This window comes from Nelumbo nucifera, chromosome 1, assembly GCF_055504915.1.
Source record: "Nelumbo nucifera cultivar China Antique chromosome 1, China Antique-T2T, whole genome shotgun sequence".
Lineage (NCBI taxonomy): Eukaryota > Viridiplantae > Streptophyta > Magnoliopsida > Proteales > Nelumbonaceae > Nelumbo > Nelumbo nucifera.
This window is the reverse complement of record NC_142649.1, coordinates 163992536-164064624: the sequence shown is the minus strand read 5'-3', so window position 1 is coordinate 164064624 and position 72089 is coordinate 163992536. Positions and strand designations below refer to the sequence as shown.

At 39.6% G+C, this 72089-nt stretch overlaps 2 protein-coding genes across 13 annotated transcripts in view; both read right to left on the bottom strand.

Moving 5' to 3' along the window:
- The window catches only part of LOC104612459 (calmodulin calcium-dependent NAD kinase-like), a 12439-nt gene extending 572 nt beyond the window's left edge, over window positions 1-11867 (bottom strand). Inside the window, exons 1-9 of one of the 4 annotated variants that reach the window (XM_088895069.1) lie at window positions 11721-11867; window positions 11367-11567; window positions 11242-11295; window positions 10848-11071; window positions 10692-10753; window positions 7951-8154; window positions 2689-2839; window positions 1631-1953; window positions 1346-1490 (exon numbers count right to left, since the gene is read on the bottom strand). In XM_088895069.1, coding sequence (XP_088751195.1) covers window positions 1346-1490; window positions 1631-1953; window positions 2689-2839; window positions 7951-8154; window positions 10692-10753; window positions 10848-11071; window positions 11242-11295; window positions 11367-11567; window positions 11721-11730 — 1374 coding nt within the window. In that variant the 5' untranslated portion in view covers window positions 11731-11867. The remainder of the gene's footprint in view (window positions 1-1345; window positions 1491-1630; window positions 1954-2688; window positions 2840-7950; window positions 8155-10691; window positions 10754-10847; window positions 11072-11241; window positions 11296-11366; window positions 11568-11720) is intronic. The other 3 variants (XM_088895070.1, XM_088895071.1, XM_088895072.1) reach the window with 3 other exon arrangements.
- A 9700-nt stretch (window positions 11868-21567) lies between these two features.
- On the bottom strand, window positions 21568-42244 carry TZP (zinc knuckle (CCHC-type) family protein). 9 transcript variants are annotated; one of them, XM_088895064.1, is made up of 7 exons: window positions 42044-42244; window positions 39000-39535; window positions 38623-38811; window positions 36036-38559; window positions 25111-25226; window positions 24756-24868; window positions 21568-22211 (listed from the first exon to the last, which is right to left on the bottom strand). In XM_088895064.1, exons 2-7 carry the CDS (start codon window positions 39517-39519, stop codon window positions 22104-22106), a joined length of 3570 nt encoding a protein of 1189 aa, XP_088751190.1. In that variant the 5' UTR covers window positions 39520-39535; window positions 42044-42244; the 3' UTR covers window positions 21568-22103. The 9 variants fall into 9 exon arrangements, with proteins under 9 accessions (XP_088751190.1, XP_010278116.1, XP_088751193.1 ...); XM_010279814.3 differs by having other exon boundaries at window positions 36036-38547; window positions 42044-42243; XM_088895067.1 differs by having other exon boundaries at window positions 39000-39344; window positions 42044-42243.
- Between the last annotated feature and the right edge of the window lie 29845 nt (window positions 42245-72089).

The following is a 72089-nucleotide window of genomic DNA, read 5'->3' as shown; positions in this document are numbered from 1 at the left end:
CAACACCAATTATGTCAGTGATATTATAAGTTGGGAAAATCACCAAAAAAGGGTATCTAATATATCAAAGGACTGTAGTCAGGCAATAGCCCCTCCCGTTCAGTCATGTGGCATTCCAACTTTTTAGAAAAGAGGATCTCAAAAGTGGTTAATTCCACTTTCGAATAGAATTATCTTATAAGTGGTTTATTTAAACACATTCCACTTTGAAGTGATACAAACATGACTATTTATAAAAAACACATTAAAAACTTAAAATAAATTTATCAAAGAAATAGTAAACACCAATTAAAGTGGGTTTCTGTTTACAAATAAGACCTCATTTAATCTCTTAAATTAAAAACAACATAAATTAATAGAGATTTTCAAACATAGTAGGTGGAAATAGATTGTAAATTACAAAGATGTAAGACCCGTATTAATTTTTCTAATTTAATTTTTTATAGTTAAATAATAAATTTCAAACTAAATAATATGGGGTCATTCTCTAGTGAATATTTTAAAAATGGGTTTTAGCCTTTAGGGGTAACCCTAATGCCTAATTGCTTTTTAATGATTAAGGATCATGGAAGAATTATTTTGGAGGTAAAACATGAAAGAATAAAAACCGCCGTCTTACTTTTAGAAACAGGAAAGCTTACTATTACTACGTATTGTAACATGTGAGACCTTGTCGAGGGGCCAACCAACATGCTTCAGTTCAAAACTCAATGCTACTACATCTCCAAATTAAGCCAGGCACTTTTTTTTTGAATAATTTTTAAATGAAGGTTAAAGTAGTCAGTTTTCAAAAATCCATTTTCCTTTGGTAATTTGTATTCCCTCAAAGGCCAAAACAACAATTATGTTAAGCCCCAATTTGGGAGTCTTTTTTTAATTAAGCGCCTGTTGGAATAATCACTTACTTAAGGCTGGGTCCAACCAATAAGAATACTTATTCAGAGAAATAAGTCCGTTTTAAATAAGCATCCAAGAAGGTGCTTCAGCATTTATTGAAAAAGCACTTACTAATTTTGGATCTGTTTTGACAGAAGCACCTATACTACTACTATTTGAAAGAAGCACTCATTCTAAGTTTCTAACAATAAGCACTAAGAACCTTAACTCTAAAAGCAATAATGTGATAAGATTAGCCCTAAAGATAATATTTAATAAATATAATCAAGAACATATGGTCATATATAATACCCAGCATGATTATAGGAATTGCACAAAAAAACAATCCACTAAAAAGTGGGCACCCACTAGATATATAAAACACCAATTTTTTTACAAGATTAATTTGCAGACCAGAAAGAGAATAATCAGTACTTAATATTAACAATAATGGATAGAAGATATATACCTTAGGTGGGCCTCCCGAATCGTTGGTGCAATATAGCCTGGCATTGTCAACTAGCATACAGTATCTTTCAAATGCGTTTGCAAATCTCTTGTGAGATTTCAACTGTGACTTCACTCTCACAGCTCTTCCCTTTATAATTGCTCTCCTGTGGAATATTCCCCAATATCGTATTAGTCTTGCATGATCAAATGAATATTCTTACATATCTGAATAAACAAAGGAAAAGAAAAAGAAAGAAGAGAAAATTCTGTATCAAATATATCATACAATCTTTATAATTAATACCTGATGCCTCTGACAACGGCCAAATAAGCATCACAAACAACTCCAACCAACTCTATTCTGTATGGTTTCCTTGGCTCGGTTTCCTCTCGAACCTGTTTTCGTTCTTCTACTTCTTCCCAGTAGTTTTCAGTTACAGACCCATCACTGGCAACCTTGTATCCTACTCCCATACGGTACCGTCGGCGGTGAACGTTCCTAACCATTGCGATTGTCTGCTCGACAAAGGGTTCCCACGACATAGTACCGTCCATGATCACATCCCGTCCTTCGTTGAGTGCTGTCACTAAGAGAGATGATGCAGCATCGGTAGACGATTGGTGCACCTGTTATGATTTGATTTTGTTACGTTATAAAGATGATTTAAAATCAAGTTAATAAGTGGCATCGAAGATCCAACCCAGAAATCATTAGGCATTTAGGCTGTGTTTGATTGCAATGCAGATAAATTTACACTGCTGCAGAATTATGGCAGAACAAATGATTGAGTGTAAATTTTGATTTATTTTTGTTTCAAATTTTAGTTTATTTTGTTTGATTGCAGTATAAGTAAAGTAAATTAAGACATAGAACAGAATAAAGTAAAACCCAAAACAAAATTAAATGAGAATTTGCATTTTGTTTTCATTTGCATTCTCATGCATTTGTACTAGTACAACTAAATTTGTACTGCAATCAAACACAGCCTTATGTGTAATTTTATTTGCACTAATGCATTAAAAAGTGCAAATTTGATTCACTTTGTATTTGGGTTTCACTCTATTTTGCATTCCTCTACTTTTGTACTATAGGCTGTGTTTGATTGCAGTGCAAATTTATAAAACCATGCCAATGTAAACTCTAACTTATTTTTGTTTCAAATTTTAACTTATTTTATTTGATTGCAATACAAATAAAATAAATTATACATGAAATGAAGCAGAATAAAATAAAATCCAAAACAAAATTAAATAAAAGATTATATATTTTTTCATTTGCACAAAACAAATAAAATTGCACTGCAACCAAATGCAAATGCAGCCATAACAAATGAAATTGCGGAGAGAGAGAGAGGAAATGACCAGCTCAGCGGTTTGAATCAAGTCGTGGTGGCCCTTAGAGTTAAGGGCTCGAAAAATGACGTCCGACTCTTTGAAAGCATCTGCCTCCACCACCACTGCCTTCGCGGCCGCGTCCTTCCAGAAAGCTCTGCATGCAAAGTCCCCAAGTTTTCTAAGCACAGAAACCATCATCACATACTATTTTATTTTCATTTTGTTAAATTTGTATACACTCAAGTGAGTGATTATCTATTTACCAAAAAAAGTGACTGATGATCGCTCGCAGTAAAAATATTGTATATTCAAAGTATTTGATTAAATAATTAGTATGGATAATTAGCTTCAGTCAGTTTTGGCCTTTGTGTTTACTGGTCAATGTGTATGTGATTTGTACTTAGAAATTTTAGATGAGGGTAGTATTATATATAATTTTTCTCACTTATTTTTTCTGTATTTTTTTATATATTTGTGCATAAAAATAATTTTTATTTATTCAGTTTTTTAATATGATGAATATAGTATATTACAAATGTATTTCAATGATTTCTATATATTTTATGTATTTTTTTTATAATTTGTGTTTTTTTTTTATCTTTTTATATGATAAACGACTTAAACATATCCTGAATTTTGGTTAATTAATTTTAACATACCCTAAATTTTGCGGAAGGACTTATACATGCATTGGCACGTTACTTCCTCTACTCAAATGATGAAAATGGTAACAATCTCTCTTTCTGTATATATAACAGAGTAATCAGTTTCCTGGCTTTTGGTTGCTGGCCTTATTGAGGCATTTTTATGAACAATGGGGTGGGCTGGTGGGTAAGTAGGGTAGGGGTGGCCTAGCATGTGGGCTGGGCGTGCCCAGGGGTGGGACACTAGGCGCAAGGGGAGGGGGTCTTTTGTTTATGTTGCACTTAGAGAAGGGGATGTTGGGCCAAGAGAGGATTTTTATGGACTTGGTCCATTCATACAATTCGTCGAACTGGTGGCGGCTATCTCTGTTTTCTAACCCAGATCAATTTGTAGTCTACTGATTATTAGGGGTGGATTCGAGCTGAGCTGAGTCGAATAACTAGCTATTCGAGTTCGGTTTGTCAAGGTAGTATGAGGCTCAAGCTCAGTTCGAGCTAGAATCTTGAGCTCAAGCTCGGCTCGAGTCAAAAGCTTATAAGCTCGAGCTCAATTTGAGAAAAATGTTTTATAAAACAAATTATATATAAAAAATATTTTTATTTGATATTTAAAAAATTAAGAATTATAATAATTAGTTATTATTATATATAAAAATAAAAATATTCTATATATAATATTATTATTATATATATTATTTTCTATAGTTTTATATTATTATATGTATGTATGTATGTATATAACTATTCGAGCTCTGCTCACGTGCCTCACAAGTCGAGCTTTATTAGGCTCAAGCTCGGCTCAATTAATAAACGAGCCTGTAAATTGGGCTCAAGCTCGGATGAAATTGAGCCGAGCTGAGCTTTTCACGAGACAAGCTCAAATAGCTCGTGAAAAGTTCGGCTCGTGGCCACCCCTACTGATTATTAATAGGGTAGAGAAGGGTAAAATGGGGTTTTTAACAATTAAATAGGCCACATAACCTCATATTTATTTGTTATTAACATTTTTTCAATAGAGGGTATATTTAAGTTGTGGGGTCAACCCACAAGGTATGTATAAATCCATTTGTAAAACTCAAGGTATGCTTATGTCAATTAACCAAAATCCAGGATACGTAAGAGGTCTAAAATGGGCCCTGTCGCCCTCCCCAGGGATAATTTGGGGGGTTGGCCTGGCACGGCCCATGGCCCAAGCCTGCGTGGGCTTGTGTTGTGGGCCTGGGTCGGGCGGGTTACAAGCCATGCCAGGCCTTGGGTGTGGCTGAATTGGGTCAGACTATTTTTTTTTTGTTTGTTTTTTGACATTTTTGTTTTTTTATTTCTTCGCTAAGTAAAACTAAAATACTTAACTTTCATTTGGGAACTATTTGAAAAAAAATAAGAAATCTTACAAAGAAATGAAAAAAATACTTAACCAAATAAGAAGTCAAAGAGACAAAAACTCAAAGTGAATAACAAATTGGAAGAAAAATAGGAATTTTATTTCATTTAAATTTGAATGATACAAAGTATACAATGGTTGGATAAATGAAATATAAAAATTGGAAAATGGAATAAATTAATAAAATATAAAAAACACAATATAGTTACAAATTGAAAATAAAAAATTATGTTATTAAAAAATGTCAAATAAATTTAAATAAAATTAAAACAAAATTTACAATAATTTGAAAAAATGCTATACAACTATTGAGTATACAAAAAATATTGACTTCATCATTTTCTCCTATTGTTCTTGACTTTGATCATTGTAGGAATTGAAAATGGTGGAGGATAGGGATATTTATAGAAATTGTTAAATTGGTGTGATAAGAATGGTGGAGGATAGGGCTATTTATAGGAGTTGAAAATAATTCAATTGCCCAAAATACCCTAAAAACTAGTCATTTTTTAGTTGTTAGGAGGGGTATTTTGGTCATTATAAAGTTATTTATCACTTTACCCAAAATGCCCCTCAGGCCCCTAACTAGCTGTTATATAGTTGTTGGGGGGCATTTGTGTCATTCTTTCTCCCCCAAAACCAAAATACATAAATACCCCCTACATAGTTGTTTATTGCTGTTGGGGGAGGGTATTTCTATAAAAAAACCCCATTTGTTGGACCTAGAACCCTCGGCTTAGCATGGCCCAGACCATTTGTTGGACCTGGCAAGGCCCATGTGTTGTCATGCCGTGCTGGTCCAAATTCGTGCTAGGTCGTGGGCGGCACGATCCAATTTACACCTCTATGTATGTTTAAGTCTTTTACCCTAATTTTTATTATTTAGTTATAACATCATTGGAGGGTGGGTATTGGTGCAATGGTTGGGTTGCTCCAATTTGACTTGGGTGGTCGGGGTTCAAATTTTGGAAACAACCTCTTTATATGTGTAAGGATAAGGTTGTATACACCTCTCCCTCCCATACCCATATTGCCATGAGCCTTGTGCACTGGGCTACCTTTTTTTATAACATAATTGGTTGACCCATTTAACCTGAATGGTTGAATTGCTTACTTGACACTTAGATAGAAGAACAATTTAGTTTTTGGGTCAATTTTAAGAAAACATGGGTTTTATATTATTAAAAGTATTGGATATAGATCTAATTAATAAAATTTATTGATGAGAAAAATACCTTAAATAAATATTTTAATGAGAAAAAATAGAAAGAGTTTTTTTTTTTTCGGTAATAAGAATAGAAGGAGTTAATACCTTAAGCATATGACTTGGTGATAGGGAATTAAATGAGGTGAAAAATACTAGTTCTCATTACATTGTTTGCCCTCATAATTAGAGGGGGACTAAATTTAAAAAATATGGGTACTTTAGTAAAAAAAAAGTTCCACAAGGTCATCCATACTTTTAATAGTAGATAGATATAAATGTGCTCAAATTTTTTACAATTTCTTTTTATATTTCTATGCATAAAACATATTTCTTATTTATATCACACTTATTGTTTCACCAAAAAAAATTATCACACTTATTGTTGTTCAATATAATGAATGTACAATATTAGAAATTTGTCTAAAAGTTTTCTACAAGATTTATGTATCTTTTTATTTTTGTATTTTTCTCTTTCTTGTAATTTTTATTATTTAATTATGAACTAAAGGTTAAAACATTTAACCAGAAAGTTGAACTATTGACTTGCCACCAAACATGAAAATAATTACATATTTTATTTGGGTTTTAAATTTTGTATTTCATCTCCTTCTTCAATAAAAACTCTTCCAAATAAAAATTTGACCTGTAGTAATGTAATCTGAATTTCATTTCGTAAACTTATTTATCTACAAAAGCAAAGAGATGTAAAGTGTTATTTTAAATTCTGCCTTATTTCATAAGATCTAGAAGCACTTTTACAACCTTCTCTTTGTTTGAGGATATTTCAATTGCACTCTTTTTGAATTGAGAATGAGGGCCTTTCTTAAATTGTCCCTCGATCAAAAGGACATAATGCAGATGAAGCATTAACTTCATAAACTTATTTCTTAGGTATAACATTTGCTACAATATCAATGGCTTATCTCATCATTCTTTCCACATGAATGAGCAGTTATTGAAGTGTTGTTTTTAAGATCAACGTGTGGATTTATGGATAGGATGCAAACGGATCGGATCAGTTTGAATCAGGATATATCTGAATCTGATCCAATACTATTAATAGCATATCCAATCTGAAAATTCAATCAAATCTCATAAACATGAATTTGAATTCAAATTCGATGAGGAAGTCGGATATTCGGATTTGATACGCTCCAATTTATTTTTTAGAAACATTAATAAATTATTAAAAGAAAAATAAAATATAACAATTTAAATAAAGAAAACAAAAAAAATACAAGTATGTTTTCAACTATTTTCATCATATATATACATGTTTTTTATAAAAAAATAAATAACATACATATGTGTTATATATATTTATATAAAAACATAAATATCATATATATCGGATAGGATAAGGGGGGGTGGGGGATTAGATTTCTGATTGGATCCTATTATCCAATTTGTTCTGATCTGAAGATTCGAAATGGGGATATTTGAATCCAATAAAATAGGATCAGATTGGATCATGATATGATCCATTTGCACCCTTATTTATGGATTCTTGTTTATTGCATTTGTTTTTCTTTAATATGATCAATATAAAATATTAGTCATGTGCCCAATTTTTTTCTATATATATATATATTTTATTTTTATATGTTTTATATTTATTTTTATTAAAAATATTATTTAATTATGATATCATGGATTGACCCATTTGACCTAGATGGTTGGATTGCTTACCCACCACCTAGATAGAAGAATGATTTCATTTTTGAGTCAACTAAAAAAACATGGGTTTTATATTGTCAAAAGTATTGGATATAAATTTAATTAGTAAGAAATACCTTAAATGTAGAATTTAATGAAAAATAATGAGAATTATTATCTTAAATATAAGATTTCCTAAAAGTGAATTAAATAAAATAAAAAATAGTAATTCAAGTTACAATTAGAGATGAAGTAAATTAAAAAATAGATATTTTAGTTAAAAAAAAATTTCACACCCTAATTTGTACTTTCAATAATAATATAGATATAGGTTGTATTCATCATAATATTAATGCAATTCATTAATTTTAAGCAATAAAAAAGTTTAAATGAGTTCTTACTGGTTGAGTATCTCCTTGAGGATTGTGCTTTTTCCGGCTCCCATTCCACCACCCAACAACAGTAGCACCGGACTTCTCTCACTATGGGCCGCTGGTACCATCACGTCTGTTTGTGGGTTCCCAATCGCTTTCATCTCCTCCACTAATGTAGAGAACAATCTTGTAATCTTCAAGTCCTTGGTCACCTTATCAAATCTCTGTTTCCTATAAACCAATCAAATAAACCTTGTATGATTGTGATGATAAAATAATAACAATACAAGTGCAATTTAGGGCTGTTCATGAGTTCGGTCAAATCGGTCAATCCGATCCAACTCGAACTGAGTTTGGCAGCTTTCTTAAATTACTTGTCGTTTTCGATTCTTCAAATACGTTAACCTTAGATGATGGGTCGACTTCAGTTTGAACATGTGTAAACTGACCAAAATTGGTCCGAACCGATTATAGACATATATTAAGTAGGGCTTAAAAAGGATAGTGGGGATGACCAGCAGACCAAGGTAATCAAATCGTGAAATTGGCCCTTCATGGTTGGGTCGGTTTTTCTTTATGATCGATCGGTTTCAATTTGATTGTTCAGCAATCAGAAAGGTTAGCTCGGTTGGTCAAAATTCTTGCAACCAAACCGACCCAACCTGTGTACATGCCTAATAATCTTATATTCTTATTGAAAACCAAAACAGTGGACATATAGTTTTAGCTTTCTAGAGGAAGAATACTAGGGTAAATTATTTCTATCTAGGCCTGCATTTCCCCGTCTATACACCCACATCAAATCTAACGCAAGTTACCTGAACACAATGACTGTTTAGTGGGCTGTGGAATCAATGATAATGTTCTCACTGATCATAAAATTGTGGGTTTTATATATTTTATCACTGACATAGGGCGTTATGCCGTTATCAGTGGTTCCACAACCCTGCTGGGCCATATTCTCAAAACTTCTGGGCTCTAATAGAAGTCTTTCTTTCAAGCTTGAGCCTGCCTAGACCCACATCACATCTAACTTTGATTAGCTGAACGCAATGACTATTTAGTGGGTATCGAACCAACCAATGATAATGCCTCACACCAGTCATAAAATACATGGAACCCACGAGTGAGAGATTGAATGGTGTGGGTTTCATGTATTCTATGGCTTGCGTGGGGCGTTACCAAGTATCAATTTATCATTGGTTCCACAGCTTTGCTGGCCCTGGACATATATATATTATGGGACCTGGGTACGGTTGGGCCGGGTTCAAGCAGCCCTATGTGTATGTTGTCTCTATCCCAGAAAAATCCAACCTGGGCCCGGCCCACTGTTTCATTATTGAAGCCCTTTGATGGGTATATGTAGTTGCATCCACATAACTGCCATGTCTGTCACTAGCTAACCGTTGACACTTTAAACAAGAGATGTCAATTTTGATCTCTCTTCAAATACTCATGACAGATTTCTATACAAAACATTTTTTGTGGCCATTCTTAATTCAAAATGGTCTTAAATCAAATAGCTTTTCAGCCATTGTAGTCAAAACACCTACTACTTCAAATGTCAACCATGATCATATAATAAATTAAAATAAAGATGATATGGAAATATAAAATGCAAGAAAACTTGTGAGTTGTGATGATGATGATGATAGACAATGTCTTAATCACAATTATTAATATAATATAAGCTTTTACCAAAATAATTATTAATATATAGGCAGCCTTTTCACTTGTATGGCCGTGTAGAGAAGGATCCTACTAGTTTCATGCAAAAAAAAAGAATTAAAAAAAAAATTGTTGAAACCTTATTTGGTAATTTCATTCATCTCCTCTGAACTGTCTGACATAGTTGCAATTAGACCTCTTTTGTTAAGAATCCTTCAAATAGGTATGAAAACGTCTAAAATATTCATACAGTTGTTTATGAACCAAAATGTTTATTTTCTAAATTTTCTCTTCATATGAATCGCTAGCTCAAAGGCTCCAAACCCTTCTAATCTTTTGTCAAATTTGCCTTTGATATCAATCACTTAAAAGTAAAAGTGCAATCTTAAATTCTTTATTTTTTATTGTTTATAAAGCTTTTTTTATCTTTTAAAAATCAGACTAAATAGTAATTGTATGGATATTTTAGACATTTTGTGCCTCTTGTTAAAGGTTTCTAAAAGTCAAAAAGTTCAGGGAAGGTAATTGCAATTACCAAGTTTTGGAGAAGGTTTCAGTAATTTACCCAAAAAAACACTTCTGTCCGTCTGTGGATTAAGAAAACCATATTAGTTAAACCATGCCACCCGACCCGAGAGCTCTGTGGCTGCAAATTGACCAGACAGAACCTGCTCCATCTATAAGCTCTCGCTGAGGTAGTTATTCAGTTGGAGAGGTCCTGCATGGATTCGGATCAACCCGATCCAACCGTAGGTTGGTAGGATACGGATTACGGATAAACCCATCCGGAAGAGCTGGCAATTGAGATCTACAACTCTAGAAGATGTAGGTGGGAGAAGTGTTCTACAGGCGCTAATGCCGCAGGTTGACGACGACGAATGAAGAACGTGATCATTGCCTGTGAACCAGCACAGTTTTCCAACTTCCAAGCCTACGGTTATGATTTCTGAGCTCTGAGCTGGGGCTCAGCTCTCCAAGCCCAAAACTGATCGAAGTTCATTTTCTGAGGCCCATAACTAGTAACAAAGATAAAGACTCTGAGGGCCGATAAGGCGATAAGGTCATAAGTCAAAACCAGTAATAAATAGTTAAAGACCCACCTGGTAGCTGCCATGACCATGTTTTTAAGCTTTCCTTTGGGTTCAGAATCTGCAGTCAGTACCTGAAAATAAAACAAAGAAAGAAAGATTGAAGTTGTTGGTTATTTCTCTTAAATTGATTAATGTCTTGGTTGTGAAGCTTGAATGCTTGATTACCTGACTGATCATGAGCGAAGCATGGCTCCAATGGAAGGCAAAATAACTGAGAATGCATTTATCAAATTCCTCTACCAGCTTTGCAAACAGAGTATCGGCATCTGGGTCATTAGCGAAGAAGGCATAGATTTCATCTTCACACCCTTTTGATTTCCTCAGGTAATCGTTTGCTAACTTGCGCAGTTGCGGGCACTCGTTTTTGTCTGTAAAACCAATCTGTCTACCTGCATCCCCAAAATGGAAAAAAAAAAACAATTAAAGAAATTGTAAATTGTTTTGATCAAGAAAAGGGCAATCTCCATTTATGGCTTCTGTGTCCGTTTCATCTCTCAGTTCCTATCTCAATTGAATCAAAAGTATCCAACAATTGAAAAAGAACAAGTAATCAGAGCACCCCGGTTCCTGTTCGTTGCGTTCGGTTCCTCTTTACTGATTGTTGTAGTAAAACCTGGAAAGAAGGAAAGAGAAAACAGATAATTCGAGGTGGGTGTAGGCGGAATTGGATCATCACATCATTACCTACATAGCGAGAGAACCTTTCGAGCTTATCAACGTGACCGGAATCCGTCAGGCATAACAGCGGAATGATCTTGCGATCAATAACCGGGTGATTTCGACAAGGATAGTGCATCGCAGAGGCAGCGGCAGCGGCAGCCGTGATGATTCCGATGGAAGAGGCGGCGAGGATCGGTAGGTTGAGGGTGCTACTGCTAGCTCCATCTATAGAAAGGGGTGAGATGGAAAGGAAGAGAAGATCACTACGGTTGGTAACAGTGAGATAACTGAAGAAAGAGCCAAAGGAGAGGTCAATTCATGAGTGGAGGGTGACGCAGAAGACCATTCCACCCGTCATTGCTGCACTCCAAAACTTACCTTTCTCCATGCCTTATTTGAATACTAAGAAGAGACAGCAGAAAGAAGGAGAAGACTAGAGGAATTAGAGTGAACAGAGAGACTCTTTGATTTGAGAATGGAGAAACGGCAATCTGCCATTGCCTATCTCAAACTACTTGTAGGGTCGTCGATTCCTGTTTTATATTACTTGGGATGATTGGATGAAGATAGGGGCATGCATGGATCATGCATCCAAACAGTTGAGAGATGATCAGGTGCACGTCCACCGGTACTGGTGGGGTTAATTTACTACGGTTTGATGCTCTCTTTTACGGTGTGGGACCCACATCGCATCTGTGATTCTTTGTGATCTGTCTTATAACGCGGGTATGCCTGTGGGGTCATTTCCTGAATTTGATAACCATCTTGTTTGACTTCTTCTGGCATGGGAGGTGGTGGGGGAGAGTTGATACTTACTCCAGCTGAACATCCAGGTCTACAGTTATAGCGTAGACGTGGACCACGTGGTATCAGAACCATTGGGTTTTTTAATAGGTCTAACCTCTAAGGTTGATTCAAATTCGGATATCCAGATTCCATTCGAATCCAATAAATCGGATTATTGAGGTGACTCGGATAAAATCGCCAACCTACGAGGCTACTACAACTCTTGTCTATAATAAAATATGTAATACCCTACCTTTTAATAAGGGCTGTCAACGGTTTTAGTTCTTAATCGTTTAGAATAGGGAAAATCTATGATGATGCGGAAAAAATATGGCACGGGAAGAGTTTTGACCGATCAATTATGAATTTTGATAAATAACACCCGATTGGCTATCACGTTTATAATTCTAGTTGATTGATCAGAAAATTTTCAGATATCATAATCGAATATTATCTATTTGGAATTAGTTATATTCAATCCCGAATTGATTCAAACTCGATCCGAGTCATTATATATATATATATATAGTGGGGGCCCATGCGAGGATGGGCACCCCTCCTTGTCTCTCGCCCCCATAAGTTAAGACATTCTACTTTATCCCTGCCCTAACCCCAATGGTGGGGCAAGGCACCCATTCCCCGTTGCCCATCGGGGGTAGAGAATCCCCAAATTTTCCCCACCTTGAGACAACTATCTAAAAAAATCTAATTTATGGATGTTTTACAAATATGATTACGGGAATTAGGGGGTATTTTAAGAATTTGATTATAGCAATTTGGGGGTATTTTATAAATGAAACTATGGGATCCTAGGATTATAAGAATATGAGAAAAACTTAGAGATATTTTAAAAATCAATATTAAATCTATGGATATTTTACTAATTTACCATCAGGTTTGGGGAATTATATAAAATTCCCATCCCTAATTTGGGGCAAAAACATTTTCCCTGTCCCCACCTCGCCTTTGCCACCTCTACAATTCTAATAATTTTCTATAACTAATTAACTACAGTGGATTAAATAACAATAAATTACAATATTTTATAATAATTTCCGCAAAATTATTGAAATTGTTACCGATTAGTACTAATGTATAATAAATTAGTTATTTACGGTAACAATAAATTGATATAAATTATTTACTATTAATCAACGTAAATGTAATTATAATAAATTAACGTAATTATGGTACATTACATTATTTTTAATTAAAAGTAAACCATTTGTTGTTAATTAATGTAAAACCAGGTATGGTCAAAGTCAACCAAGTGGTCTAGATCAGTGTGGATAGACTTAATAATTTGCCTAAATTTTTTAATATTTATTTAGTTGAATAATAATAATAGATTATTATTTAAATAGTTTTGGAGAATATTTTTTCATAGATTAATTTCTTTATTTTTTAATTACTTATTTAAAAAATAATTATGGATTATTAGTTAAAGAGTTTCCCTAAATTATTTGATAATTGTTAACTATAATTAATAAATTACACTAATTATTAATATCTTTCATTAAATTATTATTGTAAAAATTTAATGAAAATTTATCAAATTACAATGATTAATATAAATTATGCTAAACGTTGAAATTTTGAACATTTATTAATAACCAAAAATTATTAAATAATAGATTTTTTATTAATTTTTGGTAGATTATTAAATTATTTAATATTTATTAAATAATACATTATTTCTGAAATAATTATTTCATAATTTTTGGTAGAATATTTTCCAAATTTTTTTAATAATTTTCATAACTAATGGATTATTTAACAATAGATTATTATTTAAGAATATATTATTTAACAATAATGGAAGATGCCATGAATATATATGAAACATCGAATTCCCCTTATTCCCCTCTCTTTAATTTGCTTGAAATCACATCTATAGATATAATATTATTTGGTTTGGAAAACCAAATCTTAATAAATTATGGTCCTATTTTTAGGGAAGTGGAGAGAGTCGAGGGGAATTAGATATAGAAGTGAAGGAAATGATAAAACATATATTGAGCTAATTAAGGAGAGAAGTTAGGGCCCTGTTTGGATAGACATACTTCCTACTCTGGCTTTCATACTTTTTAAAAGCACAAGACCCCCAAAAGCACGGAGTCGACTTTTGGGGAAGCTTTGCTTCCATTTCGTGTGAGTGGTTTTATGGTCCTATTTTGGAAAGCAAACTTTTCAAAATTTTTTACCCAAACGGTTTTCAAAGCAAAAATACCAAAGTAAAAGTTGTATTTGTACTTTGTACTTTCGTATTATTAAAAGTACAAAAGTATAAGCCTACCCAAACATAGCCTAGGTTGTTATAGAAAGTAAGAGACCCGAGTTTTGGGGGAGAGAGAGAACCCAATGGCAAGGGAGATGAAGGAAGAGAGAGAGTGGTGAGATGGCAAATTGGGAGTGGTGGGTGATTTGGCCCGACCTAGTAAGTAAAGGACAAGTGGATGTGGCTTGCCAGCAGGACGACAACTCAACGCAAAGTGCCATGTCAGTAGATCGGGGAGCTTGGGTGCTCGGTTGCCTTGGAGCCAAAATCACTTTGGTACCTGATGCAACCAGTTCTGGTCACGTACCAATTTTTTTTTTATTTTTTGTTAAGTACCTCGTCATTTGACCTGCTCCCAGGAGAGGATGGTGGAGCTCCCTGGTGGCGAACTGTCTGGGGGAGAGCTATGCCGAGCTCCCTGATGGCGAACTACCTGGGGGAGAGCTATGCTGAGCTCCCTCATGGCGAACTGCCTGGGGGAGAGCTATGCCGAGCTCCCTCATGGTGAACTGCCTGGGGGAGAGCTATGCAGAGCTCCTTGATGGCAAACTGCCTGGGAGAGAGCTATGCCGAGCTCCCTTATGGCGAACTGCCTGGGGGAGAGCTATGCCGAGCTCCCTGATGGTGAACTGCCTGGGGGAGAGCTATGCCGAGCTCCCTAATGGCGAACTGCCTAGGGGAGAGCTATGCCGAGCTCCCTGATGGCAAATTGTCTGGGGGAGAGCTATGTCGAGCTCCCTGATGCCGAACTGCCTGGGGGAGAGCTATGTTGAGCTCCCTGATGGCGAACTGCCTGGGGGAGAGCTATGCCGAGCTCCCTGATGGCGAACTGCCTGGGTGGACTCGTCATTTGCCCTGCTCCTAGGCGACTTGTGACTCAGAGAATGGTGGAGCTCTCTGGTGGTGAGCTACCTTGGTGGACTCGTCATTTGCCCTGCTCCTAGGTGGCCTATGACTTAGAGAATGGTGGAGCTCCCTGGTGTAGCGCAACTCGACTGCCCTCTGCATGAGGTGATCTTCTCTCCTTTGTAGGCGGCGGGAGCCGACGGACCTGCGAGAGCTCCATCTTTTCCTCCTCTTTGTAGGCGGCGGGAGCTGAGGGACCTGCGAGAACTCCATCTTTTCCTCCTCTTTGTAGGCGGCGGGAGCTGAGGGACCTGCGAGAACTAATGCAGGGACCCGAGGGTATTTACCCGACGGGGAATCTCCGACACTTAAGTTAGCATTCCAATTGTAGAGAGCTTGAAGACGATATTAGAGAAATGAGAGAGCTTGGGAGCAGGGATTACCTCCATTTTTCTTCTGCCTTGTCTTTGGGGGTCGGAGTCCTTATATAGTGGTGTCTTGTCAAATCAGGCGTAATAGCCTCTGTCAAGTCAGGCATAACCGCCTCTGTCTCTCTGCCGTAGCTATTACTGCTAGAGCTGAAGTGGCGGGTGCAGACAGCTGTTGCAGAGTATAGCTCTGCCAGGCAAGGGACAACTCTCAGGGCTGGCAGGCACGGCGCCGCTTGGCAAGAGATGTGGGCGCAGGTCTCCATGTCTGTCAGGTACGGTTGTTAGGCAGGAGATCTTCCTGCGATATGCCGAACTGCTCTTTTGTACTAAGCTACCCTACAAGTGGCGAGCTGCCCGGGGGGGAGCTATGCTGATCTGCTTGTGGCGAGCTCTGTCGAGCTGCCTGTGGTGAGCTATGCCAAGCTGCCTGTGGCAAGCTGTGGCAAGCTCTGTCGAGCTGCCTGTGGCGAGCTATGGCAAGCTCTGTCGAGCTGCCCGTGGCGAGCTATGGCAAGCTCTACCGAACTGCTTGTGGCGAGCTATGCCGAGCTGCCCGAGCTGCCTAGTTGTCAAGAGGCTGCACTTGGCTTGCATGAGGTGCCAGGTGTCACAATTTCACTGGAGGGCCAAATCCGCCCTCATCATTTTCCCCCCATTCCCGAGCTGAGAGTAACTCAACGAAGGGAGTAGATTTCTTCTTTTGGCCCGTAAGTCGACGAGCTAGTAAGTGCTGATCCAATTCCTTAGGCTTTGGGAGTTGCCTGTATGTGGCGAGCTGCCTGTAAGGTGAGGAGGTCTCCGCTAGTTCAGTAGTGTAGCCCTTAGGCTCTGGGGGCAACTTATAGTTCACTTTTGTTGATTTTGCCCATGCTGAGGAAGCAACTGAGTCTTAAGCAGTAATGTGGTCCGTAGGCTTTGGGAGCGACTCATAGTCCACTCTTCTTTGACTTTGCCCATGCCGAAGAAACGACTGAGTCTTAAGCAGTAATGTGGCCCATAGGCTTTGAGAGCGACTCGCAGTCCACTCTTCTTTGACTTTGCCTGTGCCGAAGATGCAACTGGGTCTTAAGCAGTAATGTGGCCCGTAGGCTTTGGGAGCGACTCGTAGTCCACTCTTTTTTGACTTTTCCCATGCCAAAGAGGCGACTGGGTCTTAAGCAGTAATGTGGCCCGTAGGCTTTGCCTGTGAGGTGCCGAACTAACCAGGTGTTGAGCTGCTTGCGAGGTGCCGAATTGACCAGGTGTTGAGCTGCCTGCGAGGTGCCGAGCTGACCAGGTGCCGAGCTATCAATGAGGTGCCGGGCTGACCAGGTGCCGAGTTGCCTACGAGGTGCCGAGCTGACCAGGTGCCAAGCTACCTATAAGGTGCCGAGCTAACCAGGTGGGTGCCTTAGAGCTATGATTGCGCTGCATCAGCTTCGTAATGCCGGTCATCCACTCCTACAAGAAGCTACTAGGAGCTTGACCTTCGGGGGCAACACTACTAACTTTAAGTCGCCAGCTCACACGGGAGCCTTGGAAGGCTCGACCGGTAAGGGTGCCTATGTAGTCTATTGTTCGCCAACTCCCGCGGAAGCCACGAAGAGCTCATCTTTGTAGGGGGGACCTTGCGAAGAGGACTGATGAGGCTTTATTCGAATTGAAAGTAAAGTTACTTAGTCTGTTAGCTCCCTGCATAGTCTTTGAGTTCATAAAAAATGTAAACTATAGAGCGAGAGCTTCAATTTCTAAAAAGTGAGGACTTAGCTTTTTGGGAGAAGAGGACTTAGCTTTTTGTAGCGTGTTCCCACAGACGGCGCCAATTGATGCAACCGGTTCTGGTCACATACCAATTTTTTTTATTTTTTTCTAGGTACCTCGTCATTTGACCTGCTCCCAGGAGAGGATGGTGGAGCTCCCTGGTGGCGAGCTGTCTGGGGGAGAGGTATGCTGAGCTCCCTGATGGCGAATTGCCTGGGGGAGAGCTATGCTGAGCTCGAGGAGAGCTATGCTGAGCTCCCTGATGGCGAACTGCCTGGGGGAGAGCTATGCCGAGCTCCTTGATGGCAAACTGCCTGAGGGAGAGCTATGCCGAGCTCCCTGATGGCGAACTGCTTGGGGGAGAGCTATGCCGAGCTCCCTAATGGCGAACTGCCTGGGGGAGAGCTATGCCGAGCTCCCTGATGGCGAACTGCCTGGGGGAGAGCTATGCCGAGCTCCCTGATGGCGAACTGCTTGGGGGAGAGTTGCCGAGCTCCCTGATGGCGAACTGCCTAAGGGAGAGTTATGCCGAGCTCCCTCATGGGGAGATGTTCCCAATACACGAATGGGAGGTGTCCTCTGTTGGGCCCGGGGCACCAATCGAAGATCCTAATGAAATATGTCCATAAATCAAAAATATATTTATATTATATAAGAGTATTTTAAACAAGTATGGTGCATGGCACGTATACTTCATAGTTATACTAGTAAATCAAATGAAACTTGGTTTTGCAATCATATCTAAGCTTTGGATCTTCATTTTGCCACCTATAGAAACCACTAATAAAAGGGAGAATGATGGTTCAACCCACGTTGGGCTCGGGGCGCCAATCCGAGATCCTAATGAAATATGTCCATAAATCAAAAATACTAGTAAGAGTATTTTAAACCACTAATAAAAAGGGAGAATGATGGTTCAACCCAGGGTTAGAATTTTTGATGCCAAATGGGCGGTGCCAAATGGGGTAGGTGCCAGCTCGGAATTGATGCCAAATGGGCGGGCATTGGTGTATAGAGTAAGGGTTTTTGATACTTTGAATGTTTATAGATCTGCAGTGAAATTCAGAAATCTGCATTGGGCATGTCCATACTTTTCCGCTAATAAAAAGGCATGAACTGGAATCTGGTTAGGGATTCGATTCGGATCAATAAGAACTAACCCAACCCCAACTTAAGTTGTGAACTTGTATTTTAAGATCCAATTCTTAAAAGGAATCCAAGGGTCTAAAATTTGATAAAAAGAAAGGGAAACATTTGCTAAAGATTCAATGGTTGAGGAATTTGAATTTTATTCTCACAAAATCTATTTTTATACCGTCCTTCCAGCCCTTGCAGCCGTGTATTAGGAACATCTTTGTATTTGTATATTTTTATTTATAGGAGATTCTTAATGCATGGCTGTAAGGGTCGTGAACCTGGTGTAAGGTTGGATTTTGTGGGAACGAGATACCAATTCATAGTTGAGATGGTCATTTGGTGTCACTTCCCAATAAAGGAGGAAAGTGGATTGGCAGAACTTGAAGGTTGTGCTATCATGCTTATGCGATGTGGAATTAATGATAATGCTCCACCAAGTTTCAAAATATTGATACGCCTGATATGCCAGTAGGGGTGTATCGGGTGATATTGATATTGTTTTTTATAGTTTTTTTTTTATATTTTTTGAAACCGGTTCAGAGGGATCAGTTTAAGGCTCCTCCATCCCCTGAATCGGTCAGAACCCCGATACACCCACTGTAAGGGCATATCAGAGAAGTCCCAAGATGATACATATTTTCCAATACAGGTCAATACGTATCGATACTTTGAACCTTGTGCTTCACACCAGTCATAAAATGCATATAACTATTCAATCTCTCAAATTCGACTAATCATCATTTCTAAAAAGTGTGGTGCAAAATCAAACTCGGGCTCTCTCTGATACGGCCAGTGGGTCTCGTGTGCACTCTGGTGCGACCCCACCAATACTCTTACTCTCTCTCCAACCTAAGTCACAACATGTGAAGAAAGAATGAGAATGAGAAAGGAGAAGTGGTCAATAAATTATTCACCACTGAAAGAAAAAAAAATGATAAAAAAGAATTAGGAAATGCCCCAACTGATCAACTTTGATCGTGACCACGGAAAGAATGAAAAAATACATACATTAATTAGACTATTGTTGCCCAGCAGCTAATTTTATTAAGAATACTCCTTCCATGGTAGAAACCCTGCTACTAACAATAACTGTGCCAGTGTGTCCTCTGTAGCTAGGCCAATCATATCCAATTCAACTCAAGCGACCAAACTCATTATGAGGCTTGAGAAGTGTTCTAGTTTCTACATGCATAGATGAACATCATTACAAATTTGAGGGAGTTGAACAAAAAAAAATTAAAATTACGATCCAAATAATTTTATAACTTAAGCGAGGGCAGATAAAAAAGGACATGGGTTGAAATGGTAAGAAATGTTATTTCAATGAACCATAGTTCTTTGCTCATGCTATCAGCATTATTTCCAGATGCTCCATTCTTCTCAGTCCTATGGAAGTTTGATTACTTTGCCTGTTGGCTTAAAATTAGAAATAATAGTGACAACATATTTACTTAAAACTATGTGAGAGCATATATTGATTGCAGGCAAAAAATAATTTCTCACAAGATCTATAGAAGAAGTTGAACAAAACCAATGTTTTAAAACATGGAGGCGTGACACAATGCATTCTACTACTTAGAGGTGTGAGGTGTAATTCAAAATGTAAGAGAGAGGCATAAGCCTCCTTAAGAGGAAGGGGATGAGGAAGGAGGAGGGGGAGGATGAAGAAGTGGAGAGATGATCTCATTTTTTTATTTTTTATTTTTTATTTTTAATAAGAATCTTTATATTAAGAAGAATGAAGATGCATAACACTAGAGGCATGGGGTAGATCCCCCAGCTCACTTTCTTTCGCTTTTTCTTTTCTTTCTTTTCATTTTTTTTTTCTTTCTCTTTCTTTCTTTTTGCTTTCATTCTCTTTATTTTTTTTTCATTTTTTGTCTTTTTATTTGAGGTGTGCATAAAGCACATGAAACGTTTGCCTTTAGCACGCCTCATGAAAAAGGCATACGAGGTCTATGCCTCCCATGCCTTTTAAAACACTGAGCAAAACATAGGGTCACTTGGGCTATTATATTTGGTTTGATAGAAACTAAGAGCAAAACCGAAAGTTGAGGAAAAGTTCTTCAGGAAATTTGTGAAAGTTCTTAAGAATTGTCCCTCAACTTTCTGTTTCTCTTATTTCCTATCAAACCAAACATAGCCTTGGAGAAAGAAAGGAAATTATGGTTGATGAGTTGAAATGGGGTTTGAATTGGGCAACAGGTTGTACAAAAAAAAAAGGTACAAAAACAGATAATGTATAGCTGCTTTATATACTTTGTTATAAAGGCGTTAATATTGATATTGAAATGAGCCTTACGGACACTCCTAATTATGTTACCATATATAGAAAAATAAAACCCCTGCACTCAGAAATTTTCTAAAGAGCACTTTTGATCTCTTAATGCAAATAAATTATAGAAAAAGAGAAGAGAAAGAAGAAACAAAGATGACATAAAAAGCAATTTTTTTTCAACCCTCAGTTGAGCTGGCCAGTCGGATTGGTTAGTGATAATAAGGAAAACTTATTATCAATGTTTAAAAAGGTGAATGTTTTTAGGCAGTCTAGGGGCCATTGCGTGGTACAATGGAAATTTTTCTTTCCTTCTGTCTAGTGTGAAAATGTTGATTTGAATATGAGAATGGCTGGTATGTGCAAGAAAATGCTCAAGGCTAGGATTATATCCAGGCTACCCCTACAAATACCCTGGATAGCTGGGACCAACATTGGGTAATGTTCCTTTTGTCAGGGAAGGAATATCTACATGCATAAACATGGCACTCAATCATTTTAGTTTGATCTGGGGGGGGGGGGGGAGATCTTCATACGTGTACGATTCAATACATGATAGAGCTTCAAACTGGATTTAGGGACTGTAAAATTGCTGAAACATGAATTAGTTCTACAATCAAAGAGAAAAAAATGTAGGCAGAAGAGTTTAAGCGTCTCTCCTGATAATTATTGTAAACCTTAAATTTATCAAGTGGAATAAAGAAGTATGAACTAATGCAAAAAGGCAAGGCATTTAGGAATCGTGGGCTGTAAATATATTATAAACTTCAACTTTGGTAAAGAACAATGGCAGAAATAGAAAATTGAGCTAAAGAGATCAAACAAATTAATCCTCAAGTATCACTATGGGATTTATAAAGGAATGTAGAAGGATCCCTTCATCATCAATCATCACCATGACCATCATCATCTAAGCCTTGTCCCAACCATATGGGTTGGCTACATAAATCCTGTTTCGCCATTCCTTTCTGTTCAGTGGCATATCTATTGTCAAATTATGGGTGCTTAAATCATTTCTTACTACTTCCAACCAAATCTTTATGGACTTAAGTATCACACATCACAATCGCCAATCTGGAGATGGCAAGTGTCTAGGATGTTTCAAAAATTTCATGTACAAAGCTCATGAGATTTACCAATTGTGATGCGTAAGCTGGAATTGAAGCTCATGAGGTTTGCCAATTTGTGCCTTGTTTAGGCTGGACTTGAAGTAACCATGACATACAGAGACAACAAAGAAAGAGGAAGCTATATAAAAGCCTTCGTGCCTAAAACCCAAACTTCTTCCGCTCTTCAAGCTTCATTTTTAGGTCCTCTTCAGATGGTAGCTTTCTAGTACTTCTTGAGATTGTACACCACCATGCCATGAGCTCATCCTGTAAAGTACCAAAGATGCTTAACAACTTAGACTAGTATAATATTAGTATCAGGCGCCGAGACACCATAATTAACAATTAGGTCTACAGAGATACTATATAGCAGTTATTTATTTTATTCAAGATTAAAAATTTACAACCAAACGACTGAAATATAGCAAAAGACAGGCTCAATATATATTCGTTTGTATTTTTTAGTAAAACTTTAGGAACAATATATTAGCATATCTTACATGTAAATACATGCAAATATTATGTATGTTTATGCTATAGCATCTCGTATTGTTCAAAATTCATATTATCCTTGTATTGGATGTCTACCTCAAAATTTGCATAATTATTCACCAACTTCTTCATCATATGGAATCTTATATATTTAAGAAAAAATAGACAACCGTCAGCATATAATATTTGAATATGCTATCTAGGCCTGAAAGCACAAAATTTTTGCCCACAGTAGTCACCAAGAAAACATTATTCAGAAAATATTTCTTGACCGGTTGATGTATGTATTCTGATTCAAATCAATAATTTTCTAATTGGCAAAGATAAATATTCCCAGAACTCAAAAATAATGAGTTGAAAACTGTCCATGAACTATGGGGAAATTGAAATTGTGAGCTGGAGACTTTGTCAGCTATTGATACAGTAGAATAGTTCTAGTGATGTGGAACAGAGAGTTTTCTGGTAAAAAATATTGTCAGTGGTCCCTTTTCTGTTTCTATTGCCCAGATTGGAGATAGGAAGCTTGTGGTGGAATTATCTCATGGCAGAAGGTCCCTTAGTACATGAGGGGGTTTAAGTTTAGTTCATCTTCACCTTCCTCAGGCAGAAATTGAATTAGTTCAATTATGTGCTCATTCTTCTACCTGGACAAAGTAATCTATTTTTCCTTTGTATCAAAATTAGAATCATAAATCAAGGATATTCAATACCTACATAAATGTTCAAACCTAAACCTCTTGAGCTTAGTATTTCTTGCAAATGCCTTCCATGAAAAATTCTTAGTTTCAGAAGAAATACACTAGTGAAGTCCCTTTCACAAGAAGTATCCCACAGAGGGAAGTAGGCTCTGCAAGATATGCACCCTCCTGTAATGAACTTAATTTTGCAAATCAGCTAGAAGTACACATTAATGCTCTTAAACTATAATAAATTTTGTACTTACCTTCATAGATTTTTAAAAATGAAGAAATGAGACACTGGTTACATAAAGTAAGAGAATGAGGTTAAAAGTGCATCACCAACTTCTACTTTGATCATACAAGGAATTGATCCTTGTGGAACTAAGTCTAGGATCTTTATTTTGATAGCAGCACCCAAAAGTGTGTGCTATTGGATTGAAAAAACCATTCAAGGAAATGGAATTGTGGGATGCACTTAGGCTATGATTGAATTAGGAAGGAATTGCAAATAGAGGTAGAATTAACAGGCAAATTCTGCAAATTCGACAAATGTGGACTTTCAGTATTTAAATTCATTGGGGATGGTCATTTGTGTTTTCAGAATGAGATGGGTCAGAATTCAATTCCAAATCCACTCCCACAATCCAAAAACAACTTATGGATCTTAACCAGAAGAAATCTCCAAGCCAGGATCAATTCACCATGACTTTCTATAGGATTGTTAGGATATCAAATGGGAGGACTAGATGAAAAATTGATGAGAATACAGGGTAATGCTTATTCTTAGTGAAATATAATGGTTGACATAAAAGGCTATTACCCAATGTTGGTCCCAGCTAGATGGGGTCTTGGGAGGAGTAGACCAAAACATAATAGCTGACATAAATTCTACTAAATATTGATTGCTTTCAATCATTTTCTTAGATGAATTAAGGACAATATTGAAACATGATACATGGTAGCAATTTGATCAGCTATCCCTGCCTCTCACAAATTATTTGCATGGAAATGTGTTGAATGTGGATTGCTTGTTCCTTGTAATCTTTGCATGGAAATAGGATGTCGTCTGGGAGAATTGTTCCTTGTAATCTTTGTATTTTTGTGATTTTTTATGAATGATATGTTCGGTTTGAAGGAAAAGGTAGAAAGGAAGGGAAAGGTAGGCAAACCTATACAAAGTTTATATAGGTTTCCCTGCCTTTCCCTTCCTTTCCCTACTTTTTCCTTCAAACCAAACACAGGGTGAAGGATTACTAAATCTTCTTTTCTTGTAGCTTCTTGATTTATATCAATGAAATATTCATGCCAGCTCAACTCAACAAAGCCTTTATCATAACTACATGGGGTTGGCTACATGAATCTTGTTTTTCCACTCTACTCTATCAAGGGCATATCCCTTGTGAAGTTGTGAATCCAGATAATTCCTTATAACCTAAATAAATGTCCATTTCAGCTTTCCTGTTACTCTTTTAGAACTACCAACTTGCATTAGATAATTCCTTCTTACAGGTGCATTTTGGTGGCTTCCTATGAACACGATTAATGCATGAAATTCCATTTCTGTTGAATCTCAATAATGATACAAATAATAAGGACCATTTTATTTAAATCTAGAATGTAATTGAGATGAGATGTTTACCTCAATGAAGTCATGGTTAGATAGATAGCGACTCTCAACTATGCTTTTGAAGCCTCCAATGTCCACAGAAAGGGGAATCTCAGAACCTTCAACTGATCTGTCTCTTGACATGCCTATAATACCAAAATAGAATCAAAGAGAGGAAAATGCAGACAACAAAGCAAAAGAATCAACAAAGACAAAAGTATAGATATGGAATATATGTATTAGTAATATTTTTCATATATTGGAAAGTTAAATTGGCAGCAGACATGCTAACAGGAAAAAAAAAGGAAGAACTGTTTCGATTGATTGGTCAGAAGAATTACATAAGAAGCTGTTTAGTGATAGAGAGTGTGTTTGGTTCCATATTTACCATTAATGTAAGCCACATAGTAACCTGTTCCTCCTAGTCCTTCTTCCCACTTCCCAAGACGCAAGCGTACAAAAAATCCCTCAAGACTAAAAGCTGAAATTGGGGATTTCATCCATCTGATAAAGATAAAATATGAAGAACTTATCAATTACAACACAAAAGAAAAAAAAAATAAACAGCAAAGAATGTCTGTGACAGGGAACTGGTTTTGTGAGGATACATGTTACATGCAGTGTCACAGTGTTCAAAAACAAGAAGATATCCTTTGAGGCAATGGTAGAGTTGATCACCATCAGAATAATCCATTGGACATAGGTATTTGAGATATTGAGAGGTATCACAATATTTAGGATTCAATTTGTGTAATTACTTGAGTAATGGGTGTTTTAGTATAAGCATGTTTCTATGTTAGTGAATTCATTGGAAGTACAAGTGTACAATTCCCATAAAGGTGTCCATGAAATTTCTAAGAGTTGTTTTAATATTTAAGTAAGCTCTCTTATTTGAGAGGGAGAATAATATTAGGTGTTTCTAACCCTATGCCTAGAGCTTTCTCCCTCATTTCTTCTTCTCTTGTTTCCTACTTGGTGCTAGAGAATGGGAGATCTCCACATGCTTTCTGGCACTCCAGACCTTGAGATATGATCCAATAACTACCAGATCTGGTTGTGTTGACTGGGAAAGACAAAGGGGGTGGTTCAGTGTTGATTTTTTTTTTACCATAAAGGTGTCAAAGGCATTAGGTTTGAGTAAGTGTCTTTTTTGTGGATTTTATGGTGAAAATTCACAAAAAAATTCATATTTTCTTAAATCATTTCAAGTTTACTATTGACAGTTTAATACCAAGTGGCATGGGGCTAGTAGATTTTGAACCTAGTGAGCCTTTTGAAGATATGGGGACAGGTTTTGGATAAAATGCTCATATTATTAGTGCAAAATACCATATTTTCCTCTCCGTATTTTTCTGGTGTTGTGCTTATATATCCAATCTTTAACACATATATGGTTGTTATTTGGTCCTGCTTGAAGCCTACTATGTGTTAATGTGTCTAGTTGAAGTGTTGGAACTTCTAGTTTGGGCTATAAATGCTTATATTAGTTTTGGTCTTTGGTTTACATTTTTTATTGATGCTGATCAAGAGGTTTTATTTGGCATACCTGGATTATAAATAAATGGATGTCTATTGTTGAATTGGTTAATGCACTTGATGTTATTGGGATGTTTTTGCTATATGTAAGGTGTATGATGAAATATCTAAATAGCAGTGGAATGACCAGAGACAGTTTATGGTATCTAAGGCCAGCTTGTAGGTGATTGACTAATGCAATGAAAGCATTGTGGAAAAATCTACGTATTTCCAGCATGCCTATTTGTTTCTTCTCTTATAGTAGTTGCACCTTGAGGAATGTGCTTAATGCGTATTCCCTTTGCTCATATATCACATAATTGGTTCAGTATTTGCAAATCTAATTGGTTATCACTGTGACTGAGGTATGAGACAAGAGGTGGATTTGATAATTCAGCTACTGCCTCCCTGAATATAGTGTTGATCATATCCTGGGTAAGAGCCATTAGCTAGCATAAGGACCATCTAATTAGTTGAAGATTTGTCTCAACATAAGAGCCAAGACTTCCACCATAAATACAACCCAAGATGATTTGGATCATTGTAGGTGTGATAAACATGCTAGTATGCCGCCACATCAGAAGCTTCAAGCCATTGTCTTTGAGAATTGAAGCCTCCAATGATCAGTCGAGTGTACTTACTACTAAGATCACATCATCAATCTGAAGGCAAGGCAACCAGTGCTAACTTGAGGAGGGCATTTAAATGTTTAGGAAGGTATGTTATGTAATTACTTGAGTGAGTGATGGGCATTTTAATTAATGTGTTTTATGTTGGGAATTACACTGTAAGTTCATCTCTAATGAGGGTGTCCATATAATTTCAACATTTTTTTTTCTAATATGTAAGTAGGCTCTCATTTGAGAGAGCATAACATCAGGTGTCTCTAACCCCAAAACCTAGATCTTTCTCTTCTCCCTTTCTTTCTCATTTCTTATTCTCTAGTTTTCTACTATAGGGGTTATGGTTTTCACAATCACATAATTACAGCCTTGACTCAAAATAGTTGGGGTTAAGGCTGAGTTTAGTTGAGATCCTTATCAAAACTTAAGAACGCTAATGTGGATGATTGAAATGACTAGAAAGGATAAAATTAGAAATATGTGTCTAGAGGACTTAGATTAACCACAATAAGTCACAAGATGAGAGAAAGTCAACTGAGATAGTTTTGCCATGTTAGTGGATGACCAGTAACTGCACCAATGAGAAAGGAGACACATGGTAAAAATAGAAAGTTCTAAAAAGGCCAAAGAAAATGTGGACTTAAGTGGTAAGAAATGATCTAAGGATTTTTTATTTACAATTTAACAAAAAACATGGTACTCAATAGAACAGAATGATGGACAAGATTCATTAGCATAAAAATAGGAAAAATTATGAGAAATTAGAAAATTTCATATTTGCAATTTTTAATAATAAAACCATAGCACTTATATAAACAATTGAATTACAATCACATTAAGTATCATCATCCATAACTATATGAGTTAAAATCCATATCACTTGCAAAGTTGAAAATAGAAATTTCCAAATTAACAAATCACATAAATTGCACAATATTAGCATAAACAAGTGTTTCATATCATATTAAAATGGATGAAGTACACATTAAAAGAAATCAAAGCTATGGTGCCCCCACTTCTATCTATAACATTTTATTAAAATATTATAATTAACAACTCTAGTTCTGTCTTTACAGAGGGAGGTGAGGAAGAAAGAATTAGTGGTCTACGGCTGGGAGGTTGTCGGGAGGTGGGTGAGAGTTCATTAAGGGGAAAGGTTGAGGATGGGGTTTGTGAGAATATTTTCAGTGAAGCTTAAGGGGGCAAGGTTTTGGAGGTAGAAAAAGAAGCAGTTGGGAAAACAATTTCAAAGAAAGTTAGCAAAGGAAAAGGAGAATATGGGAAAGAAGTTCAAGAATAGAAATTGATAGGAGATTTGGGTCGACAGCAGAGGGGGAGTTGAGACTTGAGTCAGAAGCAATTCAGTCTGAGATGGTTTAAGAATAGTTGAAGAGAGGAGGGAGGAGGAGAGTTGATCAAGGAAGTTTGGTGAAGGAGATGACCAAGTGGGTGTGGCAAGGAAAGGTATTAAGTTAGCTACTAAAGTATATAGTAGGAACATGGTTTAAAGTATTGACACTCCTGATATGCACGAACATGCGTATCGGGTGTTTCGATACTTCATAAATTTTTCTTTTTAGTTTTTTTTTTTAAATTGTTTCAGGGGGTCGATTTTAGGCTTACCTACCCCCTGAAAGTGGCCGAATTCCAAAACACCCCTGATTTGGGGTTCCAGGTAGCTACTGCTATGATACAATATGCCCAATACGGAGCGTATTGTATCGAAATTTTGAACCTTGAATAGGGAAAGAAAATATAGAACAAAACCAACTGATCAGGATGGAAATGATGAGGAGTTTTTAGGAGAGGAAGGAAAAAGTAGTCGAGAGGGGGATGAAGTGATTCTAGATGAAAAACATGTCATTAGGAGTTCAGTAGACCTAGAAACAATGGTGAATAGAGGTGTTGAGGTAAGCAACATTTTTGGTACTGTTTTTTTTTTTCTTTTTTCTTTTGGGGGCGGGGTGAGGAGTTTGCAAGGTCTTTTAAAGATTTGGAGGAGAAGAGTCGAGAGGAGAGTAAGGTGTTTTCAAAAGAAGTGGAGTTTAATGTTAGGGTTGAAGGTAATTTTGATAGAAAGAAGGCAGTGGGATTTAATGTGGTGTTAATGTGTGAAGAGTGTAACGCTTTGGTGTCTGTCTTCTTTTTGGAGTTTGTGGGATTTAATGTCTTGGTCGGGCTGTTACAATGGTCTTTTCTGGTTTGTTTTGTTTGAAGTTTAATTTTATTATTGTTTGTAAAGTTGTCTAGGGTTGGGTGGTTAAGTTTTTGTAGTGGAGAAAGTTTGTTGTTTGCAGTGGTTGCTGAAGGGTGTGTTGGAGGTTGTTTTTCCATCTTTCTTCTCTCAGGTGACTTCTGGTCACCTTTCTTGTAATTTCTTTTTCCTTTTTATAAATTTTATTTTTATCTTCAAAAAAATATAATGATTATAATAAACAAATTTGGAGGGTTTTCATCTTCTACATCATGATTATAATAAACACGAATAAATGGTTTCCACACTTTTATTTATGCAACTTTTATTGTAAAAAATTACCTTAAAAGGTAAGCACAATAAAAGTATATGCCTCATATGCTTCTATACTGGAGGCCTATGCCTTAAGCATCTCTATGCCTCCACTGTGGCACCTCTAGGTTTTATATAGTGCCTTGCTTGGAGGTGTGCCTCCAATGCCTTTAAAAACATTGGTCCTTGGGAGAGATATATCCTCTATTTACTATGAAAAAGAATGAGAGATGGTACAAGATTCTTTGTGGTCAAGACATATCATGCATGAAGAGGTAACTACCCTAAACAAAAATAACAGGAAGCTAGTATGCCCAACAATAGGCACCAACCTAAGGGAGCTGATTAAGAAAGGATGGGTGCCTTTGTTGTAAAAATCACTGCTAATAATATTATTTTAATCAATAAGAGCCCCACCCCTATTTGCAATAAAAAATGTTGGTGCATCCTCTTGGCTAGGAAATGCACAAAACCAATTATATACAAGAGAAATCTCAAAAACATAAAATATCACTATTGATCTGAATAAGGAGGGATCTGCAGAATCTCCCTCACTTCTGACCTGAACTAAACATGTTACAGATTTCATCAAGCCTGTAGTGAGAATGGGCTGAATGGGCCTTAGTGTTCTTTATTTCTTTTAAGTAGTATTTAAAAGTTATATTTCTTAGTTATGGGCCTTCTTTTATTTTCTTTAATTATTTCTTTAGTGCTGGCCGCTCCATTAAGGGCATCCAAGTAATACTCAGAATTATTAATAAAAGTGATGAAAGGGGGCTAGAGAGAGAGGTTCAAATTCTTCTTTTCTCTCTTCCTTTCTTTTCTTCTTTGACAACCTATTGCTGAAACTTCTTTCTTCTTCTTTCTCTTTCTCTCTTTTCTTGCATTATCTGAATTAATGTGGGTGTAATTTTCAACTTGGTATCAGAGCGAGTTCTCACTTTCGACTTTTTTCTCCTTTCTTTGCCCATACATAGTGTGTATGGAGAACTGATCGATTGATCAATCAGCTACTTATGCAGCCCAATTAGGAAGGTTTTTGGAGAGTTTTGTGGAGGTTTTTCATCCTTAGTTGAAGCCTAGGGCAGGTTCTTGGAGATTTTTCCCGAAAACCCTAGATAATTGGAGAAACCTTGTTATAGATCGTAGAGACAATTTGAACCAGATGCTTGGGGATCAGAGGTAAGCCTTTTGATTTCTATTAGGGGTGGTTTTGGTTGGATTGAATTCTAGAACCTTTGGAAGGGGTGGTTGAAGTTTCTCTCTTTCTCCCCATCTCGCAAGACCTTGTGAACCCTAATTTTGGGGGGGGTTGAAAGGTTGTTCTTTGCTTAGAATAGTAAATCTAGCCTAGTAAAGCCCCAATTTGATTTTCGTTTGCATCTGTTTACTCAATGGAGCAAACTGGAGGAGAGACCAAATATTCCACAGATTCTAGGTTTGGACATGGGGGGTCAGTGGAAAATCTTTTTGGGGCAGTGACTACTATGAAACTAGATGGGACCAATTATTTAGCTTGGTCTCAATCTATTAAGATACATGTGTAGTATAGGAAAATAGGGTTATATTACCAGGAGCAAGAAGAAACCGAAGGAGGACGATCCTACCTATGAAAGGTGGATGTAGGAAAACTACACAGTAGTGGGTTGGTTAGTGAATTCTATGCAACCACACATTAGTCAGCATTACTTGTGGATGGAAACTGCAAAAGAAGTGTGGGATAGTGTCACAGAGACCTATTCCCAAAAGCTTAATGTTGCTTGGGCCTAAAAATTGAAGCATGATGTGAATAATCTTAGACAGGGGGAGAAGCCCTTAGCAGTCTACTTCTCTATGCTGAAATCTCTTTGGCAAGAGATTGATTTGATGGAGACTATTGGTTGGGGTTGAACAAAGGATGCAGAAACATATAGGAGGTTGGTGGAGAGAAATCGAGTCTATGAGTTCCTCCCCGGACTCAACTCGGAGTATGATATTGTGAAGCATAATGTTTTAGCAAAAGATGAGGTGACTTTGTCTCAGGCATATGCTATGGTGAGCAGTGAGGAAAGCAGAAGACATGTTCAGCCTGTTGAGCCACATGTTGATCACTATGCTAATGCTGGGATGAAACCGAAGGTTAGCACTGGGAAGAAAGATGTTATCTATGAATACTACAAGAAGCCTAAATACACTAAAGACACATGTCGGAAGCTGCATCCATAACTCGTTCCTGCTAGATTCATGAAAGAAAATGGTGGAAAAAGGGTTGAAACTGGAAAAGGTGGAAATGCAAATGTAGCCACCTCTTCACAAGGTGAACAAGGACAGGGTGGAGAGAAGTCAGTGGGAGAACAGCTTGCAGCCGCTAGGGCTGAATATGAGAAGTATGGCCGAATCATCAATCACTTAGTTCACTGCTACAGCTCCTTCAAAGACTATTCCTTCCTCTACATATGCTCACTCAGGTATTCATCCCACTGCACATCATGCTTCTGTCTCAGGTACTCATAAAACCCCTTGGATAATTGATTCTGGTGCTTCTGACCATATGACCAGTGTTTTACAGTTATTCACCTCTTACCAACTTCTTTTTGGTTGAGACAAGATATCCCTTGCTGATGGCTCCCTAGCCCTTATCACGGGAAAGGGCTAGGTAGCCATATGTTCTCCATGTACCTAAACTTAATACCAATTTGCTTGTAGTTAGTAATTTGACTAAATCCCTGAATTGCAATGTGACATTTTTTCCTTCATATTGTGATTTTCAAGACATGGAATCTCAAAAGGTGATTGGGAATGGCCATGAGGCGAATGGGATTTATCTGTTAGACACACCTGAGTAGAGCCAAGTACAACTTAAGAGAACTGCATTTGTTTCAGAGTCCACTAGTTGTATTATGTTATGTCATATTCATTTGGGTTATTTGTCCTTTTCTTCATTGAGACAATTGTTTCCAGAGTTATTTAAAGGAATTAGTCTATCAAGTCTTTATTGTGAATCTTGTGAGTTCTCAAAGCATTGTAAGAGCACTTATCCTTCAAGTAATAAAAGATTAACTATTCCTTTTAATATTGTTCACTTTGATGTGTGGGGGCCTTACCATTTACCATGTATGGGTGGGTATAAATATTTCATCCTGTTTATTGATGATTTTTCACGATATAGTTGGATTTACCTTATGCGCTCTCGAGATGAAGTGCCTAAACTTGTGCAACAATTCCATGAACACATTCATTCAGTTTAATACTCGAATCAAAATATTCCGGTCAGACAATGCTAAGGAATATTTTGAGGACCTTACCTCCTTTCTTGAGAAGTTTGGGGTTATTCATTAGAGTTCTTGTGCCTGCACTCCACAACAAAATGTAGCGGAGAGGAAAAATAGACACATTGTGGAAGTTGCAAGGAGCATTATTTTTGCTACCCGTGTTCCTGTGAAGGTTTGGGGTGATGCAGTTTTAACAACTACCTACCTTATTAACCGCATGCCTTCTTAAGTCTTGGGGTTAAAATCTCCTTTTGGAGTCCTCTTTCCCGATGTTGAGATTTTCTCTATTCCTTTGGGGGTCTTTGGTTGCACTTGTTATGTCCATATTCCCAGTTCCAAAAGTACAAGTTTGACCCCAAGGCTCAGAAGTGTATCTTCCTTGGTTATGCCTCTACACAGAAAGGGTTTTGTTTTTATGATCCCATTAGTGGCACCCGGTTTGTTTCCATGGATGTCACCTTTGCAGAGCCAATTCCTTTTTATAGCCATCCTTCTGAGGGGGAGAGATCTCTCAAGTTGTTTTCTTTATCCCTTCCTTTGCTAACTCCAATTGAGTCTTGTGTCGAACCCTCCACAGTTACTCTCATTCCCTTGGAGGGATCCTCTCCTTTGAGGTCTTCCACTCCTGCTCCTCCCCCCCTCCTCCTATTCTCTAGAGGTGATACCAGCAGTAAAGGCTAAGGCAAACATAGGTTGATCCCACACTTCCAGTTGAGTCTCAGGCGCTCCCGATTACTGAAGAGAGGACATGTCCATCACCTCCTCCACCAACATCCTCATTTCCAAACCTTAACCTACCCATTGCTTTGAGAAAAGGTAAGAGGAAATGTACAACTCATTGTATTTCCAAACACCTTTCCTACAGCTTATTGTTCCCATCCTACTATGCCTTTCTAGCCTCCATTTCCTCTCAATCCATCCCAAAGTCTATTTTAGAAGCCTTAGCCACACCAGATTAGAGGGATGCTATGGGTACTGAAATATAAGCCCTTCATAAAAAAAATACCTAAGATATTGTTGACTTTCCAGCTGGGAAAGAACCTGTTGGGTGCAAGTGGGCTTTCACTATCAAGTATCATGTAGATGGGTCAATTGAGAGGTATAAAGCTTGGCTTGTTGCCAAGGGATATACCCAGGTATATGGGATAGATTACACTAAGACCTTTTCTCCAGTTGCTAAGATGACTTTGGTGAGAGTTCTTTAATCCTTAGCAATGAGCTATAATTGGCCTCTATATCAATTTGATGCTAGGAATGCATTCCTGAATGGTGATCCCACTGAAGAGGTATATATGTCCCCTCCTGGTATATATGGCAAGGAAATGCAGGGTAAGGTGTGTAGATCGAAGAAATCATTTTATGGCCTGAAACAATCTCCATGTGCTTGGTTTGATAGGTTTAGGGCTGCTCTTGTTCTGTTTGGCTACACTCAGACTCAATCAGATCATACCCTCTTTGTTAAGAGAAAAGGCACTCTGGTGACATTTCTTATAGTTTATTTAGATGATACTGTTGTTACTAGCAGTGATATAGAAGAAGTTAGTGCTCTCAAGAAATTTCTCAGTTCTGAATTTGAAATTAAAGATTTAGGGGAGTTGCAGTATTTTCTGGGCATTGAGGTTGCTAGGTCCAAGGAAGGTATCTTTATTTCTCAACGGAAGTATGTGCTAGACCTTCTTATTGAGACTAGAAAACTTGGTGCTAAACTTGCCTATACCCCTATTGATGTAAGCCATAAACTCTCAGCTAATAATGGAGAACTTTTAGTTGACAAGGGAGTGTTTCAGATATTACTGGGGAAACTTCTTTGTCTATGTATGACTCGTCCAAACATTTTATATGCTGTGAGTGTCATCAGCCAGTTCATGCATGCTCCTAGAGACACACATATGGCTACTGAAGAAAGGGTGTTATGCTACCTTAAGGGAACCCCCATGAAGGGTATATTATTTGCTAAACATGGACACATGAAGGTAGAAGCATATACAGATGCTGATTGGGTAGGAAATGTGGATGACAGGAGATCCACATCAGGATATTATGCTATGGTAACTGGAAATATTGTTTCTTGGAGAAGCAAAAAACAATTAGTGGTTGCTAGATCTTCAACTGAGGCAGAGTATAGAGCTATGGCCCATGGTGTTTTTGAGTTGTTATGGCTTAGATCTCTCCTTAATGAGATGGGTATTTCATGTGACGAGCCACTGATGTTGTATTGTGATAATCAAGCTGCTATTAACATTGCTCACAACCCAGTTCAGCATGATAGAACTAAGCACATTGAGGTAGACAAACACTTTACATGGGAGAGAGTGGCTTCAGGAGAGGTGTGCCTACCTTTCATTGCATCAGAAGAGCAGCTAGCAAATTTTCTAACTAAGGGAGTCCCAAAGGCAAATCTTCAACATTATGTATGCAAGTTGGGCATGACTGACATCTATGCTCAGCTTGAGGGGGAGTGTAGTGAGAATGGGCCAAATGGGCCTTAGTGTTCTTTATTTCTTTTAAGTCGTATTTAAAAGTTATATTTCTTAGTTATGGGCTTTATGGGCCTTCTTTTATTTTCTTTAATTATTTCTTTAGTGTTGGCTGCCCCATTAAGGGCATCCAAGTAATTGTACTCAGACTTAGAATTATTAATAAAAGTGATGAAAGGGGGCTAGAGAGAGAGGTTTGAATTCTTCTTTTCTCTCTTCCCTTTTTTTCTTCTTCCACAACCTATTGCTGAAACTTCTTTCTTCTTCTTTCTCTTTCTCTCTTTTCTTATTTTCTTGCATTATCTGAATTACTATAGGTGTAATTTTCAACTAAGCCATACTTATAGTTCATTTCATGTAAAAAAAGAAAAATTGAAGGATGGTATGTACTAATTATGGTGTAAATGAGATTCAGTAAAAGGACTTTCATATTTAAAACAGAAAATGGATGTAAAATGTAAGAAAAAGGCCCATAAAATCTTTCAAAGTTTGTCCTTGAAGTATAAACCAAAATCCTAAGATGCATGAACCAAGGACTGCACTATGGAATTATTAAAAGCAGTAGCAAATATGTATAGCAGGGAACGAACCACATTATTTAACTAAATGAATAACAGTGAAAGTGGACAGAAAGGGTTATGAACAATTTCGGGACAGAATCCTGTACAAACATCTTGAATAAAGGAAGATTATATGTAGTGCTATTTCTTAGATATCTCCTATGCTAGAAAAATATTCACAAAATGAAAATTGGATATTCAAAGTTTCAAACTGCATCTGATATTGAAAATTTATTAATTAAACTAATGTTTGTTAACTAATTAACTGTAGCCAGAGGCGCAAGAGTTAAATGAAAAAAAAAAAAAATTTCTCTTCTTCCAAAGAACAATTAAGAATATAATCATTTTCCATGTAATGTTGGTGTGAAAATCTCTTCTTACTTCAGGATATCTGCACGAGATAGACGGAGTTTCCTTATTGCTTCAAAGGTCCCTCTAGGTACATCTGGAATCTGCCTGGTAATATGGTTGCTGAAGGAGCTAATTAGATTGTCTTTTGATTCATTCTCCATAAAATTTGAAGCAATCTTCTTTCCATTCAGTACATATTCCACAGAAACTCTGTGTTTTTTTGTTCCTTCACAGGTGTTGTTTGCTAGAATATCCTTACCTGGCTTTGAATCCAAAAGGAAATCATTGACAATCGCCTTTCCACTAGAAAATTTCTTGGCATTCTTACAAGCCAAAGCTTTGTCATCCATTCTTGAACTTTGGCTGTCATGGGTTGTGAGTTTAGTGCTGTCCTGGCACTTTCTATCCTTATTTTCTGATAGCCTTAGGTATCTTTCAATCCAATGGGTAATGGTATTATTTTCTGGATTCTGGTGATTTTTATCACTACTTAAGTTAACCAAAGATGCATCACCATCCAAATGACTTTCTCTTTTCAAAGAGACATTGGGGCATGCAACAGCCCAATGGTTGAGCTGGAAGCAGCGGATGCACAAGCATGGAGACTCTTCACAACCTCCATATGAATTGATATTTCTTATGAGATCTTCAATCTCAGATTCAATAATCTCTGAGCAATCTTGTAAGTTATGACCTCTTATGCCACAAAATAGGCATGTTCTGATTACACATGTTGCACTGTCTGCTATTTCTGATGTTATGATGTGTCTGAGAGCATCCAATCTCCTTGCAAAAACTGAAGCCATGTCCTCTGAACTTTTGAATCTTTGTGATGGAAGAATAACTTTCAATTTAGATTTGAACTTCTGATCAAATTGTCCTTCAGTTTCTTTTAAGGCCAAGGAGGCAGAACTATTGACTGCAGATCTATTAAACTTTCTACTTGCAATGTCCATTTGGTGTTCAACAGAGTTCTCCATGGCATCCTCTAAATAGTTTTGGTCTTTGGTTACTATACAGTTCTGAGGATGAGGAAGAATCCCGGTTCCCTCGGAGCAATACTCGGCAGGTATATCTGCATTCTCCTTGCATATAGGTGAACTTGACTCAGAGTTAGGAACTTTCAGAGAAAACCGAGTTATCCATGAACTCCCAAGGAAGCTGCTTCTGTTGGGGACAGAAGTTGAAGACTTATTTGGATCAATGAAACCAAATTTACACGTTTCTTTCCCTTCATATGGAGATTCAGAATCCTTACGGAATGATGAAGTTGAAGAGCTCACTCTACACTTGACAGTGCCAGATGCAATTTTGCCTGAATTATTATTCTCAGCACCATCACTCTTGTGGTTAACCATAGGAAAAGCAGTATGTGCAGAAGAAATATCTGCTACATTTGAATTACCTTCTCTGTGCTGAGACATCTCCAAGTTAAAATTTTCACTTGGCACAATACTTTGTTTATGTAATTTATCATCTTCACCACAGGCCGGAAGAGTAAAATTGTTGTCACGTACTTCATCAACTAGCTCAGGTTCTTTAGGGATTTCTCCTGATTGATGAACAAGATTCAATGTTCTTGTTTCCTGTACCATTTTGTTTGGGGAACACAAGGCCCGGAACATAGTTTGGAAGCCCATACTTCCATATCCAGGATTTTGGTTGTCGTGTGACATAGAATGTTGATCAAAACACCCATGTCCATGATGAGGCCTTACAGTAAGGGCCAACGAAGATGGGACATCTGGATCAGTCTGAGATAATCCCTTCATCATATTTGAGATCCAAGTCATAAAGGAGCTATGCTGTTTCATTAAAGATGAAGAACCAGGATTTTCATGGATCTGTTTCTTCAGCCTTTTATCCCCAACAACTAATTTCTGTTCAAAGCTCCATGGTCGCTTTCCTGCTGAAGACAAACCTGCACTGTTACAGCTTTCAACACTCTCATGGCTGTCATCCTCCTCTTTTGGTATTTTAATTTCTTCACCATACAAAAACTTATCTTTATCTTCTCTTTGATGAAGGCAGAGTTCCCTGTTATTTGGAGAAGTTTCACTTGAAGCACCTTGCTCCTTTAGAAGTTTCCTCTTATTCTGCTGTTTTACATGTTTAATTTCATCAGAAGGTTTTGGTGTTAAAATTACATCAACCTCTGCACATGTACTTTCACCCTTCAGAGGTTCTAAAGCATTTTCATCAGTCAGCTCACATTTCTCCAGACTGAAATCAGTAAGCTTCATTTTATTTTTTCCTTCTTCATCATTATCTGAAGCTAGTCTTCCACGTTTTCTACTTGGAGCTGTCAAAATTGGTGCTGCGGAATTGAGAGATTTACATTGTCTTACTGGAAAACCTTCAGAGGCTGATGCAACTTCAATGTCTTCTGTATCATTATTCCCATTGCCAACTCTAGTTGTAACAAAAGGGTCAGAGCTTGTTTCCTTGTGGACATATCTGGATCTTGATTCTGCTTGACTTGAATCATGTTTTTGTTCATCTTGTTTAGATAAAAAATGAGCAGTTTCACCATTTTCTGGACCTGTGAGAAATTCTGATCTCGTCTAAGATGCCATTTTGACAGGAAATCAGGAAAAGAATGCCATCAAACACTTACCTGGGATGCAAGTATTATTGGGTAAACTTGAAATAGTATTTGCCTCAGTTTTTGATGTCTCAGTTGGAATATAGGCTGCAAAGCTTTTGTCCTTCTCTTTGTGGTCTGAATGATCAAGCAACTTCTGACTAGTATCAAGGACAGATGTTTCCTTTGTTGTGTTCAACACTTCCATGTCTCCACCAGATCCTGCCAACACACCAAAAATTCTAGGATTGAAACTCCATATACAATCAGTTGATGAAAAGGTCATCAAGACATTGGAATAGAGATTTCCCATGAATTCATAAGCTTAGAACTTGTAATCTGACTCTATTCAGCATATGCAATTTCATTGCATTGATAACTGGAAGTCCTTGAAAAAGGAGTATAATTACCCATAGTGTGCTCATCGCTTGCTTTCCCACTGACTGATGTTATGTCCATGGTGCTTCTAGGAGACCTAACCCTGTCAGTGCTGCATACAAAATGGGAAGCCATTCCTAATGAGGTTGAAGTACCTCCAGCCTCATGTCCATCATTATTAATTTCCTTTGATTTAATGCTTTGGGGTAGTGAAAGTACCATATTACTTCCTCCTCCCCACAAAATAGAGGGCTTCCTCTCAGCAAAGCTGCACTCAGCACATTTAAGACTCAAACCTCTATGTGGGGACCAGACTAGTTCCGAGAGAGGGTTTGCAGTCACAAACATCATGTCTGACCTTGAAGCTGCATTTGCACCTGCACCAGAATCATCATTTAATCCTCTTTCAGTGCACTGATTAGAAGAATCTGGAGTAAGTCGAAGTTCTTTCATTGATTCGTCATTATTATTCTCAACATTTATCTTTGGCAATATGGCTAGTTCAGGAGGAAATCCTGGAAGGCCAACTGAATCCAAAGCAGTAATTTCCATGCCTATAAACCAGTGCCTGCAACAAACATAAAAAAAATGTTTTTCTCTGTCTAAAAATGAATTTCATCAAAAAAATAAAGAGAAAAAAGAAAGTGAAATTGCAACACACAAAAAAGAAGCAAGCAAATCTGAATGTAACTCTTGTTCCATAACTTACATTATATACCATCTGATAGAAAATAATTACTGAACAGAGCAAATTTGATGAAAAAAAAAACAATACAGTCCAGCTCAGAGCCCATTGTCCAATGATTATTTACAAGCCCAGTGCAGGATTGTTCTCTTTAACCAGCATAGCTTATCCTGTGCCCAAAGAGTTCTTTGGGTTCTTTGAAATGTTATTAGAACTAACGTATATTTTCAGACTTATTTATTTTTTCTGGTTAAGATTTCTATTTGAGTTTGGATTTGAATTAGCAAATTTAAATATTGTAAATGATGCTTTGTACTATTTTAGGAGAGTTCCTTCTAGAGTAGAAAGTGCAAACAGTATTCATGGAAGATTGGAGTTCTCTAAAGAGGCTGCTACCCACCGTAAATAACATGGTAATGCTTCTGCCACTAGATACTGTGCAGAAACTTCCAGAGTATAATTTTATCATTTCTAATCATGCTTATTGTAGTTGTCTGAAGCTCATAGTAATTTGAACTCAACAAAACTTAGTGAATAAATTAACTACATTTTGCAAAGATATAAAATGAAATGGACACTTCGCTTAAAATAAACCTAAACTAAAATATTTTCAGCATATTGGATTGGATATGCATATTTTTGATTTAATGATTTTGAGAAACAATGAATCCTATCTCTATTCTTGGCATCTCTTTAAGCATCTATATTTTGTATCTGTACCTTTACATCTTAGTACCAATCTTGTTGGAGCTACAATCTCAAATAAGCCTTCATGAATCAATAAATAATAATTTTTATCCTTGCTTACTTTAAAAGAGATGGTATTATCCTTGCTTTCTTTAAAAAGGAATGCTATTTGAGCAAGTTCACCACTTTAAAGACTTCCATAAACACAAACTTTGCAGCTAATAGAAATATCCTTAATGAAGCTTTTCCCTTGAGGAAATTGATCATAAGTACCAAGACCACCTTAAAACATCCATGCATAAAAGGTACTTGAATAGCCATGTGTCATCACTAGTCCCTTCTAATTAACACAACTATATGATAGACTTGAAGTGATAACTTATTGATTTCAAAAATGTTGAAACTCCAAAATAATTGAACATTCAGAATTGATTCTTGCCTTTGATATAAAATGGCATAAATTTGTTTGTATATCTATATTCATATCTATGTGCAGGAGTTCCATATAATAATAGTGGCAATACCACACAACCATGTACGATTTCATAGAAGTGTGAGCATGTTAAACAATGTCAAACAAGAAATGCAAGAAGTTGTTAATCCTATAAAGTTAAAAGAGATTTGAAAAGAACCATTCATGGAAAAGTATTTTTAATGTACTTTAATTTAGGAGCAACAACAAAGGTATCAAAAAGAGATAATTTAGATCCATTTTTTTCCTTATCCTTCTTCTCTTCTCCAACCAGAAACAAACACTATGAAGTGGTAATAATATTTGGGATGCAGATAACTACGTATTTATTTCTGTAGGTATATTCCTGTATTATTACTTTCTCTAAGCAGTCCTACAATTCCACCTTTCTCCTTATGATTGAACGAATCCTCATCTTCCTTAAATATTCTACCTTACAAAGTGGTATTTTCAACTAGTAGGAAGTAAATTAAATTCTCAAGTTGCAGTATAGGTATCAATTCACTAAACCCCATAAAAACATCCAATAATATTCCTTTAAAGTATGGTGAAACATACATACCAATCCACAAGTAAAGTAGAAACCTCTGATCCTTGACCTTTATTGGCAAACAGATCTTTGATCTCAAAAACTGACTTTCCATTCCCAAAACTTAGTGACCTTGAATGCATTTACTCCCACCAAAAGTAAAAAAGCACATGTATTCATGCAGAATTCTATTGAAACAAACCAAAAATTTAATCACGCCCATCATACCATACTAAGCTACCCACAAAATCCAGAACAGGACAAAGCATTCGACAGAATTAAAACACAACCCTATAAGGATCTCAGTTTTGCATCTTTTAAATAGTAAAATATACAATTAAGATAGACTCACGCAATAGAATCTAACTATTGCAGTCAGGATAAGTTCGAAACTTTTACTTCAGAATCCTGAAGAAAAAGAAAAAGGAATTCAAGAACAAATAGCACAAAATCAGAAAAAGAAAATCACAAGAGAAATAGAATCCTAGTCAAGAAACCAAAATCCCATAAAAGAAAACAGCGGAGAGGAATACCATTATCATTCAACGCAATGCAAGTAGTACCACCAGAGGTTCCATATTTCTAGAGAGAGAGAGGGGGGGGGGAGGGAGAAATCCCGGAAAAAATGTAGCTAAAAAGCCAAAGTAGTTAAAACTGAACATAGCCATTAAAGAGAAAAGAGAAATACGAAGTACCCACATACCTCTTTTAAGTCTTCAATACCATCAAAACTTCATTTTCAAGTTCATGCTTTGCCTGAAATTCTATGTCCTACTGAAAACGTATATGGTAGTTTGATATTTAACAGAAAAAAGAAAAAAAAACTAGAAAAATGTCGTAAGATTTGACTGAGGACAAAGGTGTCTGTGTGTTAGAGAGAGAGAGGCATGATACCGGTAACAATATAACCACAGTCGCGACTGGAACTATCAGCTTACCTTTCTAATACTTGCAAAGTTTTAGAGGCTAAGAATATGCCACGTGGTTATATTTGCTACCAGTAACAGTCTACTGATTCATATTCCACTAACATACTAATGCCCTCTTGTTTCTTTTCTAGAGTCAAATGGATAAACGTCTTAAAAGTCAGCTTTTCCGTTCCAACTTCTGCTAACTGCAGAGCAATTGCTTTCAGCTTAAAAAAACGTTTTTTTTATTAAATCCCCATAAATTTTCTTTTTGTTGAATCTGTTCTTGTCTAGCTACATACAAAGTGATTTATTAATGTTATTTTTTTTTTCATTTCTCTTCCATTTAAATTCTAATTAAGCTCTCGTCTGCTTACTGCAATTAATTTTACAGTGGATAACTGTTGACGTGGAAAATTTTTTCTGGCTTGTTGACATATATGAATAGCCAGTAGGATGCATATATGAGACCTGTTTGCCATACTATTACAAAGAACCTATGAGTATATAATATTAACCTATAGCTTTGCCTTTTATTTGCACATGCGCATGACCGGGTGTCTTTACATTAATAAAACGTTACGTACATATATATATATATAATGTACAATAATGTGTGAATGGAGTACTTACAAGAGTAAATATGTACAATAATGTATAAAGAGGTATATAAAAGAGCCAAATAAAAGTAAAATTACAAAGTTATTCCTCATATTAATGTTTAGGTAAGAGCATTAGTTTGCCTACAATAAAACTATGTGAGTACATGTCATAGCCTTAGTGAAGAGATCAACCAACGGGAGATTGGAGGACACATGAGGTAGTGTGATGTGACTAGTAGTGAGAAAATCTCGAATGAAATGACAATTCATCTCTATGTGCATAATCCGTTCATGCAAAATTGGATTTGAAGCAATTTTAATTGCACTCATGTTAGCAAATAAAGGAATAAGAGCTGAGTGATCAATGGTCAAATCATAAAAAAGAGCTTTAAACAAGACAAGCTCAGTGCAAATAGAGGACATGGCACGGTATTCGACTTCAGTAGATGATGTGGAGACTGTTTCTTCTTGCACTTCCGAGAGATAAGGGAATCACCTAAGAAAACACACCAGCCAGTGGTAGACTGTTTGGTTAGGGGTGTTCACATTAAATGTCAAATCGACCAAACCGGCCCGATCCAACCCGAGTTGGTTAGTTTTTCAAAACCACCGGTCGGTTTTGGTTTGTATGAGAAAATAAACTGACACAACTGAACCGATCCTATATGTTCAAGTAATTATTAAATAATCCCTACCCTATATGTTAAATGTCGATATATTTTATTTGTGTTTTGTTTGAACTTTGAAAAAAATTGGTTATTTATGATAAATAATCAAAACGTAAAACCAATACAAATATAATACAATGGTTAATTCAGTTTTGTATAAATTTAAATATATGTTGACAAAAAAAATCAGTTTTGCATAAAAACTAATCGATTTAAATATATATTTTGATTTTGTAGAAAAACTAAAAAGAAATAAACTTAAATATAAATAGATATTTTAGTTCAAAATATATATAAAAACTGACTAAACTGATAAACTGACCCAAACCGACCCTTCATGTTTAGGTCGGTTTTGCTTCATGGTCAGTCGATTTTGGTTTATTCAATAAGTAAACTGACTAGGTCGGGTCGGTTGAAGAAAATTACTCAAACCGACCCAACCTAATCCGCGAACACCCCTACGTCTAGTGTCAGGACAACCATCCCAATCAGCATTAGCATAAGCAATCAACTGAGGAGATGAGAAGAAAAGTCCATGAGATAAGGTGCCTCTAACATATCTGATAATCTAAAGCACGACAGAGAAACGAGGTTGTCGAGGAGCTGATACAAACTAGCTGACTATCAGCATAGCATATGATATATCTGGCCAAGTCATAGTAAGGTAAATAAGGCTTCAAACAAGTTGATGATTTATGTAGCATCATGAAGAAGTTGTCTATCATCCTTACTGAACTTTAGGTTGAGTTCTAACGGGGTATCAACTTGCTTCGAGTTAGAGAGATTGGCCATCTTTTTAATCAAGTCACTAGCATATTTGCGCTGATTAACAAAATATCCTCGAGCACTTCGAGTGATCTCAAGACCAAGAAAATAGGTCAAAGGACCAAGATCCTTCGCTTTGAAGGATTGATTGAGAAGCTGCTTCAACTGAGTGATCCCTTCCAAGTCATCACCAGTAATGAGTATATCATCAATGTACACTAGTAGGAGAGTCACTCCTTGGGGATGACGAAGAATAATGAGGGAATAATTTAAGGCACTCTACTAAAATCATGCTTCAATAATAACCCCTTTGAACTTCTCAAATCAGGACCATGGGGCTTGCTTAAGCCCATACAAGGACTTCTTAAGTTTGTAGACTAAAATAGAATCATCATAATAGCCTAGAGGAGGCTTCATATACATTGTCTCATGGAGATTCCCATGAAGAAAGGCATCTTTGACATCCATTTGATGAATAGTCCATTGTTTAATAGCAGCAATAACAAGAATAAGCTAAACAATAGTCATCTTAGCCACTGGTGCAAACATCTCCTCATAGTCAATGCCATGTTCCTGTTTGTACCCTTGAGCAACAAGGCGAGCTTTATATTTATCCAAACTCCCATTAGAATTCATTTTGACTGAGTACACCCAATGATTTCCAATAATGGAGGCATTTGGTGGAGGAGAAACAAGCCTCTAAGTATCATTTTCTAATAGGGCCTGAATTTCCAAGTCCATTACAACTTTCCAATGCCCAATTGTTGTAGCCTGTCAGTAAGACTTGGAGATATATGTGGAAGAAAAAGTAGAAAAAAGGGAACTATGGATAGAAGAATATCCATAGTTGTCAGGAGGACAAGTAACTCTAGAGGAGCATCGTAAAGGAGTGGGAGTGAGAGGTAAAGGATTACTTACATGAGAAGTAGATGTGGATGGTATAGGGTCTAAGGATGTCAAAGGAATAACCATCGGGGTCGATGAAGGAGGAGGAGGCATAGGCGTTGGTGCAGCGTGATACTTCCTATGATAGACTTGAAAAGGCAAGATTGAATCACCTGTAGAAGTAAAGTAATGCAAAATAGAGAAAGATGGTGTAGGTAATTTAACAACATATTCAAAGAATGGCAAATTCTCAAGAAAGATAACACTTTGAGATATATGGAGACAATGAACTTTAGGATCATAAAAATAAATCCTTTATGTTCTAAATTGTACCCTATAAAGGCACACATAGTTGATTGAACAGTAAGCTTAGTGCGCTCATGGGGAGGAAGATGCACAAAACAAATGCAACAAAAAATATGAAGTGTAGAGTATTTTGTAGAATGATGAAAGAGACAATAGAAAGGTGATTGATTACCAAGAACTAAAGATGGAATGATGTTAATGAGATACACAATAGTGCTGGCCGCCTCCACCTAAAAGGTAACAGGAACATGAGAGTCAATCAAAAGGGATCTCACCATATTCAAGATGTATAGGTTCTTGCATTCAATAACTCCATTTTGTTGAGGAGTTCTTGGACAAGATCTTTGGGGTAGAATTCCATGTTTCGTTAAATAGGTTTGAGATTCTCCATTTTCCCCATCAAAATATTCTCCCCCTGAGCCAAAATGTAGAATACGAATGGTGGCATAATGTTGGGTCATTATCATGGTGTGAAAGTTCTGAAAGGTGGAAAGTACTTCTGATTTCTTCTAGAGGAAATAAATCCAGGTATATCTAGTGAAATGATCAATAAATAAAACAAAGTATTTGTATCCAAGTCTAAATATAATAGGAGATGACCAAGCATCACTATGTATTACTTGGAAAGGAATAGTAGCATGAACAAATGAAAATGGAATTGGTAAAATATGGCTTTTACTAAGACCACATGTTATGTAAGATTTATCAAAATTCTTATAAACAAAATTAACAGTAGGTAAACAACCAAAGGAAAATAAATGATCCAAATTCTTAGCCTGTGTGTGGCCTAAATGTCTATGCCATAAATGCCACACATTATTACAATGAGAATGTAAAACATCACTAGTAGTAGAAAGAAAACAAGAAGTTGAGGATGAAGGTCTCTTCTTGAACTCAAGAGCAAACAAACTCCCAAGCCTACTTTCCTTCCCCTTCACCTCACCGGTGCACTGATCCTATATAACACAACCATCATGAAAAAACAAAAACATGTTACCATCACCAAGTTGACCCATAGAAATAAGGTTGGTAGTTAATTTGGGAGATGAAAGGAAGATGATTGAGAGGTAGAAATAAATAAATCATCACAACTAACAATGTTTAACGACTCACCACTAGTAGTAATAATCTGGTCATTAGAAGAGTAGGGTTTAGGACTCTGACCAAAGGAGGCCCCGGTCATATGATTTGAGGCTCTAGAATCTATAATCCACATATGGATAGGAGAGGAGCAAGTAGTAGAAGACTTACTAGATAGGTAGATAGTAGAGAAGGCAAATAAAATAGTTGAAGGCATAAGTTGTCGTATCTTATCCTCAGTTAGAGTACTAGAAGGCTCCCCCTTTCAATATGAGTTGGATGAGACAATAATATCATATAAAGACTCTGTAATTGTCTGAAGTTCTTTGTATTGACCCTTCTTGAGAGGTTGAGTGGGGCATTCAGTAATAATGTGACCCTTTTGTTTGTAGTAGGTACAAAAATTCATTTTCTTACAATGAGAGGCCACATGTCCAAACTCCTTGCACTCATAGCATCTTGGAAAAGTTATTTTTGCCCTTTGGCTTGGTAGCTAGAAATACTGTATCAAGTCTATGTTCTTTCTTGCTGTCAAGGGAGGATTGTGTGTACAGTCTAGTCTCCTCCCTTAATAGTTCACCCAACATGGTGTCTAAGTCAGTCCCATTTTCCCTACTGAGTATGCTAGATCTTATCAACTCATAGTCAGGTCTAAGATGCATAAGAAAATGCATAATCTTCCTTTGATCGAAATTCCTTTTCATAGTTGTCACACAAAAATCATATTTTGTCCATAAATTAACAAAACCAACATAATATTCCTATATTTTTTTTCTCTTCTTGAGTCTATGAGAATATGCCCATTTCAATGTGATATTGTTTGGATATATTTAACTGCTAATACACCTTCCCAAGGTAGTCATACATCTCCTTAGCAGTTTTTAGGCCCCTCATAGGAATAGCTACATCAATAGTGACTGAATTCAATATCCAAGAAGCTATTCGGGCATTACTAATTTTCCACTGTTTCATCCCTTTAGCATCTATAGCATCGGGAATGGTTGTAGTACCACCCAGATAGCCCCACATATCCTTCCCTTCAACAAAAAAAAAAAAAAATTGGAAATGGAATTTCAAGAGAGCATAGTTTGTTCCATTGAATTTCACAGATATGATGTCACCCCTTTCAGATCCCATATTCAGTCAAGAAACCAAAGAAAGACTATAGAAGATCGATAATAATCACTAGAAGTCAAGAGGAATACCTTGAGCAGGAGATAAATAATCATTGGGAACCACTAAGACCCTTAGAGTAAGTAAACGAAGTTTGAAACTTCAGTAAAAAAATCAACAGTCCAGAAAAGAAAACTATAAGTAGTAGCCACCCAAGGGAGAGGATCAAAATCCCTTCAAAACTTTACCAAATCAAGAGAGATTTGTACCATAAATAGATCTAGTCTAGGCAACACTAGATCTGAAGTTTGGTCCTGATTTGAGACCTCCCAAGAGAGATCTAATGAAATCTCTCTTGCAGAGTTTGAACTCTGTCTAAACAGCAGGTAGGGTTGATTGAAAACAGCCCTATACACTCCATCGGTTGAAGAATGCAGTAGATCTAAGTAGAGAGATGAGATTACTACCCAAAGAAAGTGACAAAAAAAGCAATAATAAGATTAAAGAGCAACCTACTCTGATACCATGTCAATTCCAGTCAAAGAGGAGAAGAGACAAGAGAGTCACACGAAAATGGGTGGGTGTGTATAATAGAGCCAAATAAAAGTAAAATTACAAAATTACCCCTCATCCATTCTATAGTGTATATAATAACAATCTACAAAATAGGATGGGCAAAATTATATATAAAAGCTGTAGAAAAAGAAAAACTTATCATCAAAAGGTTTGGCTATCACTTTTAACATTGAGTAGGGGTGCAAATGGATTGGATCATGATCCGATCCTATTTGGTCGAATTCAGATTGGATTCGGATCACCCCTATCCAATCTGAGAGGATCCAATCGGATATATATTCTATATATTTATATAAATGTATACAATACATATATATTTATTTATTTATTTATAAATGTATTATTTATATTGTAATTTTGTAAAATTGTTATATTTATTTTTTATACAAAACATGTATATATATGATGAAAATAATTAAAAAAATACTTGTATTTTTTGTTTTCTTTATTTAAATTGGTATATTTTATTTTTCTTTTAATAATTTATTAATTTTTAAAGAAAACATATCAGATCTGTTCAAATCTGAATATCCGACTTTCCAATCGGATTCGAATTCAGATCCATATCTATTAAATCCAATTAGATCTTAAGATCATATCAAATGACAATTAACAATATCATATCCGATTTGGATATACCTTAATTTGAATCCAATCCAATCCGTTTGCATGCCTGACATTGAGAATATCATAACTTAGGCCCATATACAGTTGTTAGACAGCCTACTATCTATAACTAACTAGTGGAGAGATTTCTTGTTTTCTTTTTTTGATAGATAACAAGTGGAGGGATTTAGATTGAGAACAATAATACAAGTCTAATCAAAATGATTATAACCAGGTGATGATTGTGACTCACCATCTAATGAGAATTTTTGTAATCGACTTCCAAAAGGCATTGGATGATAAATATTTAAAAATTCTTGGTCATCCAATAGAGGGAATTGATTAATTGAAACTTCTGCTAAACCAGAGGTCCCACTAAATAGCAGGTCCCCTAAACTCATCAACTAAGCAATCAGCACTATCCCAAACCCAATACTGGTGAGCCCTTCTCCGATGGGTCATAGGTGCATTAATTACCTAATACCATGGGCTTCCCTAGAGAGAAGAATAGACAAAAAGGTGAAAAAGAACCTAAGAAAGAGGAAGTAATTGTGAAGGAAAGGTTCATACAAGTGTCCAACTCACCTGGTTCTAGTCTATCTTTAGGGTTATATTCCATCTAAGAGATGCTCAATATGTGGATGGTCTTAACACAAAGCACTTTGGTGGGATATATGGCATTATGAGGGGCAAGGACATCCACAGTTGCAGAGTTGATGTCCATCACATATTTTCATTTCCATTATAAACAATCATAAATTCTTTCTGCACATAGAATCAGAGCATAGACTAAAACCATTTCAGATGATAGTATGCATTGCATCCACCCACCAACCGAAACTTTTTAATTTGGTGGAACCTCCTCCAGCTCTCTTTTTATCGTATTGCTGGGAGCCTGAATTCGGGTTGAGGAAGATCCAACTTACAGATACAACCTGTTTAAGGTTGAGACTTGAGAACCAACAACCTGACCCTGACAGAGGTTGATTAAAGTAGTCCAGCTGAGGTATGGAAATTTGGTTCAGTAGATTGTGGGTTGCTGGGTCGGATTTTTCAACTATAATGGATAGATTCCCTGAATAGGACGGTATGAATGTAGCCAAAAGCATGGAGATCTAAAAAGGGATTTGATTCATGTTCAGTACTTGTGAGTTCTGAACAGATTATCAAACAAAAAATCAGTGGATCTTGTGGTGTAGAATGAACAATGCTTAATACCAACCTATCCAACACACCATGGCCCATCTTCATCCTGAAGTTGCCACAAATACACCCCTTGGAGAAGAGATTGGACCTCTTCCAAGTTGTCTATCCATGGAAAATTGGAGACGAACCATGAGCCACAACCTTCCCTAGTGTTGTAGATAAGTCCATAGCTCGTCTTTTTCACATTAAAAAGTTCTGAAAAGGGTAGTCATTATGAATGGATTCTTCTCTACAGATGGGACTGATTTTTTACATATGACATTACACACATCACCCAATTCATAAAGCATTTATATAGTTATTCTGAGTTAACCAGCATTGCAATTAAAAGGGGTTAGAACACCACATGTTTGATGTTTGGCCAAACCCAGGCTTTGTCCGGTTCCTTGGAGAATAAGTGTGAAGGAAAAGTTGAAAACAACAACAACAGAAAAAGAAAAAATCTTAGGAATTGCATGAAATGTCTTATAATTTCTCCTTTCTCACTGGTTTCCTAATAAACCAAGTGTAGCCTAAGGAATTCCTTGATCCTTCAGAATGGGTGGCAATCATTGACCTGAATCACCTGATCATCTCAAAGGCCCAACCCTCCTTTGTGGGTTCAGGTAGGCATGGCTCAGCCTACTTGATAGCGAGGTAGGGTTCAGGTTATATATTTACTAAGTCAAGCACCAGCCCTAAAACTAGATTGTCTCTGTTTGGCATAACTCCAATATTGCCAGTAGATGGTCTCTAGGATTTGTGGTCACACAGTCAGCTGTGTGAGCCAATTCAGTCAATAATGAGCCACATATCCAATGGATTCCCTGAACCCTTGTTTTTGTATTGCCGAATGGAAATGGAATTGAATTGAATGCGAATAGGCTGAATGTAAATTCTGGTTTCTTCTTCGCTGTAGACTTTGGCTGTCTTTAGAGAAATTAGAAGGGAAGTAAAATGAAATAGTATCCACTTTACATAAAAGACAATGGAAATAGGAGAGTTATTTTCTGTTTGGGAGTGTGGTAGGAAGCAAGATTATGCAATCCTGATGTAAAATTTGCACTGCAAGTAAATGCAACTGAGAGAAAAAGTACAAATTTTGTATAAGGTTAGAGTACAAATCACAACTACAAATAAACAATTTCTAAACTGAACTAAATGCAAAATTTGTATTCGATTCAGATTTACACTGCAAATAAACAGAACCTTCCTAAAAGAAGTGAGTTGGAAATCCTAAAATCGAGGAATTGAGATCTGCTCCTCACACCGACCTCACAGCATCCCACTCGCAAAATCGAGATAAGATAAGATTAACTGTCCAACAGGCTATGGAACCAATGATAACACCTCACAACAGTTCTTTCAATACATATAGAGCCCACAACCATTCAACCTTTCACAGTGGGATGTTATCATAGTATGGTTGGTTCCACAACCAGACACACGTCCATCGCATTCAGCTAGCTAATGCGAATTACCTAAAATCTGCCCGTGAAAATTCATATACAGTCTACAGTCTACACTACAAGATAAGCCAAATAGTTGTAATTGCTTACCCAATTTTTGCCCCGATCCGTGACACAGCACAAAGTTACGAATTTTGAATTGGTCCCATATGCCTACTGCTGTGTTATATCACTAGCCTCAGCCTCAGCCTCTCTCTCTCTCTCTGAAAGAAACTGATTTGGATTTTCTCTACTTTTCTTTAGGCATCTAAGCACTTATGTCTACTAGTTGCAATTATTGACTTGCCACTGCCTTCCTCACCATTTCCTTCTGGGGTTCAGTTTGGTTAAGTTTAGACATTTGCTCACTGAAGCGAGCACCATCCCATTGACAAATGGCAAATCAACCCTAGCACAGAACCAGGATATATGTGGATTGGAGTTGGGTTCTTTTCAACTATTGGGTATGAGCAAGATTCCAAACTGTTTTCTACTTTCTCATTAACTTTTCCTTGATGGTGATGACGATGAAGACGAAGACATGATGATCATGGTTAAGAGGGTAAGGATATGGACGTAAACATCTCAAATTTTAACTTCGTTTGGCTTTGAAGTTCAGTGCCACTATCTGTTGGACCACCTTTATTTATGCAGAGAAGGGAGTGCTTGGAAATGTTTCATGCCAACAATTTTAGAAACAAAAAAGTATATGGTTGTTTTTTGATGATGCGCGATCCGGTCGGTCCTAGCTGTCGGTTACCTTGTCTCTGACGGAATTGGAGGTGCCTGAAACAAGGAAGAAAATGGAGACTTCCGGGGAGGAACCCGGTTAGAACACTCTGAAGCTCAAGTTAGTGCTCTTGAGAAGGCAAAGGGAATGAGAGACTTCAAGACCAGAAAGCACAAGAATCACATACCTCATTTTTTGGGAGATGGAGGCCTTTTATAATCACCCTATACACTCACTCCCATACCTCTGCCAGATTGGGCATCATCACCTCCGCCAGATCGGGTGTCATCATCCCTGCCAGACGCCAGTTCGGGTGTCATAACCTCTGCCAATTGCCAGTTCGGGTGTCATAACCGCCACTGTCTCCCTTGTCAGGGCCGTCTCTGCCACGTCTGAGATGGCGGTGGCAGGTGGCCGTTGGAGGGCAACTGTCATGTGTCGGACCCCTAATCAGTCAGGCGCGCCGCCTCCATGTACGGGCTTCCTGGGCATCAGGTACGGTTGTTCAGTCAGGCAACTTGGAGCCGAAGTGGTGTGCGAGGTGAAGTCTTGAGTTCGGATAGAAGTGTGGCCCGAACTGCCCCGGGGTGGGTCAGCTCGGGTTTTTGCCCTTTGCGCTCCTTGTAAGGCTCAGGACCTCCAAGGGAGAGCTCGGGCTCTTCCTTGGGGAGCTCGGGTCGTGGGTTCCTTCTTTGGGGGAGCTCGAAACTCCTTTTCTCGGAGCTCGAGTTATGGGCCCGCTGCCGTGCCGAGCTGGCGCTTCTGTCAGGTCACTCCCGGTTGCTTCCACGTGTCACATGGCCAAGGGGTCGGGCCAAATCTCCCTCCATCAATTGCCCCCCACTCCCCGTGCTCGGGGTCCTGACCCCGTGTGAGGAGTTCACGGGATGACGGGTGGATTTGCCTCGTGATGCTTTGGCCTTGGTTTGGAGCTTCTCCGGTCTGACCTACTTGTGTTTTTGGCCCGATCAGCGCCGGCTTGGTTCGACCAGGGGTCAATCCCGGGTTGCGTGCAACTCATGCGCGGATGCCAAACAATTTAAAATTTTCAAACGTCAAAAATGCGTGCTAAACTGACTTCTCCTCGGGGGGCGCACAACCAGTTTTGCGGGGAGCCGTTGGATGGTTTTGATCTTGGCCGTTGATGCGCGAGTACAGTGGCTATAAATAGTGGGGGGGCCCTGGTCACTTTCCTTCGTCGTTCTTCAGCATTCGATTCTTGAGCTCGCGTCCAAGGCTGTCAGCTCGCGTCATTCTTCGTAGTTCGGTAGCTTTTCCCGGTGAGTCCTCAGCCTTCTTTTTGATTCAATGTCTAGCTCGGGTAGTTTAGATAGTCTTCTGGGGGGGTCAGATGTTGGTTCTACGAACCGAACTGCTGCCCCTGACAGCCTTACTGAGTCCGAGGCGGGGCCCGGGGTAGAGCTCGAGGAAGATCCCATAGGCCGAGTCACCTCGGGTAGCTTGGCATCCACCTCCCGTCGAGGTCGGGTGCCAGATAAGTTTGGGCCTTCTACTATGACGCCCGAGAGACTTTGGTCCCTTATCACTCAGTATAACCTGCTCAGGGAGTATACTTATATTTTACCCTCGGGTGACTTTCCTTGGGAGCACGGTCCAGATGAGATCGTGATATTCCGGGAGTAGCTTGTTGTCGGGCTACGCCTTCCTTTCCATCCCCTTATCGTCGAGGACATGAATCACTTCGGCGTTACTGTCGGTCAGCTCCACCCGAACTCCATTCATAACCTTGTTGGGACCATCTCCCTTTGTTGCGAACACTGTCTTCCATTGGACCTGAAAATCTTTTCCGCCATTCTTATGCTCAAGAAGCAAGTGGGTCCCCTGACCGGGCGTAGGCGGGCCTATTACTTGTCTCCTTGTCCAAGGTTCAAGATTTTGCACGATCTTCAGAATAAGGTCCCGGCATGGAAGCGGGACTACTTCGTGGTTCGAAGTGCTACGGGGTGGCCGTTTCCTACCGAGTGGGGATTGGCCGTTCCTGATCCCGGTTTCACATTGGATGAAGAAACGGAGAAAGCCTCCAGGACTGGGCTCAGCTTGGACTCAAATGCGAAGTCTACCTAACGGAGGCCAAGCTTATCCAGGCCGGTCTGAGTATGGGTAGGTTTCTTGCTCGGAGGCTTGCTTTTGCTTTGTTTTTTATTCTCGTCTTTTGACGCCGAACTCTTTTTGCAGGTGTTATGGAGGCAGAGAAGACTCGAGGTGCGAACTTATTTGATGGTATGAGGAGGAGGAAGCGAGCTACTAAAAGGGTCCGTGCCGATCCTTCCCGGGTTACGGAGCCCGAGGCACCAAGAATGGAGCCTCCTGGGGAGCCTGAGGTGGACCCTCTAGTTTAGGAAGCGGCAGGGGTCCCCTATGCCGATACTGCTTATACCCGGGTAGTGCCTTCAGGCTCGGGAAGTCAGGATGGGGATGGGAGCATGCTGACGCCGAGCTACGCTCTCCAAAAAATTTAGAAGGCTACTTGCCCTGAGGAGGTCGCGGCGTGGGCCGATCTTCCTCCTCAATACATAGGCGTGCGTGCTACTACTCATGCCATGGTGGTAAGTCGAAATTGTTTTTTTTTTTGCCGAGCTCATTTGTTCTCGTTTTGGCAGGTGAACTCCTCTATCCAGGCGGAGAGGGGCTTGAAGCGAGCGCAAGCTACCGAAAAGGCTTCCCGCGCTGCGCGAGTCGAGCTAACGAGGTCTCGGGGGGACAACGAGGCCTTAGGATTGGTGGTGAAACACATGGCGGACCTAAAGCTGGACCTGGAACATCAGGTCGGGTACCTTCAGGATGATATCAGGGAGAAGACTGAGATCTTCTCTCAGGCCATCGAGGAGGCGAAGGTGAAGGCCGTTAACGATTATATCGCTTCGCCGCGCTTTGATGATATGATGGTGGGCTCGTACAGAAGGGGTTTCAAGTTGAGCCGATGGATGATAAGGAACACGTACCTCGAGCTTGACATTAGCGCCATAACTACTTCGCGCATCACTCCGAAAATGGCTGCTGCAGCTGATGATGATGCGGATTCTGAAGACGAAGTGGGACCTTCGGGTATTGTCGAAGTCCCTTCTGAAGGCGAGGAAGATGTACCTCCGAGCCTGTGAGCTCGTTGCCATTGTTTTTTGTTTTTTTGGAATGAAATGTAAGCAAGATTATTTTGCAATGAATAGTCCCCTTTTTTGGTTAAGTGTTGGGTAGTCATTTTCTCTTTTTGCCGAACTGACTGTGTTGCCGAATTGGGCCCTAGGCTATGCACCTCGGGATCCATACTCGTGCAGCTTGCTTAGTTGATGAGGTGCCAAGATCATCTTTAGCTCGGCATTCTGGCTCTTGCGGTGCCGAGGTCCTTGTTAGCTCGACATTCTGGCTCTTGCGGTGCCGAGGTCCTTGTTAGCTCGGCATTCTGGCCCTTGCAGTGCTGAGGTCCTTGTTAGCTCGACATTTTGGCCCTTAGGCTCTAGTAGTGGCTCATGGCCTGCTTAGTTTGATATTTTATAGGTAATATCGTCTTAAGTTGACGATGTTCCATGCCTGGGGTACCTGTTTACCTTCCAGGGTCTCGAGCTCGTATGCCTACCCGAGTACTCTCTTTACTCGGTAGGGTCCTTCCCAGTTCGGCCCGAGTTTGCCAACGCTGGGCTCAGTTACCATGACCTTGCACAGAACCAGGTCGCCGATGCGGAAGTCTCGTTTCTTAACTCTGGCGTTGTAGCACCGAGCTACCCTTTGCTTGTACGCCGCAGTCCTGATGTACGCGAGGTCTCTCACCACGTCAAGTAGGTCGAGGTTGGTACGTAGCTCGTCGTTATTAGTATTGTCGTTGTATGCTTCCAACCAAAGTGAGGGGATTTCGATTTCGGCTGGGATGACTGCCTCCATGCCATAGGTGAGGTTGAAGGGAGTTTCTCCTGTGGCAGTCTTTTCTGTAGTTCGGTATGCCCATAGGACGTTGGGCAGCTTGTCTGCCCATGACCCCTTAGCTCGGTCTAGCCTGGCTTTCAGTCCGCAGAGGATAGCTCTGTTCGTGACTTCTGCCTGACCGTTTGCTTGTGGGTGCGCAACCGACGTGAAGTTTTGCCAGATTCCCATGTCTTGGCACCACTCTTGGAATTTGATGTCCTCGAACTGCTTGCCATTTTCGGAGATCAGCATCCGAGGTAGCCCGAAGCAGCACACTATGTTCTTCCAGAAGAAGTTCTGGATGTTTCGAGCTGTGATGGTTACGAGAATTTCAGCTTCAACCCACTTGGTGAAGTAGTCTACTGTCACTACTAGGAACTTCCTCCTGTTGCTGGCGGGAATGGCCCGGGTAGGTCGATACCCCATTGTGCGAAGGGCCACGGGCTGGTGAGGTACTTGAGGTCGGCGTGCTTTTGGCACTTCTCGCACTTCCTGACTAGCCCAACGGCGTCTGCTTTCATTGTTGGCCAATAGTACCCCTGTCGTAGTGCTTTCTGGGCGACGGCCCAGCCCCCCAGGTGTTTGCGACATAGGCCTTCATGAATGCCGTGGAGTACGAGCTTGGCTTCGGAAGGTCGCAAGCAACGCAGGTAGGGGAGCGTGTAGGATCTTCGATATAGCCGTCCGTCTATCATGACGTACTTGGATGCCTGGCGCTCTACCCTCCTGGCGGCGTTGCGGTCTGCGGGGAGGGTTCCATGTAGCAGGAAGCTCGCGAGTGGATCAATCTAGCTCGGTTTTGCTTGGGCGACAAGAGCGACCTCCTCTGCCCCCCGGAGAATGCTAGGCCGAGGTAAGTCCTCTATGTACACAGTTCTCATGGTGTTGTCACTGGTGCTGGCTAGCCGGGACAGGGCGTCGGCCTCAGCGTTCTCTGACCTCGGGATTTGCTTGATGAAGTGTGACTGGGAGCTAAGTAGAGCCTCTTTTACCTTTGCCAAGTAAGCGATCATAGTTGGCTCACGAGCTTCGTATTCCCCTGTAACTTGGTTTACCACGAGCTGGGAATCGCTGCAGATAACTATGTGTTTTGCCTTTACCTCTTGCGCTAGGGCTAGCCCGGCTATCAACGCCTCATATTCTGCCTCATTGTTGGATGCCGCGAACTCGAAGCGTAGCGCATACTCCAGTTTTGTGCCACTGGGACCGTGGAGAACTACACCGGCTCCGCTGCCCTGCTGATTTGAGGAGTCATCTACGTGAAGGATCCAAGGCTCTTCATCCCAGTTCGCGTTCGGCCTAACCTGGAGAGATACCAAACTGGGTGCGACCTCACGGGGCTCAGACTCAACCGGCCTGGGAGCACCGAGCTCACCCGAACTGGGAGCCTCGTGCTCAACCGGGCTGAGGACCTCGGAGCTGAACGTGCATTCTGCAACAAAATCCGCCAAGGCTTGAGCTTTGATAGCGGTTCGTGGCTTGTACTGGAGGTCGTACTCACTGAGTTCGATGGCCCACTTCGTCAATCGACCAGAGACCTCGGGCCTGAGTAATACTTGTCTCAAGGGTTTGTCGGTAAGGACGATGATGGTATGGGCTTGGAAATACGGACGGAGTTTGCGGGCCGCAATGACCAGCGCATAGGCTAGTTTTTCTATTTCCGGATATCTTGTTTCTGCTCCCTGCAATATTTTACTAACATAGTAGATGGGTCGTTGGACCCGATCTGCTTCCTTTATCAGTACCGAACTGACCACTTCGTCGCTTGCCGAGAGGTACAGTTCTAAAACATCGCCCTCTTTGGGCCGGGTCAACATTGGGATACTGGCGAGGTATTTCTTGAGCTCGTCAAATGCGAGCTGGCATTTCGGGTTTCACTCGAACCCTTTGCCTTTTATTGCCTTAAAGAAGGGAGGCAACGGTCTACTGACTTAGACATGAAACGACTCAGAGCGGCTATTCTGCCGTTTAGCCTCTGAATCTCTTTCACTTTTCGGGGTGGTCTCAAATCTAGGATGGCTTTTATCTTGTCCGGGTTGGCCTCAATACCGTGTTGGTTGACGATATACCCTAGGAACTTACCCGAGGTGACACTGAAGACACACTTATTTGGGTTTAGTTTCATGTTAAATTGACGCAAAATTTGAAAGACAGAATGCAGATCTTGTATTAATTCATGCAAAAACTGTGTCTTGACGACCATGTCGTCTACATAACACTCTATCTTTGTGCCAATCAAGGGTTGAAACAGCTTATTCACAAGCCTTTGAAAGGTTGCCCCAGCATTTTTCAGTCCGAAGGGCATAACCCTGTAGCAGTACAGGCCAAACTCGGTTACGAAGGCGGTTTTTTCCTCGTCGGATGGGTCTATCCTGATTTGGTTGTAGCCCGAGTAGGCATCCAGGAAGGTTAGCAACTCGTGTCCCGAGGTCGCGTCCATAGGCGGTCCATCCTGGGGAGGGGGAAGCAGTCTTTTGGGCAAACTCGGTTCAGGTCGGTGTAGTCGATGCACATGCGCCACTTGCCGTTTGCCTTTTTTACCAGAATGGGGTTGGCTACCCAGCTCGGGTAATGAACTTCCCTTATGAAGTCTGCTGCGAGGAGCTTCTCGACCTCCTCATCGACCGCCCTCCAGCGTTCTGGGGCTAAGTTGCGTTTCTTCTGTCTAATGGGTCCAACTACAGGGTCAGTATTGAGCTTGTGAGTTATGAGCTTAGGGTCTATGCTGGGCATTTCTGCCGCGGACCAAGCGAAAACATCTAAGTTATTGAGCAAGAAGCGTACCAGTTCGGATCGCAAGGGTTCTTCCAGGGATGCTCTGACCTGAAGTAATCTGGCGGGGTCTTCTGCCGAGACAGAGATGGGAACAGTTTCCTCTGTTGGTGCAGCTCGCTCCTCGTTCTGTTCCACAGGTCACTCCAGTTCGAGGTCACCAGTTACCTTGGCTTTTCCCTTGAGGGCAGCAACGTAGCACTTACAGGACTCGAGCTGGTCGCCCCGCACTACCCCGATGCCGAAGTTCGTTGGGAACTTCATCGCCAAATAGTAAGTGGACACCACGGCCTTTAAAGCATGGGTGATTGGCCGACCTACTATGGCATTGTAGGGGGAGGGGGTTGCAACCACTAAGAAGTCGTGCCTGAGTCTTACCGTGCTAGGCCACGTGCTGACTTCCACAGGTACTATGACCTTTCCCAGGGGTCTAACCTCCTCTCCACTGAAACCGACCAGCGGGGTGTTCGCGGGCTTCAAATCACTCTCTCAGAACTGGAGTTTGTCGAAGGCCGCTTTAAAAATGATGTCTGTCGAACTGTCGGAATCAACGAGTACGCGTCGGACTTCGAAGTCGTTGATCTTCACCTTTATGACAAGTGCGTCGTCGTGGGGGTAGTGGACCCCACGTGCATCATCTTCGGTGAAGAATATGGGGTCTTCCAGCCTAGGCCGCTTTGGGGGATGCCCGGGTTGATTCCCGAGGTGCTGCCGAGGTGCATCCTGCTACGACCGATCCTCCAACGATCATGTGGATTGTTCCCCGAACTGGTCTTTCCTCTGGGGGCTGCTTCTATTGTGCTCTCCCTGCCGACCTGTCTTATTACTATTATTGTTATTATTATTATGCTGTACAAAATTTCTTAGGTACCCGCGACGGATAAGTTCTTCTATCTCGTCGTGGAGATTATTACAATGTTCGGTGCTATGACCGTGGTCTCTATGGAAACTGCAGTACAAGTTTTTATTCCTCTCATTCGGGTTTCCCTTCAGACGAGGTGGCCATTTCACGTACGGGGCATCTTTGATCTCATTAAGATCTCGGCCCGCTTTGCGTTTAAGGGCGTGTAGTTCGTCCGACCTACTAAGGGAGCTCGGAACGGCTAGCTTGGCTTCGTCCCCCGAGGTGGGTCTTTCCTTCTCCTGTCATCTGGGTTGGAGGGTTTGCCTTCCCTCTTCCTTTTTTCGATCCCGCTTCCAGTCCTTTGATTGATCTCCTCCTCTGTTCTTATGAATTTGTCTGCGAACTTGAGGAATTCAGCTACAATCGCGGGCTGGTTAACTACCATGTGCCACTTGAACTCCTTGTGTGTCACTCCCCTCTTGGCTGCCACGAGCTGCACCGCGGGGTCTAGGCATGGTATCTACAAGCACGCGTCGTTGAACCGTTTGATATAGCCCCGGATGGACTCTCCTTCCCTCTGGACTATTCCGAGGAGGCTCTCCTCGGTTCGAGGACACTGCTTGCTGGTAACAAAGTGCGCGGTGAAGACCTACACGAACTGGGTCCAGCTTCTTATCGACCCGGGGGCCAGGTTCCTGTACCAGGTGCGGGCCACTCCCCTGAAGGTTGTAGTGAACGCCACACACATGCAGGAATCACTGGCCCTTTCTAGCTGCATTTGGGACTGGAAAGCATCGACATGGTCATTGGGGTCAAAGGACCCATCATACTTGTCTAGAGGAGAGAGTTTGAAATCTTTGGGCATGGGGACTGCAAGGAGTTCTGATGACAGGGGGGAAGGAACTGAAAGAATAGGGGCGACTTTTACCTTGTCCGAGTTTGTTTCTTCTTTACCTCAGAGCTTGAGCAGGATGCGGGTGGTAGTTTGGCAACTTCGCCGGCGTCTTCGCTACTGAGAAGGCCTGGTATTGGCGCTACTTGCCTCGGTGTTGCCAAGCTTGATCGGCCCGGACTGTTGGTAGTCCGCGGCCAGGACGCCGAATTGGTTCTCTGCGAGCGGGAGCTCGAACTTAGAGTACCGAGGTGCTGACTTGATCGGCAAGGAGGTTCCCGATCTGCCAGCAAGCTGCGAGGCGGGGGTAATTAGTCTTTCCCTCCTGCCCAGGGATGAGGCCTAGTTCCTGAAGGGGTTCTGAAGTTGGGAGGCTTCCCCTCGGCATTGTTCCCCTACAACATTCAAGTCGGCGTTGTGCCTGTTGTTGCTGAAGGAAGCCATGGAAGCTAAGGTTTCTTTGAGAGAAAGAGAGTTAAAGGTTAGGGGAGGCTTTTTGAAGTCTTATCACAGACGACGCCAAATGATGATGTGCGATCCGGTCGGTCCTAGCTATCGGTTACCTTGCCTCTAGCGGAATTGGAGGTGCCTGAAACAAGGAAGAAAATGGAGATTTCCGGGGAGGAACCCGGTTAGAACACTCCGAAACTCAAGTTAGTGCTCTTGAGAAGGCAAGGGGAATGAGGGACTTCAAGACCAGAAAGCATAAGAATCACATACCTCCTTTGGGAGATGGGGGGCCTTTTATAATCACCCTGTACACTCACTCTCATACCACTACCAGATCGGGCATCATCACCTCCGCCAGGTCGGGTGTCATCATCCCTGCCAGGCACCAGTTCGGGTGTCATAACCTTTGCCAGTTGCCAGTTCGGGTGTCATAACCGCCACTGTCTCCCTTGTCAGGGCCATCTCTGCCACGTCTGAGATGGCGGTGGCAGGTGGCCGTTGGAGGGCGGCTATCATGTGTCAGACCCTTAATCAGTCAGGCGCGCCACCTCCATGTACGGGCTTCCTGAGCGTCAGGTACGGTTGTTCAGTCAGGCGACTTGGAGCCGAAGTGGTGTGCGAGGTGAAGTCTCGAGTTCGGATAGAAGTGTGGCCCGAACTGCCCCGGGGTGGGTCAGCTTGGGTTTTTGCCCTTTGCGCTCCTTGTAAGGCTCAGGACCTCCAAGGGAGAGCTCGGGTTCTTCCTTGGGGAGCTCGGGTCGTGGGTTCCTTCTTTGGGGGAGCTCGGGACTCATTTTCTCGGAACTCAGGTTGTGGGCCCATTGCCGTGCCGAGCTGGCGTTTCTGCTAGGTCACCCCCGGTTGCTTCCACGTGTCGCATGGCCAAGGGGTCGGGCCAAATCTCCCTCCATCATTTTTCTTTTCCAAAAGCACTAGAAATGCTCTTTAGAATGTTACCAAACGCCACATTATCAAAGAACAAAACGCAAATTTTAAAAAAGCAAATCTTATCTAACGCTTAAAATGATTTTTAGCTCAATTCTGTTTTCCCCGACCCAAAGCTCAAAGGCAAAAGATTTATTCAAACAAGGTGGCCATTTAGGAGGACTTTTACGCAGTGGCTTCTGACTTCCAAATTGGGACTGTTTTTAAAACCGGACTGGACTGGATGGTCGGACCGGAAAAACCAGGAACCAGTCATTTGACCGGTTCTGTTTTCCTCCAAAACCGTTTTTTCCCTCAAAACCATTGATTTTGGTTAGCAAACCGCTGAACCGGCCGGTTAACTGTTCAAACGGTTTTGACCGTTTTGCAATTTTTAAATTTTTTTTAAATTTTTGTCAGAATGGGCCGGCCATTCAGGTCGAACGGTCCGACCGTTTGATCCGGTAACCAGACCCCTGACCGGTTCGGTCACCGGTTCGTTTTTAAATTAACCATGCTTAAATATGTTGTCTTCAAACCCGCCCAAAAAAAATGCTTTTCGTGAAGCTGCCTATTGGAAGAGATTCAGCTTTGATTAAAGCTATTTTCACTGAACGGCTTTTTCGAAGAGGTTACTAAAAATATCTTCTTTAGAAAGTCAATTTCATGACTAAATGTAGGGTGTCAATTAGAATAGATTTGGTACAATCCAATCCGGTCCAATATGAGTCCATTACAGATGGATTATGTCCTTAATCCAATTTGATGAATACTTTGGACCACTTTGGATCAGTCCAATTCAATGTTTGAACTGTCCAATCTGTTTAAATTGATTTTAATTTAGATTAGTTCCAACATAAACCTTGTCCATTGACACCTGTACTCTTATCTTCTCTACCAATGGAGCAGATATTGGTTCAATCCAATCCAATATAAATTGTTATGGATGCATAAGTCCAATCCAATCCAATAAATACTTTGGATCATTCTGGACTGGTCCAATTCAATATCTTATTGGTCTGTCCAATCCATCCAAATTGATTTTGATTTGGATGGGGTTCAACACTTCAACCCAAAACTGGTCCTTTGACACCCCTAACCAAATGAAAGCATATTGGGAGTTTCTGGATTTTTCACCAAAGATAGCTTCTAAGCTTCCTTATGTGGGATCCACCTTGAAAAGCCATAAGCCGTGCACCTGCAAGAAAGCTCTCCCAAACAGGCACTTAGTAGCTTCTCTGATTGAAGGCAGCTCAATCAAAGCTTAATTGCAACCCTCTAAAACGAGCCGAAAGGCTTATTATCATGTAAACTCTACAAGCAAGAAGCAACTATCAAACCCCGCAAAGCCGCAATAGGCTTTCATCCATTGGATAATATACTCCGTGAAAAACTTAGTGATAACTATACTGATCTTAAAAATCTCAAACGGTTTTTCAACAGTACAGATGGGCTTTTGTCTTCCTAGTTTTGATTTTACCCAACGTTCAAAGTATCGACACGTATCGGCCGATACATATCGTTCCAGGACCTCTCCGATACGCCTCTATAGTGGGTATATTCAGGGTCTGACCAGTTCAAGGGGTGGAGGAGCCTTAAACCGCCCCCTGAACCGGTTTTGAAAAAAATAATAAAAAAAAAAGTAAAAAAAAAGGTATCGATATTGTTCAACATGCCCCTACCAGCATATCGGGCATAACGATATTTTGAACGTTGGTTTTATCACGATCGAATGCCAGTGGCCCTGGGATGGACTTGAGCCCTAACCAAAATGGAACCCATTATATTAGTGGATTTCCAAAAATTAACATGTTAAGGAGGAGAAAGCGAGAATAAGAAAACCTCTATTAACATAACTTTTTTGTAACAATTTTGACAAATAACTTTTTTATATTTGGCTGTGGCAAACTTTGAATTTTCACAAAAAAAAATATTTTAGATCCAAAGGCTCAGTTTGGAAGGAGTATAAATATAAATATGTACAGTGCAAATGCATATAAAATAATATAAAATATAAAGATTTACACTCTACATATTTGTATTTGTACTCCATCCAAACTGAGCCTAAATAATTAAAAGGATCATTTTTGCCATCAAACTATGATAGAAAGGCCACTTAAGGCAAAAATAAATAATGTTGGAGATGTCATTAATAGATCCGTTAGAAGATAAATAAAATAATAAAAGTATACTTATGTGTCACTAATCAAGTTTGAAAAGGCCACTTTAGACCCTATAGTTTGTTTAATAAAGTTAATTAAGTAAATTAAATAATTATATTAATTAAAATAATTAAGTCAATTAAGTCAATAATGTAAATTAAGCAATTGAATGAGTAAATTAAATAAACATGTAAACTAAATTAATTAAGAAAGCTAAGTTAATTAAGTAAAGTAAATAAATAAAGCTAATAGATCTAAATAAGTAAATTGAGCGAATTAAGCAAGGTTTTAAAACCGACCAAAAAACGGAACCACTTTGGCCACCATTTTTGGGTCAGTAGTTTGATCATCCGGTTCAAACAAATCAGTTCTTGATGCTTTAAAAAATAAAAATAATAATAAAAAAATAATTAAAAAACCTCAAAAACCATTTATCAAGAGTTTAACATTTCAATCGTCCAATCCAAACAGATCAGCCCATGACATTTTAAAAATAAAAAATTGAAAATTGAAAAATCCTCAACCATTCACTAAGAATTTAGCTATTCAACCATCTGAGTCAATGGTTTGTTAACCAAGTCAGCATTTTTTTGAAAATTCCTGGTTTGCTAATCAAGTCATAGTTTTTTGAAAAATTCCAAGCCAAGTATAAAATGGAATCAAACATTTTGCCTAGGTCAACAACGATTTTAAAACCATGTAATTAAGTGAATTAACTATTTGATTAAGGCTAAGTTTGGGAGTGCTTAAAAATAAGTGTTTATCTGAATAAGCACTTATTTTGGGTTGGGACACACCAATAAACACTTATTTAAGTTTGGGAAATAAGCCTGAAATAAATGCTTATTCTGAGAAGCCCAAATATTGGGCTTATTTTTAAGTGTTTATTCAATAAGTGCTTATTTCCTTTTTGGCCTTTCTTGGCCCGCCACATCATTTTGAAAATACCTATACTACCCCTATTGAATAAGTGTTTTTTCACCAAACTTTCATAAGTGCTTATTAGAATAAACACTTGTTTTTAAGCACTTATTTTTCAAATAAGCACTCCCAAACTTGGCCTTAAGTAAATTAAGTAAATAGAGTAATTAAAAAACCAAAGCTAATTAAGGTAAATGATGGAGGATGATTTGACCCGACCCATTGAGACGATGACACGTGGACCTGACTCAGCATGAGCAACAGCTCAGCACCACAGCCTTATTGCAACTAAGTAACGAGTTTGTAGGACAGCTCGCTACGTCATAGCTCACTGTAGGGGGGAGCTCACTACAACGCAAGCTCCAAGTCCCCCCGAGCTACCGAGAAGGGAATACTCCAAGACTATTTTAACTCGCGAGCTAGGGTAACCAGCTCGTTCCAACACTTAGGCAGAAGAACTGCCCCAAAGTCAACATCGATGAGGGCCACCTTGAAATATCCCTAGGAGCTCGCTACAAAGTAGCTCGCGGCAAAGATAGCTCGCTACACTACAGGGTGGCTCACTACAAGGCAGCTCGTGATTAGGCAACGCGACGCTCTCAGGAAGCTTCTATCTGACAAGACCGTACCCGTCAGACTGCACCACGTCTCCCGACTGACGACGCAGTCCCTGCCCGTTTGACAGTCTGCACCCATGTCTCTCGACAGATGGTGGTGTGCCTGACCCTTGGGGACGTGTCACTCATCCAAGCGGGTAGTACGTTGTAATGTTCACTTGCGCAGCCCTGGCAGGTAACGGCTGCGATAGAAGCCCAATGGTGGTTATGCCCAATTTGACAGTAACGCCCCTATAAAAGCCCTTTAATCGAAGGGGAGAGGACTGTCTCGAATCTGATCTAAACTTGAATTCTTACTTGCTCACGAGCTAATCTTGAGACACAGTGATCTAGCACAACCTACACTCTTAGCCTTTTATACTCTTTTCTTCGTCCCCAGCGTTCTAACTTAAGCTTTGGAGTATTCCCGCCAGGCAAATCCCCCGGGAATCCTTCACCTTCATCTTCTCAGGTGCCATCCGTTGCCAGCAAGGAGCCAGTCAGCAGCCAGCTAGGAGTGCTCGGATCGTGCCGCATCATTTGGCGTCGTCTGTGGGAAACGCTTCTGAAAGCCTTCCTCTAAGCTTTTACAGTTTCTTTCTCCAAAAACTCGGCATTCATGGCTTCTTCCAGTAATGCTGGACGTGGCACTAGCCAGAACGCTTATGGGGAGCAGCCCCAACTTCCTACTGTCTGTATTGGACAGTTCACCGTCCCCCTCTCCATGGACGGAGTCCCTAGTTTGAACGTGCCTCTTACGGTGGCACCCGCGGTCGCTCCACTCCCTTCCACGTGGAGCAACCTTTGCTGAACCCTCGGTTGTGCCCCTAGCGGCCAACCCGAACCAATTGGAGGACTTAATGCAATGCTTGCGAGCCATGCAGGCTCAAATGCAACAATTTCAACAATTCCAACTCTATCAACAACAAGTGCTACACCAAGTTTCCCAATACCAGTACCAGCGGCAGTTCCCCTCTTTGCCTCAGGCCCAGTCGTCGCTTCCCCCTCGACATCCGACCACAAAGCAGACCAAGCCTTCTCGCCGGAGTGAGCGACCTCGCCGGGGAGAGGCCTCCCAGGCTCAGGATCCTGCCAAGAGCCAAGCCTCCTCCCATAGCAAGAAGGAGAGGCCAACTACCCCCACCTCGCAGCCTGTGGGCAGGTTAGGGGCTTCCCAGCCAACCAAGCCCGTATCGCCTCGGCCATCGTAGTTCGAGCTCCTGCTCGCGGAGAATCCATTCGAGGTCCTGGCCGCAGACTATAGACAGGGCCCTTCGGTCCAGAGTCACCACCAACAGTCTGATCCTATCGAGCTCGGCGATACTGAAGCGTCAAGCACCAACGCCGAGCCAGCGAAGCAGCTATGAAGACGCCGGCGAGCTCACTGAACTACTACCTGAGTCTCTCCTGAGCTCAAAGGAAAAGAGGAGATATGCTCAGGTTAAGTGGAAGCTACCCCTCTCCTCTCAGTTTCTTCCCCGTTATCTCCAGAACTCCTTGCTGTCCCCATGCCAAGGGACTTCAAGCTCCCTCACTGGACAAGTATGATGGATCATTCGATCCAAATGACCACGTGGACGCTTTCCAGTCCCAGATGCATCTGGCAAGAGCCAGCGAGTCCTACATGTGTGTGGCCTTTTCCACCACTTCCAAAGGAGTAGCCCACACCTGGTATCGAAACCTCGCGCCCGACTCGGTAAGAAGCTGGGGCGCAGTTCGTGCAAGTTTTCACCTCCCACTTCGTCACCAACAAAAGGTGCCCGAGAACTCAGGAAAGCCTCCTCGGCATAGTCCAAAAGGAAGGGGAGTCCATTTGGAGTTACATCAAGCGGTTCAATGACGCTTGTTTGCAGATACCCGACCAGGATCCTGCAGTTCGCCTCACCGCGGCCAAGCGAGGTATCACCCACAAAGAGTTCAAGTGGCATGTAGTTGTCAATCAACCGAAAACCGTGACCGAGTTTCTCAAGCTCGTTGATTGGTTCATAGGAACAGAGGAGGAAATCAACCAGAAGGGCGAGCAGGCCCTTGAGAAAAGGAAGAGGGAACTAGAGCCCCCATCTCAGGGAGACAACAAGAAGAAGAAGGACCAAGCTTGGGGGGCAAAGCCAAATCTGTTAGACAGTTTTGTATGCCCTTAGCTTCAATCCGATTTGATGTACTTTTGTTATTTAGTGGAAATAAATAAAGTGCATGTTTGATTCATGTTGTTTGGTTTAATTCTGTGTAAGACCCTAAAACTGGACACTTATAGAGACTCATGTTAGTTTTAAATGTTCACAACCATTGGATAAGTCTGGGGAGATTTATCCTATCAAGGCTGATACTGGTGTGCCACCAAGTGTTGGGATGGCCTGTCTCAGCCACCAGGGTAAGACCCAAGGCACATGTAGTATGGGATTACTTGAATCCTTGAATCGGACCAGATTTCCAATATTGCCTTGGACCTTGGAGACAGATGGGCAAAACTGGAAAGTTACACCTGACCCCTAGACTCGATTATGACACTTCACTAGATGTCGGATCGGACTGTCTTTGATATGCCAATCAGTGAGATCCTTAGATGGGGGTCAAAACCTGGGTATGTTGGGGCAGTTTGAGAATTCATCTGAGTGGGTGATCATAGTGACAGGATCAGCCACTTTGTCGGACAAAGGGTAATGATCGGGAATGCACTCTCTCTGATGGAAACCAAACTGCCGGCAGTTGATTTCAATCGTTGGAATTTTGTTTTGCAAAATTTATATATATATATTTATATATGTACGGTTTCAAAATGCTTGCAAATGGTTTTAATTCCCGGGATCCATGAGAGCAGAGAGTGCGGCACTATTCCTTGCAGCCGAGGGAGAGGTCCTCTCTTGTCGGGCAGTGCTTGATCATTAAGGGCTGAGAGGTTAAGTGTAAACCATTTAGGATAGTACCGGATGGGCTAATCTTGCACCTGCCTACAGTCCCTGGGTTTTTATAAGATGGCTTGGCCCAAGGACCACTTAATGTAAGTGTTGGGCCCATAGGGTCCATATGATGGGCTTAGGGGTTTACTGAGTTTTTCAGTGAACTCGGGTGAGCCTTGTATTAAAGGTTGGGCCGAACCCATGTGGTTGGTGTGTAGATCAATGCTTGGGTCCCACACCATACAAAGAAGCCCAACTGGGCAGCAGATTGGAAAGTAATTAAATACTGAACACTTAATGGGCCAAAAGCCCATTTCGAGGTGGGCTGATATGATCACCCATATGGGGCGAATCTGAGATTAATGTTAGCAAAAGGATAGGGCCTTTAACCTTATCCACTCTAGGAGACCAAATTCAAATTAGATTTGAATCTGGTAACCTCCTGATAAGATCAGGAGTAAGCTAACTTAATCTACAGATAGGATTAAGATTATCCCCTATCCAAATACTGATTTGGATTGGGATAACTCCTAATTAGGAGCTTTCTTAATCAAGAAGAAAGGAGGAGAAATTGTGTGTGAAAATATCAGATTTTGAACCACTTTTTGGTGCACAAGAGAAATCTCCCTGTGAATTGAGATTAGATCTCGTTCATACTCCAGAGAGAAGAGAAGCAAGTTCAGCAGCCATCTTCGTCCCAGGAGTTCTCCTCCAGCCGCCACCATTCCCTTTTGCAAGATTCGATCTTTGCAGCAAAAGGAAGTCAAGAAATCAGTTCTTGACATCAGTCTTGCAAGAAAGACTGAAAAGACTTAGTGTTTAGTGTTTCCAGAGGGTTCTTGCGAAGGATCCAGTGTGTAGGACGCACCATGCTGGTTCTGTTCCATCCACAGCTGTATCATCTTCAGCAGGAACAGATTTTGGTGTATTCTTTGGGCGTAAACACCAACTTTGAGAGATACTGCTTCTCCGGATCAGGTATATTCCTCCCTTTTACCTTTTGGTTCAGATCTGGTTCGATTATGGTTCAAGTAAGATCCTTGAATATGGTATTCTAAATTTAGGGAATACGATTCCCAGTTGGAAGAAGGTAGGAAATTTTTGAAATTCGCCCACCCATTCCGCAACCTTTTTGGCGTCCATTAGATGGATCCTACCATTCACCTTCAGGCAAATCCCCCGGGAATCCTTCACCTTCATCTTCTCAGGTGTTGTCCGTTGCCAGCAAGGAGCCAGTCAGCAGCCCGATAGGAGTGCCCGGATCGTGCCGCATCAGTAAATAAGTAAACAAAGTAAATAAAGAAATTAAATAAATTAATGTAATTAAGAAAATTGAGTTAGTAGCTAACTAAGTTAATTAAGTAAATTAAGTGATTCTTAGTTTACTATTAGTTAAGATAATTAAGTAATAACTTACTCTTAATTATTGTTAATCATTTATTACTAAACTAATTATTGTTTATTTAATTATTCTAATTTGATAAGATCCTTAATATAATTTATTTCAAGGTTAATAAAATTTATTTTTTAACTAATAATATTTTTAACATCTAAAGTGACCCTTTCATACCTGAGTAATGCCAATAAGCATGCTTTTATATTTTATTCATTGTTTAATGGAATTATCAACGACGTCTCTAACATTATCTATTTTTGCCTTGAAGCGGCTTTTATATCATAGTTTGAAGGCAAAAATAGTTTTTAATTTTTTAAGGTCTAAAGTGATTTTTTTTTTTGGCAAAGTTCAAAAGTTATCAGAACCAAACACTATTTGATAACCTGGAAGTTATGGCAATTGAGAATCTTGAAATGGCCATGATCCGCTCACTCTCCCTTGTGAGAGACTCTGGTTCAAAATTCAAACCTGAGATATTGCAGGACCTCCGTGAGTGTGGACCAATATAATTCAATTGGTCCAACGTATAGACTGCTCTATTCCTCTTCCCCACTTCTCTTTTTTTACCTCCCTCATTTAGGCACTGAGTACCATATTTGGGACAAGAAAATAAGACCTGCTATGCATGTATCTTATTATGTACTTGAATACATTCATAGATACATGCATTCACTGGTCACAGACCATTTTTCAGGCCTTTTGTACCTTCCCTGTCAGACCATTGTATTTGCATAACAAATTAATGCATCTTTGAGTTTGAAACTTTGAATAAAATGCCAAAATTTGCAGTAGTTGGAAGCCTTAAAGAAAGAGGGCAAATAAGAAAGGAGTATCAGAGCAACAAGTGCATTACAATTCCAATTTGCCAAGTGGGTTGTTGGTTAGTAGAATTCTGATGCTTTAAATATCCTTGAGTTGTTGGTATATAATTGTACGATGAAAGCTGGGCCAAAAGTTTCTGCAATTTGAAAACCCAGATTCCTTGATGAGAAAGTAAGATAAGGGAACTGCATAATTGTCCTTTCTGCTTGTTGAGATGAGAGCCCTGATTCTAACTAGGTTGTCTTTCTAAGCTTTGGAATTTTTCAATTAGGATGTATTTGGTTTGATAGAAAATATATATAAGAGAAAAATAGAAAGTTGACCTGAGGGGAAGTCCTAAAGTCTATGTTCATAGTGTTAATTTCATTTGTACTGGTGTAAATACATGAGTGCAAATAATAAATTCTGCTTTACTTTGGCTTCAGATTTTGCTGTCTTATTTGCTTCTAAAGAAGTAAAATAGGAAGAAAAGTGATATTGTCCCCGCTTTATATGAAAGAGAAAGGAGGCAGGAGTAGGATTATTATCTTTGGAGCGACATAGGAAGAGAGGTGACAGGGTTCCCCTTTGAAAAAGAATTGAGCTGGGATGGAGGGGTGCAAATTTTGCCTCAGTTCTTGAGATGTAAATTTGTATTGCTAGAATACCAGCTAGTGCAAATGAGACAAAAGGTACAAATATCGTATTAGATAGAAGAGCTGATCATAGTTATAAAGAAATGGATGCAAAACTGAACCAGTTGCAAAATTTGTAATCGGGTAACAAACAGAATCTTAAGTAATTTCACAAAACACAGGCTTAAGGTTGCAGGTCTATGCATAAAAACAGTTGTTATCTCGGTTTACAACAAATTATTAATTATTAATTGTTCCGTTTGCAGTTGCACCCATCCGGAATTGAAGTCCTAATCTATCCATTTTTGCCCTAAAACAGCTATTTCCACGCCATGCTTTTCAAGTGTCCTTGAATCATTGATAGTAATTGCCTGAGGAATTCTACCCATGTGGATTGCAAGCCCTACCACAAAACCTTTGTTTTGCATTCATCTCTAGTTCTTATCAATGTTTTAAAAACCAATTCGGACGCCAAACTAGAAGGCTGGGGTGAGGATTGACAGCTTTCTAGTGAAACCACCATCAACCCAGGACTTGATCATCAGTTGTCTGGGTCATTGGTTCAATCACCCGGTTCCAATTATACGAGGTTAGTTACATAAATCTTGTTTGACTATTCCATTCTGTTCAGTACCATATCTATCCTTACTTCTGGCCCCTTCAACCATCTCA

What these genes read in the sequence shown, in the direction of transcription:
- TZP (XM_088895062.1), bottom strand. Translation starts at nt 41,483, where the DNA reads ATGCATTCAAGGTCACTAAGTTTTGGGAATGGAAAGTCAGTTTTTGAG. An exon ending in TCTACTTTACTTGTGGATTG is followed by an intron (nt 39,536 to 41,373) that starts GTATGTATGTTT and finishes TGTTTGTTGCAG; the next exon opens with GCACTGGTTTATAGGCATGG. An exon ending in AAGCGATGAGCACACTATGG is followed by an intron (nt 38,812 to 38,999) that starts GTAATTATACTC and finishes GTGTGTTGGCAG; the next exon opens with GATCTGGTGGAGACATGGAA.